The sequence below is a fragment of the Camelus dromedarius genome, chromosome 5, assembly GCF_036321535.1.
Source record: "Camelus dromedarius isolate mCamDro1 chromosome 5, mCamDro1.pat, whole genome shotgun sequence".
In the NCBI taxonomy this organism is placed as follows: Eukaryota; Metazoa; Chordata; class Mammalia; order Artiodactyla; family Camelidae; genus Camelus; species Camelus dromedarius.
In genome coordinates this window covers 14,073,668-14,135,652 of record NC_087440.1, presented here as the reverse complement: position 1 = coordinate 14,135,652, position 61,985 = coordinate 14,073,668, and the positions used below count along the sequence as shown (strand labels likewise).

General features: G+C 41.1%; 1 protein-coding gene across 4 annotated transcripts; it reads left to right on the top strand.

Annotated features, from left to right (window-relative positions):
* Nucleotides 1–12,382: 12,382 nt before the first annotated feature.
* LOC105086625 (tropomodulin-2) lies at nt 12,383–59,393 on the top strand. Of its 4 annotated transcripts, none has more exons than XM_031453055.2 (10): nt 12,383–12,513; nt 24,490–24,684; nt 25,955–26,111; nt 30,529–30,651; nt 34,131–34,217; nt 37,734–37,864; nt 39,483–39,590; nt 46,134–46,277; nt 49,794–49,938; nt 51,836–59,393. In XM_031453055.2, the coding sequence occupies exons 2-10, from the start codon at nt 24,559–24,561 to the stop codon at nt 51,868–51,870; spliced, it is 1,056 nt and encodes a 351-aa protein (XP_031308915.1). In that variant the 5' UTR covers nt 12,383–12,513; nt 24,490–24,558; the 3' UTR covers nt 51,871–59,393. The 4 variants fall into 4 exon arrangements, with proteins under 4 accessions (XP_031308915.1, XP_031308916.1, XP_064341667.1 ...); XM_031453056.2 differs by having other exon boundaries at nt 12,394–12,513; nt 24,487–24,684; XM_064485597.1 differs by lacking the exon at nt 12,383–12,513 and adding an exon at nt 19,748–19,768.
* Nucleotides 59,394–61,985: the final 2,592 nt, after the last annotated feature.

Below are 61,985 nucleotides of genomic sequence, written 5' to 3'. Positions count from 1 at the left end.
GCTCCCTATGGACAACAACACTAACGTAACTCACACTGGCATTCAAGCTCTTGTTTTCATTTTTATTATTCACGCTCTGGCCATACCCTATCTTACAACTCATCCTGCAAATTCCATATGCTCCTGCCAAACAGAGCCACTTGAACTTGCCCCTCCTTCCTACCTTCATGCCTTGCATGTGCTAAATCCTCCACTTGTAACGCCACTCTTCCAGTACTCTGTCTTTCCCCCTTCTTCTCACCTGACCCCCTTCCCCAAATGCCCAATTGTTGTTTCTCCATTGAACCTCAAGGTGTTTTGTACCTTTTGTTTAGCAGTTAACTTCTATTTTGTGAGATGTCGTTGTCTTATTCCTATGTCCTCTATACATACTCCTGGGAGGTATAAATAGATCTTACTCATTCTTTTTAGCTCCAGCAATGCCTAGCTTGGTGCCTTGAATAAACCATCAAAAGTGGTTAAACTGAGATGTAGTAAAAAGATCCTGAAAGCTAAATTAGATTATTTAGCAAGAGTCTACCATAGATGAACTCTTGGGTGGTATCCAGTGTGCCTATCCCAGGACCTAAGAGGCAGAACCCCTCTGGAAATGAGATCAAGTAATACTTCAAGATAACAAAAGAAACTGCCCTCAAAGACTTGACAGTCTAGTAGAGAGACAGCACATAATGCATCTTCCACTAAAGGAAACTCTACTGAAGAACTGGAGGTTTTTATTTGAAGATTAAGAACTGGGTTCTATGGTGTGTTGTTAGGTGGTCTTTAGAAAAGGTTCCATGCTTAATTGGGGGAAATGCAGCAATCTATTTTTCTACTTTGGAGGTTCACAATGCATATCAGCATACTGAAGGCTCTAGGAGTCCTAAAGTAAGCTATTGGATTTTGTTTGACACCGTTATTTCCCAAACTTATATGATCATGGAATTCCTTTTTAATCAGAATTTCTACAGTTCAGGAAATGCTGAAGTAAAGTGGGGAAAGATATGCCTAAATAAGGAACCAGGGAGATGATTGAGAGTCACTGACTCCCAAAAGATGGAACAATATACCTAATGAGGCAGAAAATGAGCCAGGAAACAAAAAGGCAAGGTGATGATCACTTAATTGCTTTACAGAATGACCGAGGCATCTGTAAAAGTGCAGGGGAAAAGTTGCCACCAAAAATGTACAGAGATGTGAAACCCATCTCACTTCTTTCTTACTAGGGCTAATTTCTAACCTGTCCCTAATTATTTTCAATTTCTCCAGAACAGTTTACTCCATAACAGTTGTAAAATGCTCTGAAATAAATTCTACACAACTCTCAGAATTTTCTCCACAATTCCTTTTTGTGATGATCTTCACTGGAGTTTTCTCTAGCTTTCAGAAATTAATTGGCTTGAATTAATACTTATTTTAAAAAATTATTTATTATTTTTAAGATTCTTGGGGGGTAATTAGGTTTATTATTTTTTTAATGGAGGTACTGGGATTGAACCCAGGACCTTGTGCATGCTAAGCATGCACTCTACCACTGAGCTATACCCTCCCCTGAGTTAATACTTATTTGATATTTTAGGATTAGGGATCTATCTTTTCCCTAGATAGATCTGGGCTTTTTCCAAATATCTAGCCTTCCTGTGAATTTTATATCGATTTCCTCCTAATCCAAAGAATGAAAGTTATTATCTACAGTTTGCAGCTCAGATTGAATTTTTTTGTGTATTTGTTTTTCCTTCTTCAAACAGAACTTCAAAATTAGTTTCATGTGTATCTACCTACAACACAGAACAAACTTCACTATTAATGGTGAAACATTAGAAGCATTTCTTTTGAGATCAAGAATAAGAAAAGGAAGGCTTCTGTTACTCCTCCTATTTAATGCTTCTGAAGGCCTGAGTCAATGCAGTAAGAAAAGGAGGGATAAAGGGAAATGAAGATTATCTGTTATTTACCAATAATAGGCAATACTAAAATGTTTACAGGTAACATAAATAATGTCTACATTGGAACTGTTCAAACTATAAGACACAGGATCAATGTGCAAATATTAATTGCATCAATCAAACAAAATATCGTGGAAAAGACCTTTTAGATACAAAAAAAAAAATCTAGGAATAAACTTAACAAAAAAGAAGCATGCTTTATATAGAAAAATTAGTACATTCTGGTAAAGGACATAAAAGATGATGTAAACAAAAATAGAGATATACCATGTTTATATATGAGAAAATGCAAAATACTGAAAATATCCTTTCCAAACTAAAACATAAATTCATTCAAATTCCAAACAAAATCCCTATGGGATTCTTTAAGGACATGACAGGCTTATCTTAAAATATGCATGGAAGATGAAGGCCTAAGAAGAGCCAAGACATTCCTGGAAAAGAATGAGGAAGGGAGATTTACCTTCACAATCATCAAGACTTATAATACAGTGATGAGAACTGAGCCATTGTGCTAGTGATGCTGGGAAGCACAAATATGACAGAGAAAGCCCAGAAACAGACCCACACATAACAAAGAAGTTAATCTACAACAGTAAATGCTGCTGCCACAATTAGTCATCCATGTGGGGAAAAAAATGAAGCTAGATACTGTATACCAAAGACTGATTAAATATATAATTGGGAAAAGCAAACTTTAACACTTTTATAATATCTTAATAATCCTGGCTATCTGAGTTCAGAAATTGCATAAATCCTGGTAGCAAAGAGTGTTTTATTTGTAACATATGCAACCAACCAAAGATTAATATCTAGAATATTTAAAGAGCTAATTCTTACAGAATAAGAAAAAGACATAATCCAATGGCATGGCTAGAATTTTATAGAAGAAAAAAATCCTTATTGTGACTAAATGTATAAAAAAATGCTCAACCTCATTAATATCAGAAAAATTCACATTAGGACCATGAAGAGTAACTCATTTATACTCATCAGATTCACAAAAGCTAAGTTTGGCAAGACTAGGTATGGGTAAAGATAGTATGCGCTGCTGGGAGAAGTACCATTTGGTGCAGTCACTTTGAACACTCTGCCATTATCTTGCAAAACTATACATGTGCGTTCCTTACAAATCAGAAATTCAAGTGCTAGAAGCCATATATGCCCCATTGAAAATCTTATGCCTATATATCAGGACACATGTGAGAATGTCCATAGCAGCATCATTCAGAATAACAAAAACTGGAAACGATCAGTTATTCATTAGCAGAACTGGTAAGTACATTGTGCCATATTTATATAATTGCATATTTTAACAGCCTTATTGAGAAATAATTCACATACCAAACAACTCACCCATTTAAAGTGTATAATTCGATGTTTTCTTCACATTCATACTACATGATCAGTTTTCTTAATTGTGGTAAAAATATACCTAATATAAAATTAACCACTTTAACCATTTTTGAGTACAAAATTTAGTGGCACAAATTACATTTACAATGTTGTGTGACCATCAAACAATCTAATTCCAAAATGTTTTTATTACTCCAAACAGAAACTATAAACACTAAGCAATAACTTCCTATTCCTGCTTCCCCCAGCCCCAGTAACCTCTAATCTACTTTCTACCTCTATGAATTTTCCTATTCTAAATATTTCATATAAATAGAAACTTACAATATTTGTCCTTTTGTGTACAGCTTGTTTCACTTAACATAATCTCCTCAAGATTCATCCATGTTGTAGCCTGTGTCAGAACTTCACTCCTTTTTATGGTTGAATAATGTATCATTGTATGGATATATCACATTTTGTTTGTCCATTCATCTGCTGGTGGACACTTGGGTTGTTTCTACCTTTCGGCAATTGTAAATAATGCTGCAAAAAACATCGGTGTATAAGTATCTGTCTGAGTCCTTACTTTCAATTCCTTTGGATAGATACCTAGGAGTGAAACTGCTGGGTCATATGGTAATTCTATGTTTAGCTTTTCCACCAAACTGTTTTCCATAGCAGCTGCATCATTTCACATTCCCATTTGCAGCAATGTATAAGGGTTCCAATTTCTCCACATCTTTGCCAACAAATATTTTTCCCAGTCTGTGACTTGCCTTTTCATTCTTTTAACAGTGTCTTTCTCAGAGCTGTTTTGAACCTTAATAAAGCTCAACTTACCAATTTTTTCTTTCATGAATCTGCTTTTGGTGTTGTATCTAAAAAAATCCATCACCAAATCCAAAGTCACCTGAATTTTCTCCTATGTTATTTCCCACAAGTTTTATAGTTTTGTGTTTTGAATTTAGGTCTGTGATCCATCTTGAGTTAATATTTGTGATTGGTGAAAAAAATTGTTTAGATTTATTCTTTTACTTGCAGATGTCTGGTTGCTAAGCACTATCTGTTGAAAAGACTATCCTTTCTCCATTGAATTGCCTTTGATTCTTTGTCAAAGGTAAGTTAACTATATCTGTGTGAGTATACTTCTGGGCTCTCTATTCTGTTCCATTGATCTATTTGTCTATTTTTTCACCAATACCACACTGTCTTGATTATTGTAGCTTTAGAGTAAGTTTTGAAATTTAATAGTATTTTGACTTTGTTCTTCCTCTTCAGTATTGTATTGACTAGTCTAGGTCTTTAGCCTTTCCATATAAACTTTGAGATTAATTAGTTGAAATCTACAAAATAACTTACTCAGCTTTTGATTGGGATTGCACTGAATCTATAGGTCAATTTGGGAAGAACGGACATCCTAACAATACTGAGTTTTTCTATCTATGAACATGAAATATCTCTCCATTTATTTACATCTTCTTTGATTCTTTTCATCAGAGTTTTAAAGTTGTTTGTCTCATATAGATATACATACAACTAAGTATTTTCTTTCTATCTTTTTTTGGTTTTATAGTAAATGTTGTGTTTTTTATTTCAAATTATAATTACAGGCAAGCAATTGCCTTGGTATACTGACCTTGTAACTTATAACCTTGTTATAATCACTTTGGGATTTTCTACATAGACAATCATGTCATCTATGAATGAAGACAGTTTTACTTCTTCCTTCCCAATCTGTGTATACCTCCCCTCCCCTTCTCGTCTTACTGCATTAACTAGGATTTTCAGTATGATGTTGAATAGGAATAGTGAGGGGACACATCCTTGCCTTGTTTCTGATCTTAGGGGAAAGTGTCTAGTTTCTCACCATTAAGTATGAGGACATTCCCTTCTATTCCAAGTTTGCTGGGAATGAATAAATGTTGGATTTTATCACATGGCTTTTCTATATCTATAGATATGATCATATGATTTTTTTCTTTGTAGACTGTTGATATGATGGATTATATTAATTGATTTTTTGAACATTAAACGAGCTTTGCATACCTGGAATGAATCCCACATAATAAGATTCCTTTTTTTTTTCAGTAAGACTCTTTTTATACATTGTTGGACTCAATTTATTAATATTTTGTTGAAGATGTTTACATCTATTTTCATGAGAGAGATATTGACCTTTAATTTTCCTTTCTTGTAATGTCTTTGTCTGGTTTTGGTATTACGGTAATAGTGGCCTCATAGAATGAGGTAGGAGGTATTCCTTCTGCTTCTATTTTCTGGAAGAGACTGTAGAGAATTGGTATCATTTCTTTCTTAAATTCTTGGTAGAATTCACCAGTGAAACCATCTGGGCCATAATAAAGCTAAAAAGGATTGGAGGAATAATAAGTGAAATGGTGACTAGAAAAGCAATAGAGAAAATTGACAAAAACAAATGTTGGTTCTTTGAAAAGATCAACAAAATTGACAAATCTTTAGCTAGACTGACCAAGAAAAAAAGAGAGATACATATACTAAAACTAGTAATGGAGGGGACATCCTACTGATCTTACAGAAATAAAAAGGATAATAAAGAAATGTTATGAACAACTGTTTGCCAACAAACTAGATAACTTAGATGAAATGGATACATTCCTAGAAAGACAGAAACTAACAAAAAAATAACTCAAGAAGAAATACATATTCTGAATAGATGTATAATAACTAAAGAGATTGAATTAGTAATTTTAAGATTTCCTAAAGAAGTTGTGGTATATTTCTACAATGGAATACTACTCAGCCATAAAAAAGAATAAAAGCATGCCATTTGCAGCAACATGGATGGACCTAGAGATCATCATTCTAAGTGAAGGAAGCCAGAAAGAGAAAGAAAAATACCATATGATATCATTTATATATGGAATCTAAAAGAAAAAAGAAAAAAAAAGAACATTATGAACTCATCTACAAAACAGAAACAGACTCACAGACATAGTAAACAATCTTATGGTTACCAGGGAAAGGAGGTGGGAAGGGATAAATTTGGGAGTTTGAGATTTACAAATGTTAGCCACTATATATGAAAATAGATCTTAAAAATTTTTTCTTCTGTATAGCACAGGGAACTATGTTCAATATCTTGGAATAACCTTTAATGGAAAAGAATAAGAAAATGAATATATATATGTATTACATGACTGGGATATTGAGCTGTACATCAGAAATTAACACACTGTAACTGTACTTCAATTCAAAAAAATTTTTTCCAACAAAGAAAAGCCAAGGTCCAGATGGTCTCATTGGTAAATTCTACCAAACATTTAAAGAGTTAGTAACAATCTTTCACAAATACTCCCAAAAAATAGGAGAGGAAGGAACACTTCTTAACTCATTCTGTAAGCCTAGTATTACACTGATACCAAAACTAGTCAAAGCATTAAAAGAAAAGAAAACTACAGACCAATACTTCTTATGAATATGAACACAAAAAGTTTCAACAAAATACTAGCAAATCAAATTCAACAATATATAAAAAGGATTATATACCATGACCAAGTAGGATAAATCTCAGGAATAAATAATTAATTTAACATCTGAAAATCAATATAATGTACCATATTAGTAGAATAAATGGAAAAAAACACATGATTATCTTAACAGACACAGAAAAAGTCTTTGATAAAATTCAACACCCTTTCATGATTAAAGCATTGAACAAAGTAGGAATAGAAAGGAACTTCCTCAAACTGATAAAGTGTGTTTATGAAAGGATACTATCAAGAGAGCAGAAAAAAGGACAACCCACGAAATAGGAGAAAATATATGCAAATCACATCTGATAAGGAACTTATAATCAGAACATAACAAAAAATGTTTATAGATCAATAATAAAAAGTAAAATAATGCAATTAAAAAGCAGGCAAAAGATTTGAATAGACATTTCTCCAAAGAAAATATAAAAATGGCCAATAAGTACACAGAAAAAATGTTCGACATCGTTAGTCATTGAAGAAACGTATATCAAAATCAACAATGGTTTGCCGCTTCATACCAAGTAAGATGGCTAAAACAATACTTTTTTAAAAGACACATTAACAAGTGTTGGCAAAGATATAGAAAAACTGGAACCCTTACACGTTACTGGTAAGAATATAAAATAATGCAGCTACTTTGAAAAACAGTTTGGCAGTTCCTCAAAATGCTAAACATAAGGTTACCATATGACCTAGGAATTCTACTCCTAGGCATATACCCAAGAGAAATGAAAACATATGTCTCTACAAAAAATTATGCACAAATGTGCATAGCAGCATTATTCATAACAGCCAAAAAGTGGAAACAACCTAAATGTCCATCAGCTGAAAAATAAAGAAAATGTGGTATATCCAAACAGTGAAATGTTATTGGCCATAAAAAAGAATAAAGTGCTGAAACATACTGCAACACGAACCCTGAAAACATGCTAAGTGAAAGAAGGCAGTCACAAAAGACCCCATGTTATATGATTCCATTTATGTGAAGTACCTAGAATAAGCAAATCCAGAGAATACAGAAAATAGATTAGTGTTTGTCAGGGTCTGGGAGTGTAGGGAGAAGACAGAGTGACTGCTAATATGTAACGTGGGGTTTCTTTTTGGGGTTTTAAAAATGTTCTGCAGTTAGACTGGGTTACATAACAGTTACATAACTCTGACTATACTAAAAACCATTGAATTGTACACTTTAAAAGGGTAAATTTATGGTATGGAAATACATCTCAATAAAGCTGTATTTTAAAAAAACAAAGATTAGCCAGCCATAAAAAGAATGAAATCTTGCCATCTGTGACAACACGGATGGAGTATTATGCTAGGTGAAATAAGTCAGACAGAAAAAGATAATTACTGTATAATCTCATTTACATGTGGAATCTAAAAAACAAAACAAAAAACCAAGCTCGTAGACACAGAAAACATATTGGTAGTTGCCAGAGGCAAGGAGTGGGGAGTGTGTGAAATGGGTGCAGGGGGTCAAAAGGTACAAATTTCCAATTATAAAATAAGTAAGTCATGGGGATGTAACGTACAGCATGGTGACTGTAGATAAGATACTATATTTCATATTTGAAAGTTGCTAAGAGAGTAGATCTTAAAAAGTTCTTATCACAAGGAAAGGGGTCAAAAGGTACCCAAAAAACGCAGAAAGAATGGTTTAATAAAGCTCCATCACTCAGCTTCAACCATTATCAACTCATGGTCTATCTTGTTTCATCTACACTCCCACCCTGCCCCTCTACCACTATGCTCACATTGGATTATTTTAAAAGCAAATCTCAGCTGTTACTTCTTCTGTAAATATTCAGTATTTTTTTTCAGTAATATTCAGTAGTATCTTTCCAAAAGATAAGAACTCTTTAAAGACAAACAATATGATACCATTAGCACATCCAAACAACTTTAAAATAATACTTTCATATAATCAGATATCCTATGTTCACATTTCCCCCAATTGTCTCATAAATGTGATTTTTTAACATCTGCTTTGTTCAGATCAAGCTTGACACACTGCATTTGGTCATTTGTCTCTTATGTTTCTATGTATCTATAGGCTCTTCTTTCTTTCTTTCTTTCTTTCTTTGTCTTGCAATTTATTTACTGAGGATATGGGTTGTCATGGAGAGTTTCCCACATTCTGGATTTTGCTGATTGCATCACTGTGGTGCCATTTAACATGATCACTATTATATACTGATTCCCTTTTAAATCCTCGTTGCCAGTTACACTATAAATATGACTTAATTCGTGGTTCATCAACATAGTCACCACTCCTTTAGTGCTTATCCTTTGTAGCATACTTGACACAAATGATCTCATTTCATCTTCATAACAAACCCATGTGGTACTATTACCCCTAGTCTAGAGATGAAGAAAATGAGGCTGGGAAAGAAATTTGACCACAGTCAAGCAGGCAATAAATACATAGGTTTAAATCAGGTCTGTTTGGATTTGAAAACCTAGTTGAGCCACAATTAAAATGCATATTTCTATCCATTATGTGCTAATATCCCAGCCTTTGCCTTGGGCTGTGCATTTTGTTTGTATCAACTCTGGGAAGTAGTCCTTCAGTCCATCCAAAGTATTTACTATCACATTTCATCTGTAACACCTAGCATTCTTTCAGCTTCAAGTAACAGAAAACTGTATCTCAAATTGACTCAACAATAAGGATATTTATTGTCTTATATAACAAGAAATCCAGAAGTAGGGCAGCACCAGGGCTGATTGATTTACTGACTCAACAACAACATCACAGACCCAAGTTCATTCTCTTTACTCTGCCATCATCAGTGTGTTGGCTTTGTCCTAAGACTGGATCCCTTGATGGTTCTAAGATGGCTATTCTAGATTCAGGTAACAAAGCCAGATGCAACAACATCCCGTGGAGATGGTGGCATGTGTCCCTGTATGGCTCTATTTAAGAGCAAGAAAACCTTTCCCAGAAGGCCTTCAGCAGACCCCCCTTCCTCGGGTCTCATCGGCCAGAACTGGGTCACGTGCCTACCACTAATCTCTCAGTGGCCACTCAACAGGATTGTATTTCCTTTGCCCATGATAGGTTTAGCAGTGTGCCTCTGAGATGGTAACGGGTCATGTTCCCTAATGAGTGAACATCTGAACAGGCTTCTGTATAGAAGGAAGGGGGGAATGGATGCTGAGCAGGCAAACAACAGTATCTACTACATGTTCCTAATGAGGCATGCTACATATTCCATTGTGAATTTACTGGGTTTTTCTCACGATTTCTTTTTTTTAATGGAAGCACTGGGGATTGAACCCATGACCTGGTGCATGCTAACCATGTGCTCTACCACTGAGCTATACCCTCCCCTCTGAATTTACTGTTGATATATCAGCCTCCTCATCTGCATGAAGAAAAGGCCAGACAAGATGATCTGCAAGATCCCTTTCAGCTCTAGGAGTTGTGTTCCAGTTTTACATTTTCATGTAAGTAGGACTGGGACTGTTGGATAGCTCTTGTACCTCTGCTTTGGCTGCCAATTATGACTTCCACCTAAGAAATCATACCGATGCCTGTTTCCTTTCACAGTCTGTATCTGAAGCAATGCTCCATTCATTTCATCACATGCAGGCATCTTCCTTGTGAGGAACCACAGGAAAGCCAAAGAGAAAGATAGTACCCCACCACGTATCTTTGCTATATCAAACCTTTGCTACCTTTTCTTCTAATCTGAACAAAATTGCTTTATTATTTTCAGCTTATGCTTACCATCAGCTTTCTCCAGGGAAGCTACAAGCTTGATCTCTAAGCCATCCTATTCTTATTTAACAGAAAACTACGACTTGGGACAAATGCACAACATAAAAATGTCAAAGACATCCGGTTTGTTACACAAGACATTTGGAATAACAAAATGCACAGGAAATTTTAGGAATGAGATTGAAACTGGTTTGGTCATACCTCCATTTCATTTAACTCTTTCCACCTCAGATTTGTTGTTCTGGTGAGGAGGCCCAGGGTGTAGTATATCACAGTTGATAGTGGAAACAACATCTGTCTCTCAGCCAGCAACTACCGTGTGCCATTATTCACCATGATAGTTTCAAAGAGCCTTGGGGAAGTAACTTTATTTTCCCAATTGGCTCTCCTGCCAGGGAAGGTATGGCCCTGTTTTGAAATGTCAAGGAGGCTGAGAGTGCCTCCTTGGGGAAGGCTAGGTGGAAGGAGAGAAGATAGGTTTAATGACCGGCTTCATGACCTTGAATAACTCATCACTTCTCTGTGCCTCTTAAAACTCCGAAGAAAATCCCCACTCTGCATCTCATAGGGTTGTTGCAAAAATCAAACAAAAACATGGATACGAAAGTACTTTCACAAATGCAAAATTCCAAAATGGAATTTTCTCTGCAGTACTTTTTTTTTTTAATCCCATGATTACGGCACAGGTCATGCCAGATTATGACGCTTTTCACCTCCATTCACCCTTTGCCTAATTCAGAGATTATGCCAGCAATGCAGCATCCACCCCTTTAGTTCATTTTCCTTCCACCACATCTGGAAGATGCAAATTCCACCATAATGTGAAATATTGCACTGGAAGTATACAGCAAGGGTTCAAAAAATGAGTGATATCACATCTAATTAGAAAAATCTTCTAGAAGGTAATCCTATCATGCCATATATTTTCAGAACTTCAGTCTGTTCTATGTCACCCCATCCCACTTCCACGCTTCAGAGACAAGACAATATTTCCTCTGTCTTTATAAACTCCCAAGAAAGTGGCAGAGAGGACACATCACAGTACCTATTCAGGATGAAGCGAGCCGGTTAAATGGCTGACAATAACAAACCCGGTGGGTTTTAACATTTATTACCCAGACCAAAGAGGCTGGCTATCATCGGTTTAGCATTATACATACGTAGGGCTTTCTGGGCAGGAAGTGTGCCCAAGAGCTCCCTTGTAACTCCTGAGGAGAAAACCTCTATTGAGTATGTGCGAAGTGCCAGACGCAGGTGCTTTCACATATGCACCTAATATGCATTTAGTCCTCACGTGTCTCAAGCTTTACGCCTACTTTACAGATGAGGATGCTAAGGCTCAGAGAGGCTGTTACCCAGCCTCTCCTCAAGTGAAGCCACTGCGTGTGCGTGGGCTCTCAAACGTCCTCGCCGACAAACTTTAGGTCAGCCTCGCTATCCCCCACCTCCCTACCCCCAGGCACGTACCCCAGCTACTCCTCCTTCGCATGCCCCGCCCCAGGCCCGCGTAAAGCCAGTAAACCTAGGGCCGGCCTGGTCTGGAACTGAGCCCGTGCGAACAAGGCTTCCACGTAAAGATGCTCACTCACCCAACTGCTCCTCACAAGCTCAGAAAGCCTTAGCCACCCACCCTGTCTGGAGCTCCGAGCTTCTCAAGAGTCCGCACAGCCTGGTACCAAGGCTGAGGTCCTCCTCGCCAGCAGAGCGGTTACGGGGTCGGAACGCAGGCTCTGGGCGAGGACGCCTGAAGGGGAAGGGGCTGTGGGGAAGCCGCGGGCTGCAGCCAAGCGGGCAGGGGTCCCACCTCCGCGCGGCCGCCGCGCGCCGCCCGGAACTACGCTTCCCAGCCTGCTCTGCTGCGGCCGCGCGCCCCAGCGCCGTGCCCGGCCGGGAGCCGCCTGTTGATCGCCGCGCTCGCCCCGGCCACGGCGCCGCCCTGCTCGCCGGCCCCGCTACCTGGGGGCAGACGGACTGACGGCCCGCACCGCCGGCTCCGGGATGGGCGCACAGACGGGTGAGCGCGCCTGGGGTGGGTGTGGGCCCCCCCCCCGCCCCGGGCGAGATAAGGTCCGCAGTCCCCGGCCCGCAGCGCGGGGCGGCCGCGCCCTCCCTGCCCGCCGGAGGATGCTCGGCGGCGTCGGCGTTCGGCCGGGCGGGCGCGCGGGACCGGGGCCGTCTCTGGCCTCTCCCGCCTGGCGGGCGGCGGGGAGGAGAGCGCGGGGCAGGGCGGCGCGGGCGGGAGGCGCCCGCCGGGAGCGGGTCCCACGCCCTGCACTGCGGCTCCTCCGCCTCTGCAGCCCCCGAGCCGCCGCAGTGAGGGCGCGGTCTCCTGTCCTCCCCGAGCTGCGGGGCTGGGTTTTTCCACGCTGGGCTTTGTTCCCCACTTTCTCCTCTCCTGTGAACATTTGACAAGCTCCTGGAGCCTAATGCCTATCATTGCAGCCTTAGAGCAGGCGACAGGGAAGGGTGGACTCCCGCTGGAGCTGTCACCCGCGGGGCGTTTCAGCCTCCGAGAAGGCAGCGTTCCAAGAGCGGCCTGAAGCAGGTCCTGAGACTTTTCTTTTTTTTTTTCCTGGTTAAAATAATGATAGCATTTGCTCCCTTGAGCCCTCCTAAATTTTTTCTGTTGACTTACAGAAATGAAGATTGATTTTTTAAATAATAATAACAACAATAATAACAATAATAATAATAATGATAAGGGCTTCTAATGGGAATTTTGACTTAAGGTGTTCAGAGATGGGAAGGTGATGCAGGCAAAATGCAAATTAGCAGTGAAGGAGGCCGTGAATGCTACAGGCTTCCTTTTGCCTACTAAACATCTGAATCACCAGGTCCTTGATTGGGAAGGGAATGAAAAGAACATCGGAGCAGGTATTTATAAAACCCCTTTCCAGTCCGAGCTCTTCCCTTAAGGAGCTGAGGGATCCCAAGGGACAAGTCCCTTCGCGTCTCTTGGCCTCTTTCTCCATGTAAAATGGGGACATTCTGGCTAAATGATTTCTAAACCTCTGTTCTTCCAAGATTCTCATATCATGGAGCTGAAACGACGAGGGTGCTTCTGTTCAACAGCATTGGAAAAAGCCTGCTTGTGACAGAACAAGTGGCTTTACCCTAGTGAGGAGGAAAGATTTGTCAGGGCTTAGACTATCTGATTTAAAAAAACAAACAAACAAACAGATTTCCTCTATCTACGCTCTGCAGTCTAACCCAGTAAATATCATTACAACTTTTTTAATTTTTGTAAATTACTCTAAATTGGTACGCAACATTCTGTGGGTTTTTTGTTTGTTTTTAATTTGCAGAAGGTGAAATGATGGGATTAGCAGGTAAATGGAGAAGCAGATGGCTCCCTAGGGCTGGGCAAGAGCTGTCAGATATGGTCAGCAAGGAGGTAGTGAGGAAACTGCAGCAAGAAGTAACCAGAGAGTACACCCACTGAGGAGAGAGAGGATGGGTACTGATGGGTCATTGTTTGAATTGCAAATACACAATAGAAGGCACAAGAGAACCAGAAAACCAGTGCTGTGTAACCCGAACACAGGGTTCTTCTTCTTCTTCTTCTTCTTCTTCTTCTTCTTCTTCTTCATCATCATCATCATCATCATCATCATCATCATCATCATCATCATCATAGCAATAATAGCAATAATAATAATAGCAATAATAATAACAGGGCAAGGATTCATCCATGGGCACAAACCTTTGAGCAAAAGGTTGTTGGGGAACAGGATTTTCATGCTATTTCAAAGTATCTCACCACAGATTACCTAGGGGAAATGTGTCCTTACAGTGGGGAGATGAGGAAGTCATCACTCTTAGCCTAATAATCAAGCTTACCAGCGCCTATCCTGAGTCTTCTGTTGGGATGCAATAAGAAGGTCATAACTTCCCCCCTGGTGTGGTGTTCCTGTCAGAAAGACAATGGGGCTGGGATATTGTAGATTAAAATATTTAACTGATATAACAACCAGTTGGAGTATGAGAACTTTGGATCCTAGATCAGGAAAAAAAAAATAGCTATAAAAGATGAGTTGGAGACAACTGGGGAAATTTGAATATGGGCTGCATGCTAGTTAATGTTATGGAATTACTTTAATTTTCTCAGGTGCAGTGTTGGTAGTGTGGTCGTGTAGGACGCTTTTCTTTTGCGATGTGAGTATTAGAGACAAAGCATCATGACGTCTGCAACTTCCAGCTGATTTGGGGGAAAAAACGTACAAGGGTGGGGGAGCAAGCTCAGAAATGTAGCAAAATGATGACAGTTGGTGAATCAAAGAGAATGGAATACGGATGTTTCTTGTACTATTCTTTTACCTTTTCTATATATTTGAACTTTTTGAATTAAAAATTGAGGTGATTAATAAAATAGATAGGTAATCAGAGAAAGGATTGGAAAGGACTGTGTGGTTAGTGACAGGCAGCTGCAATGAATCTGTGAAGAACTCGCAGTGAACCTGTGGCTTCAAGTCCCAAGATTTAAATCCTGTTGGAGGTGTGAGTGGGGTCAAGGGGAGTTCCCTTTTTTGGTTTGTCTTGGCTACTGTCAATCATTTATTCTTAAAACGCCTCATCCCCTAACTCCAACCTCAAAGCATTAATAATCCCCAAACCTTAGAAATGCTAACTCTACAACTATCCTGAAAGGGTTGTCCCTTTCCTCTCTGAGTTCAAGCTCTGCACCAGTGCAGAAGGAAATTCCAAATGGGGGTTCTTTTTATTTTGAGTTAGGAGAGTGTTGGGGGAGAGAACAGATCCATCTTTTTGACAGAAGTTGTAGGATTTCCTCTCATTTATTTGTTAATCACATACAACCAGGTGTTTTCCTAATAAGACATGAAGGGACTCAAAGAAGCTCATAGAAGGCATGTGCAGAAGAGACTTCTTGTTGCCAGACCAAGAAAACCAATTCTTAAGATATAACACAATTTTATACAGAACTTTTTACTGCTATGATGGTCTTCCTATACCTGAAATATATATACATATATAAATATGTGTATTTATGTATCTGCTTTCATGTTTTGCCCCCCTGTTTTGGCATCAAGGCTTCCCCATCTCTTTCATGTGTGTCGCCAGTATTTCTGGGTTTCCCTTGTGACAGCTGAGTAAAGTGGGAATGAGAAGGTCAGCTCTAGGACTGTGGGTAAAAGGAGCTCATGAAACAGCCGTGCCACGCCTGGGCAGGAGAAGTAAGGAGCAAATCTGGGGCACCAGCCCTGTGAAAGGTCCAGGAGGCCTCTTGTCAGAGCAGTGGGCGGGGTCTAGAGTCCAGGGAGCTGGGCTGCTGTTCAGCCTGTATGTGCCGGGTCAGCCACCCCTGTTGTTTATAGCTGACACCCATTCTGATAGGGCAGTGCCCATTTCACACCAGTTAAACATTTTACGTATCTTGATAAGCAGTCATGAGTCAAGGTGCACATAGCACCTATAAGCCATAACAAAGCTTTAATCAAAACCTAAGTGGAAAGTTCTTTAGTTTTCTTTTTTTCTTTTTAATTTGGAAATCTAATACATTCCAATATTTTACGTACACTGTAGGAAAATTCTAGAATATGAAAAAGTCAGAAAGTGTAAAAAGACTTAGTCATGGGAAAAAAAAAAACCTAAGTGGGATACAGATGCCAGAGAAGGAGAGAAGATAGGTAGGCAAAGATTCATAAGCAGGCAGAAGCCTGGAGGGCAGGTGCGTCACAAGACCAAAAGAGGAGACCCCGTAGTGCAGTGGGGAAGTGAGAAGCCCACAGCTTCTCGAAGGCAAGATGATGGGACATGGCGAGTGCAAATAGGCTGTTGAAAGCCAGAAAGACCCAGACACCCAAGTGGAAGGCAAGGAGGTAGATAGAAGTCAAGAGACAGGAAGTCTTCAGAAAACAGAATAGGGCCAGACAAAGGGGTAGGGCAGCAACAAGAGGTAGGATCTGCCAGGAGAATTAGAAACCAGGTGGCTATCTAGGCAGGCAGTGAGACTTCCATGGTACAGCACTTTGGCCCCAGCAAGGAAGCTTCTTGGCAGCTGCTGCCCTGGTGGAAACCTATCTCCTACTTTGGCCCGCCTACACATGGAGGCATGCTACACCAGCACTGCTGACCCAGGGCTCCAATGGGGTGCACCTCTCCACGTTCAGCAGGTCCTGACAAGGATAACAGAGGGTGCAAACAGCCCAGACAGAAGAGTATGCCCAGACCAAGGACAAAAGAGAAATGGCTTTGACTGAGGGCTTGCACGTGTCAGCTACTGTGCCTGGTATACACGTCATCACGTTAGGCATCACCTCCACCTTCTGAGTTAAGTACTCTTCTTTGCCTGTTGTACAGAGGAAGGGACAGAGGCTTGGATAGGCTGTCACTCGCACATGGATCTGTAAGCGTCAGGTCAGGGCTGGTTGACTCCAAGGCCCATGCTTCTAGTCTTCTGTGCTCTTCTGAACCTGGAATGGGAGGTTACTGTGAGCACATTGTTTTAAAAGGAGACTGTTTTTAAGCACAGTTGGAGTTCTGGCAGTTTGTACGTTATTAGATCGGGAAGTCAAGAATAAAGAGTCTCAGATACAAACTCTTCATTCTGGTAAGATCCGTTCCTCATTCCTCGTTCACTTTGCCCCTTCCAATTGCCTTCTCATATTTTTTGCCTGAAATTCCTCCTTATCACACCCCATTCTCTGTCCTTCATCTCCTGCATGTATTTCCCAGAATATGGCAGGAGCCATTTGGTCATTTTAAAAAAGAAACAGACCGGAATGGGCCATCTTCAAATAGCTAGATCCCAAAACACAGGCTGTGTGTTTTGTACACATCTTTGTATGTGTCTGCAGCTAGAAAGGAATTAAATATGTAGGATCGATTCATGTTTTGTTGGAGGATGTATTTATAAGCTTATTTTGTTCTAATTTACTAGTTGTAGAAAATGTAGATTTGGCTCTTGTGCAAACTGGTTCACTGATTGTTTACAAATTATTATAAAATATTGACAAGATGTAATAAAGAATAATAACTTCCCAATGACTGACTACCCTACTTGGGATTAAATCATCACCAGTGTCGTGGAAGCCCAAGGCCGCCTTCTCCAACTGAATCCCCCTCCGCTCCCACAGTGGTATCTGTCCTTTTCATGTGCAGCCCTCGGAAGCTTTCCCAGATATGTATGCACTCCAAAGCAATTTATGGCGTTGTTTTGCCCATTGAAAAACCTTTTCACTGGGTTTTATGAGTGTTTTTTGTTCACTCTTATGTAAAAATTGGTCTTTGGTTTGTAGCGGGTGCAATAAATAGGGCTGCCCGTTTTAGCTTTGGTTCTAAGTCTGTGCTTAGGCAGGGCCAAAGGCTGGGCACTTCGTGTTGTGTCTGAGTGTCCTCCTTCATGCCACAGTTGTACAAATAAGGTGGTGGAGAGGGAAGCAAAGACAGCCGCACGCCTTGTTTCCCTCAGGGCTCATATCTTTGGGTGACAGGAAGAGTTATTAGAGGGCCCAGGTCATCCTTCCTTCAGCTCAAGTCCTTGCTCCTGTTTTCCGTTTCCCTAACCGGCTGGTGTACATGCCCACCTGGACTCCTGGAAGCCCTGTTTGGCAGTTGCTTTATTCCAGTGCATACATTAATTTCTTGTTGCGTGTTGAGAGAGCTTGCCACCAGACAGACGCTGTGTCGGAGGTGAGGCTGCAGAAGTGCTTTGCAAACTTTCCACTGCGGCATCACTAACAGGAGGAGAGGGCAAATATGAACCCTTGAGGGCCTGGGTGGGGGCTAAAGCAGGCCAGCCATGAGCCAGAAACCTGTGATTTCACTTTAAAAGCTATATGAATCGTATATTCACATATGTCTGTATTTGTTATTAAAAAATAAAACCAGCTTTCCCCCAGACCTTCAGGTTAAAGTTGTGCTCCAGGGGGATGCACTATTTTTGTTTCCTCCTCTGGCTTTGAGACCCCCTGAGGTATTGACACAACATTCGCAGTTTGTTTTAACAGGCACTGTTGTGTAGTATTATTGTAACTTCTGAATGTCTCTCTCACTGCTAAACTGTAAGCTCGGTTAGGGCACAAGCTGTCATCTGTTTTGTTCACTGCTCTTGTCCCAGCAGTGTCTGGAACAGGCGGGCTTTCAATAGATGCTTGTTAAATGAATATACAAACCTGAGCTTGAGAAGCCCAGGAACATGAATGACACCATCATCCCTGTCCCTGGGCATCTGCTGTGTAGCTGGAGAGAGAACCATTTATGGAGCATACATGAAAAATAATGAGAGAGAGGGATGGACACCTGAATGGTGACATAGGCAACGTGAATTTAGGAAGCAGAGCAACTTCTGTTGGCTTCGGTGGCCTTACAAAGTTCCAAGACAAAGAGTGGAGGCTGTGGCTATGTGGAATGAGCGCTGTGGGTCCCTTCACCTCTCTGAGCTCATTTCCTTCCTTTGACGTTTGTTGCACAGTATTTGTTGGATGCCTACTCTGGATCAAGACCTGTGCCGGGAGCCAGGATTATAACACTGGCTAAAACTGATACAGTCCCCACCCTCACAGAAACTAGCAAGGAAGGCAGAAATAAAACAGGCAATTGTAATAAAATCAGGGAGCGCTCTGATCAAGGGGTGTGCCACGGGGTACAGACCTGTCTAGGGGTCTGAACAAGGCCTCTCTGAGGAATTGAAGCTTCCGTTGAGCCTGGAAGATGAGTAGGCTAGCAGTAAGGCAGAGGAAGAGAGAATAAGAGTGCTCTGAGCAGAGGAGATGACATAAGGCATGATCCAGGAATTGGAAGTGGTCCAGGAGGCTGGAGCCAGGAGGAGATGGGGAGAGTGCAGTGCAGGATGAGGCTGATGAGAATGACAGAGACCAGACTGTGAACTTGAACCTTATCCTCAAGGCAAAGGGAAGCCCCTGGAGGATTTTAAGTAACTAGAGCAGAGTTCTTTAAAAAGATCACTTCGGCCATTTGTATAGAGAATAGATCTGAGTGGACTAAGGCTGGATGTGGTGGTGCAACAATGAGTGAAGAAGGTAGATTCTCAACATGTTTAGGTAAAGCCTGGATTTCGTGATTGATGGGTGGAGAGCAGACAAGAAAGAGAAGGTGTCAAGGATGGCTCCCTGGTTTCTTGGCCAAATTCCTGAAATTGGGAATTCCAGAGGAGGAGAAGCTATTTGGAAGGAAAGATGATGTGTGAGTTCTTCTGACATTTGAGGTTCCTGATTCAGCGAAGCAGAGATGTTGATTTGGCAGTGGAAATATGTGGATCTAGCCCCCAAGGAACAAAGTCTGGAACAAAGGTAGGGATTTGGGGTTCTTCGGGATATGGATTATAATTAAAACTTTGGAGGAGACGCGTTTCCCCAGGGAGGATGCGTAGTGTAAGAAAAGAAATGCTAAGACAGGATCTTGTAACACACCAGTATTTAAGGTAGAGAAAGAAGAATTGCCAAAAGAGACCAAAAAGGGGTGATCAGAGAAGTGGGAGAAAAACCATCTATGCTGCTGGACTGGATGATCTTTAAGGCCTCACTCAGCCCTGACCTTCTGTGGTCCTGCAGAGCTGGGATCTGAGCCAGGCCTCAGAAGCAGAGCTCATGGATAGGCCACAAGAACACAGAAGGGCATTCCAAGTAGTCTTACTGTATCAGCCAAGGTCCCAACAAGAAACAGAGGACACACTCAAACTGAATAATTTGAGGGAATTTTCATCAAGAGGCTATTTACAAAGTTGTAAATGGTTTGAGGAATCCAACTAGGCAGAAATCTGGCACTAGCCACACAGAGACCCTTCACTACCCCCAGGCCTGAAGTCAGTGAGGCGGAGGCAAGAGGATGGAGAGGGCTTCCTGGCAGGCGATGTAGCCTCCCTCTCCCCCTGCCCTCCAGTTTCCTGCTAGTGCCTCCTGTTGGCCAAACAAGCCAGAGAGCAAGGAAGCCCATGGATGCAGTGTAAATACATCATCTTCCTGGGACACAGAGCAGGGTGGGGAGTGAATGGGGAGGGGAGGAGCAAACGAGCTATCCAGAACAATTACCTTGGGAAGTAGAAGTTTATAACTAAGACAGCACATTAGTTTCCTACTGCTGCTGTCACAGATTCAGGGGCTTAAAATGACACAGATTTATTATTGTACAGTTTTGGAGATCAGAAGTCCAAAGCAGGTTCCACTGGGCTAAAATCATAGTGTCAGTAGGGTTGCATTCTTTTTGGGAGGGTCTAAAGGAAAGATCCTTTCCAGGCCTTTTCCAGCTCCTAGAGGCCGCTCCCTGCATCTTCAAAGCCAGCAACTGCATCACCCTGTCCCTCTGCTTCCGTCTTCTGCCTTCCTCTTCCATCTTTTAAGAATCCTTGTGATTCCATTGGACCCACCCAGATAATCCAAGATAGTCTCCCTAATTTAAGATCCTTGCTTTAATCAGTCCTGGTCCCTTTTGCCATTTAAAATAACATATTCCCAGGTTCTGGGAATTCGCATGTGGACCTCTTTAGGGGGCAATTATTCTGCCGACCACAGAGAGCCAATGAACCCTTTTGACGAGACTGGAGAAAAGTAATGAAGCCAGAAAAGTGCAGATCAAAGCCAAATCATGGGAGTCTGGGATGCTAGACTGTCTGAATTTCATTCTGTAGACAAGAGGGAGCCATTGTAAGTCCTTACCCAGCGAAGTGGCTTGTTAGCAGTGTTAAGAAAGATGATCTGATAGTGGTACTCTGGGTGGCTTAGAGCAAAGAATGGAATCCTTTCAAGATGCAGTGAGAGTACTCCATGTCCAAAGGAACAAAGGTCTAAAACAAGAGTGACAGGAAGGGCTGGTGTGAAAAGTGCCGTGTGGTAAGAATCCCCTGGAGGTGCTAACCGACCAGACGTAGGGAGAAGGGGAAGAACCTCAGGTGGTCTGAGTTTTGGAAGTGACTGACTGGTAGAAGGAGAGTATGATCTAGAAAACCAAGAGAGTAAGTCTGTTTCAGGGGAAGATAAGGAGTTGAGGTGCAGTTGTAGAATCCTGGAATAGAAATACAGATAGAATCTTACCAACTCGAAGATACCATTGATTGTGACAGATACCAATATTTTACATATTGCTGAGAAAAAAAAATGCTGCCAATTAAAATGTAATTTTTTACTTTATTAAAGAGCTGTTTTAGACTTACATAGATTTTTGAAATCTTTTAATCAACATACAATAAGTCACATATATTTAAAGTGATATAGTTTGATAGGTTTTGACATATGCCTATGAAGCAATCACCACAATCAAGGTTATGAACATACACAACCCCCCCCCCAAAGTTTCCTCAGGCCCCTACATAATCCTCGCTCGTCCCCTCCCTGCCTCTCTCCCATCCCTAAGCAACTCCTGATTTGCTTTCTGTCATTTAGACCAATTTACATTTTCTAGAATTTAGGCAAATGGAATCATGCCACGTACATTCTTTTTGGTGTAGCTTCTTTCATTCAGTATAATTGTTTTGAGGTTCATCTACGTTGCTGTGTGTATCAGGAGTTCATTCCTTTTTATTTCTGACTAGATTCCATTATGTGGATGTATCACAATTTGTTTATCCACTCACACCCTAAGGATCATTTGGGTTGTTTACAGTTTTGGCTATTACAAATAAAGCTGCTATGAATACACATAGATTTTTTGAAATCATATATTACCTCTGTGCATACATTTGAAAAAAGAGGGGGAATGGAAGTGAAATGAATTGGTTAATATTGTTAAAGCTTCTTCATGTTTGGATTCCAACTTTTTGAATCTCTTTTTGACTCACATTCATCGGTGCTTTGTTTTTTTCCACACAGTATCTCTTCTGTGCCATCAAGAGTGGTAATTTTTAAAAATCTGAACTAAAACCTTTCATGTTGGCTCTTAAACCCACTCCGTATATTATGTGGACCTGACCTAACCTGGACCTTCCTTTGGGAGGGATGCTACACATCACCTGAATCACTACCTCTCCTACTCCCTCCCCACTGGTTTTTTAAAGAGTGTTCCAGTATTTTTTTAAAAATCCCTGGGATATTTTCCAAATCCCTGACTCCCATTTCGCTTGTTTCGAAGCTGGTGATTTTGATATTTACACATATGTAGGCAATGACAAGTGTATCTTGACTGCTGCTGGGTAAACAATCATTGTAAGACCGTCAGTTGTAGGACACACCTCAAATTTCAGAGCGTTAAGTGTGGGAAACTGTGCATCTTAGGATCCATTGGACAGGGTAGTTCAACCAGGTCATTTGATGGCTAACAGCCTGGCAGATTGAGATCCTTGTCCAAAGTCACACAATAAATCTGTGGTAGCTGGGACCAGAACAAAGTGTGTATGACCCAGTTGGTTTCTCTGACTTTAGTGGAATGGGGCTTTTTGTTTGTTGGTTTTGTTTTTGTTTTTGTTTTTACTGGAATATTGCAATTGGAGCTTAAAAGAAGGTGGGCTGATGGGAGGGAAAGAGAGTTACATTGTATGAGGAAAAAACACAAAAATAGAAAACCACAAGCTTGAACATAGTGAGCAGTTGAAATAAGGAGAAAGGAACAACCTTCTAATAGCTCTTAAGTGGCCCGCCTACAACTATTCTCTTTCCATGACAACCCACCTTTCATTCTTACTGTTTGAATTGCCTTATTAGAAACTGGGCTTCTCAGATCATTCCTCCACTTTAAAAATTTGTAGTGGCTCCCATCTCCAACGGAATAAAGCACATAGGGAAAGGCCTTCCCAGATGTCCCTTCCTGTCTTTAGTTCTTTTCTCCCCGCTCCTCCCCCCACCCCAACATTGTCCTCTCTAGTCACACCAGCCATTCAGCATCACCTCCTATACTTTATCTTTGTGCCTTTGTTTATGCTGTTCTCTTTTCCTGGAAGGACCCTCCCCTGCCCACATCCACCTTATGACCTCTTCCTTCACAGTTCAAACACAGCCTCTTTCACAGTTGCCCCTCAAACTCCCCTTATCCAATGATTATTTCCTCATGTGTTTTAAACCTGTGTTAGACCATAGCACTCATCAGGTGGTGGTATCCCTTTTTGTGTGTCTCACTAAGCTGTGATCTCCGTGGGGGAGGGGCCATATCTTGCTGATCTGTATATTCCTGTTTTCTAGAACCATGCCTGGCAAACAGTAGGTATATGGCAAGGATTAATTGCTTTGAAAGATCTGCTTGATGTTGATATGGCCAGAGGAGAAACACAATCGGTTAAGTAGGTTGGTATTTCCTGAATGCAGTATTATCTTTCTAGGGACGATCTGTAAAATGCTCTACAAGAAGAAAGGGGTTGGGTAAAAATTTCATTTAGTGTGGACGTTTAGAAATAAGGTAGTGTAAAAGGAGTAGGTTGAAAAAAAGAATGGACTCAGGGTATAAAGAATCAGAGAGGGTGGCTAAAGAAACAGAAAGGAAATGGGGCTAGAAAGAGAAGAGTAGAGACAGTAGCCAGGCTTTTAGACTCTGACTTAGTTTAATCACAGAGGAGTTTCTCGACAATGCTTTCTCACATGGACGTTCCAAACTCTCTTTCCTGAATGAACCCCATTCTGTATTCTTCACATCACTCTCCCTCTGAAAAGACACAAGTATGCTTCTTACAACTGCCGTACAATTAGTGCATTGTTCTTCATTATTTTCTGTGGAAAGCAGGGGGAGGCAGAGTAGTATGGTGGAAAGGCACTCACTACACAGGGACTCCGAGGGCCTGGCACATCCCAGCTCTGGGGCCTCGAGCTAGGCTCTCAGCCACTCTGACCCCAGAATCTTCATCTGTAAAAATGGGATACTGATACCTGTTCAGGCTTCCTTTCCAGGTCATTGTAAAGATCAAAATAAGTGAAATAATAAATATGGAAACACTTTGTAAGCGGTCAGGCTGCCCTGCAAATGAAGGTAATATTACTTACTTTGTTAGACTATCTGTCTAAAGGAAAGACTCCATGGGCAGGTAGCATAGCCCTGTCTCCTACTAATAGGCTCTGTTTACAGAAGGGAGATAACAGTGTTTCTTTCTTCCTAGTAGTATTCTGAAGTCTCCAGAAGCTGGCACATTTAAATGTTCATGGCCCGTGAGAAAGGCGTGTAAGAGACCATGGCGCTCCCTTTTCAAAAAGAGCTGGAGAAATACAAGAACATTGATGAAGATGAGCTTCTTGGCAAACTCTCAGAAGAAGAACTAAAACAGTTGGAAAATGTCCTTGACGACCTAGATCCTGAGGTTAGTGACGCAGTTAGTGGTAGGATGGGGTAAACGGTGTGGCGCCATCCGTAAACAGTAGTGTGGATCCCTCGGCTCCACATGCAAGTTCTGTGCTCTTCCCTGATTGGCTCTGGGTCACTTACTTTTATAAACCCATGGAGAGCCTCGGCAGTCACATCTATAGTATGACATGGCAATTATACTTCTTAAAAGCCAGTTTAATGTAAATGGGGGAAATATTTTCCATTGGCTGAAGAAGGACTAATCTGACTTAGGGAATACGAAAGGAAAGAGGGAAAGGACATACACTCTGCTGGACCCAAAAGCCCTTGAGATAAATTGTATGATCCTCATTTCATAAATGAGGGGACAGACCAGGGACAGTAATTTACGTTAAGATCCCACACTGGCAAATGTCAGAGATAGTATTTAAACCAAGTCTTTAACTCTGAAAGCAGATCTTTTTTAGAGCTTGCTTCTTTAACGTGTATAAATGACTTGAAATCTTTGGTGCTCTCACAACAGTGGCTAGATTAGAATAACTAACTGTCATACCAAGTAAATTTAAATGGAGCTTCTCATATTTTTTGAGCTCCTGAAAAGGTAAATAGCTTGTCAAAGTGTTTGTATAGCAAGCACTTTTCTTCAGCCCTGCTAGTATTATCTCACACTTAGAATCAGAGTTACCTAAAATGGTGATTTTACTATAAATAAAAATATCACTAAAATATTTGTATGGTATTCTATTATGCCAGATAATTTAGATATTGTATTTACTTTAAAAAATGCAAGTGTCTTGTTTTTATTTTTTAAACTTAAGAAAGGAACCTCTAAGTTTAATCAAGCAGGTATCAACATCTACCCTAAAATTCACTTCCCAGCTTGGATGTTTCCTAGGAGAGAGGTTAGAAATAAAAGTATGTGGTGTACATGCCTGCCTGAGAGCACGCTGGGTGCAGACTTGGTCAAACCTAAGTGGGATCTATGAGGAAAGAGGCTGTGCAAGGTGGCTGGCCTTATGCTGCCACATTCTAGAAGGCATGTGCAGGAGACTGAGGCTGCTCCAGCCATCTGTGTTCTGCCTGAGCTCATTGGGAGCCCCCTCTTAACACAGGATGTTAGAGCCAGTAGGACCTCAAAGATATGCCAAAACCCAGCCCTCAGCTCACCGCACATCTCTGCACAGGTGTCCTCTCCATGCTTCCCCATGCCCAGCAGGGGTAGGGGAGGTAGCAAAGTATCAGGCAGGCAGACACCTTCCTTCCTGCTCACACCGCTGTCTTGTCAGAGCGCACTGCTGCCAGCTGGATTTCGACAGAGAGACCAGACACAGAAAGCAGCCACCGGCCCGTTTGACCGTGAGCACCTCCTCATGTACCTGGAGAAGGAGGCTCTGGAACAGAAAGACAGGGAGGACTTTGTGCCCTTCACCGGGGAAAAGAAAGGTAAGGACCCCAGGCAGCGCATCTGGGGACGTGGGTTCTCCTAATGTGTCATCGTGGAGGGTCAAGCAAGGGAACTTGCCTGAAGGTGGGAAATAAGCCCACGAACTGGGTTCAGTATTAGAATCATGGCAGTGGATACATGTTGGTAGACACTTGTCCAGACGCATAGACTGTACACCCCCATGAGTGAGCCCTCGTGTGAACTACAGGTTTGGGTGATAGCGGTGTCAGCGTAGGTTCATCCTTCGTAGCAAATGTCCCACTGTGCGGTGGGCTGTCGGTAGAGGAGAGGTTGTGAGTGTAGGGATGGGGGGTGCCTGGGAAATCTCTGTACTTTCCTCTGCTAACCTAAAATGAAACTTATTAATTAAAATAAAATAAAATAATTAAAATATAATAATTAAAACTTATTAAAAATAAAACTTATTAATTAAAAAATAAAAACTTATTAATTAAAAAAAGGGCCATGGCAGGATATGTAGGCTACAGATATAAAGAACAAACTAGTGGTTACCACTGGGGAGAGGGAAGGGAGGAGGGGCAAGATAGGGGTAGGAGATCAAGAGGTACAAATACTATGTATATAAAATAAATAAGCTACAAGGATATAGTGTACAGCACAGGGAAATTTGACATTATTTTGTAATAACTTTAAATGATATATAATCTATAAAAATATTGGATCACTATATTGTACACTGAAACTAACATGATATTGCAAATCAATTATACTTCAATAAAATAAGACAACACAGAATATTGTGCAGAGAAATTAAAGATCTGAAGAGCAACAATAAAAAAAGCTACCAGTCTGAAGGAAAGAAAATTGTCATCAGAAAGGTTATGGATCTGGCTTCTAAAACCCATGCGGGGAACGATAGTTTACTAAAAATAATCTGCTTGAGGAAGGGGGGATAAAGGGAATATGTAGGCTAATGAAATGAATACTTGGTGTGATGGTACTCAAATCAGTTTTGTAAAAAAAAAAAAAAAGAAAGAAAAGTCCCAAAGAAGCAATTTTGGAAGCGTGCTGTAGTGTAGGGCCTGGAAGAGGGCCTTGGCGTGTTCCTCCCAGCCGGGGCTTTTCCGGCTGCAGAAATCTACTCCATGTCTGGGCGTTGTCTCTGTTCCCTTAGATGCTACCATCAGAGGCCAGTGCAGTCAGTCATCCATTCACCCAGCATGTCCCAGGCACCTCCTGGTTATGAAGCCGTGTGCTACATGCTGGGACCACAGGGAACAAGACCCCATCCTGCCCTCAAGGAGCCTGTGGTCTAACGATAGAAACACTATGATAGACCTGGCAAGGCCTGAGAGCAGGGGGCTATTTCTCCACACAGGGATCGATCTCAGAACTAGGACAAGGAAAATCCTCCTCCCAGCTCCTGACCCTGAGCTCCCCTTTGGGGGAAAAGTGAGTGCCAATCGCCAGATCAGGTTCCTCAGCCACGAACAGTGACGTGGGCCCAAAGATACTGATGTGATGGCTGATAACCTCATGGCAACTATGGTTTTTTAAAACCACAAATCAGATCACGTCACTTCCCTAATTAAAGTCTCAGACCATTGCCGTGGTCCTCAGAGTCCTGGGAGAGCTCGCCCTGCCCACCTTTCTGACTGTGACTCTCCTTCCCTCCCTGAGCCTTGGCCTCACTGTCCTCATTCAGTTCCCCAGATCTGCCAAGCTCTTTTCCCGTCTCATGGTCTTCTTCTCCTGAACTCTTTCCTCTGACCCACATCCCCATTTTTCACCCTTTAAAAGCCCCAGCTTAAATGTCTGGCTTTCCCTGTCCAAAACATACCCCTTCTTTCTAGCGTGACACTCATCTATTGCTTTCACAGCACTGTGACAGTGTTCATTCATCCTTTTGTTTATTTACTTTGGGGCTTGTGTGTTTTCCACATGAGATTGAGATCTGCAATGGGGCCATGTCTCTCTCACATCTTGGCACAGAAACTGACACAGGGGAGGTGCCCAATATGTGCGGATTCGAATCAGTGCCTCTCTGAGCTTCTGTACCACGGCCGCAGCGGGCAGGAGCACCGGCTCCGCAGCTGCCTTCTCTCATGCGGCCCCCTGCTGTCTGGGCACCTCCAATGGATCATGCACCATGGATAGTGTCATTTTATTAAGTCAAGTTGAGCAGTGACAAACTGGGCAAATTACTGAGGATTACAGTAGAAATAAGGGGCTGTTTCAATGGTGGCACAGTTATTGTTAGACATTTAATTGTGAAAGAAAAAATATTTCAATGTCAGATCTTCAGTAAAAAATCCCAATTAACATCCAGTATTTGGGTAGCAAAAGCAGAATAAGAGGAAAGCTCCGGGGAGAGGATAGCTCAGTGGTAGCGCACGTGCTAAGCATGCACGAGGTCCTCGGTTCAATCCCCAGCACCTCCATTAAATAAAGAAAAAAACAAAGAAACCTAGTTACCTCCCCTCCCCACCAAAAAAGAGGAAAGCTGCTGTCTTCTGTCCTCAGAGCAGAGGTCTGAGGAGCAGCTATGGTAAATTATCTCCTGACCCAGGTTGGTCTGCAGATGGTTCATGAGAGGTTGGGAATACAGGAGCAGCTGGAGTAATAAATGGGGGTACAGAAGATGAACACAGCTACACAGTGGAGCTTAGGAGAAGGCTGAGAGGCAACACAATTGAACTGAAGGAGCAGAGAGCAAGTTTTCCAGAAAGAGCAGAGGATCAGAGTGAGGCGTCTGCCGGGCCCCTGGAAGAACAGTGCTGAGCCAGAAGCAGCCAGGGGCTGTCAGGAGGGCCTCGGGCAAGGGGCCTCCCAGCCTCAGTTCTGAACGGCATGTGCCCTAGGCCCTCAGGTTCCTGGGCCGCATGAGTCATTTAGAACTTGTTCATTTGGACCCCAGGAATGGATGTGCAGTAGCAGTTATCCCGAACACTGATAGCTGGGCCACCTGCGTACCTGGTGTTCAGAGTAATCCTAAATGGTACCTGGGATTAAGTACTCAGAAAGCCCATTTTGACTTTGGATCCAAGATCATGGAGCCAGAAAGAAAATGCTTCAGGCTGCAGACATGATGCAAAATCAAGTCTGAGAGGAGCCTCAGTGTCTGAGATATTATTGATTTATTGATGCTTTTTCCTTTGCTATCCTCTGGCCACTATCCTGTTTTGTTTCCCAGGGTATTTCCCTTCTTTCTGGGAAACGTGGCAGCTTATGTCATGGTCAGTCCAGAGGTTCAGACTGGGGCCAGGAGTAGGGGAGCAGGTGCTGTAGACATCGGCATATTCAGAAGTGAGTCGGGGGCAAAATAAATGGACTGACAGAATGATGTGGGAGATGGTGGCAGAGAATGCATATGTGGGGAGCACAGGGCCTTGCTGCTCAGACCTCCACATCTCCAAATATGACAACCCTGGTTTTTCCTTTTAAGTCAGGCTGGCTCTGGTGTGCTCTGGAGAGGTAGCTGTGTCCCCAGGTCACTACACTCATCAAGTGACCTAGGTAGAGCATCCTGGTTGCCTATAGTCTCAATTGATAGCAAGAAATCTCTGGGGGGATCACCAGCTTGTCCCTCAGGAACTCTCTAGGGCTGTTGGATGCATCTGCCCTCCCTATGCAGGGTCCAAAGCAGGGACACAAACAGAAGTCCATGTGTCATTTTTATAAATAGTTAAAAGCTATAACAGACTGTTAGAATATGTGCTTTCCTCCTACAAATATACCTAGGCCAGTATTCTTGGACTTCCAAGAGTTCCACATAGGGATGTGGGTCCATCCTACACTTCCAAGGCCTCAGGCACCATGATTGACACCCCAGCCTACATATCCAAGCTTCGTCCACACTCACCCATGGACAGCCTCCCCTTGGCCTGGGGGTGCACACCCCAGCAGTGTGACTTGCTTTCAGGAGGATGGACATGGGGAAGGGACTCACACGGGCCCTGGAAGCAGGTTCAAGTCTCTTTGGCAGAGAATTTCAGGGGCCCAGGTGCTTGGAGTATATCCAGCAGGTGGCCTGTATTCTGGATGGGAATGTCCCTTTGTCCCCGTGACTCCTCCCTCCGTGGGTGGAAGCAGTGGGGAGGAGGGTGCACCCAGAAGGGACCGGAGTTGAGCTCTTTAAAGTACAGGGCTCCTCTCACCCAGGTCTAAGGGCAGAGCTGCCCATGATAGGGAAGCAGAAGCCACTGTTTCCCTCTCTGCCTTCTCAGGGCTCCGTGTCGCAGAATCCAGGATTCCTCCTCTGACCTTCCTTCCTTCCTTCTACCAGTGGAATATTGATATTGGCATCATCCCAGAAATTAAGGAATCCCAGCTAGACGTGCAGTGGTTTAATGATTCAGCTCTTAATGGCCAGAGCCGCTCATTCTCTGGTCAGTCCTCTCACCCTACAACAAGGCAGCAGCACACAATGGTTTTTGTTTTTCTTCTGATTTAAAGGGAGAGTCTTTATCCCCAAAGAAAAGCCCATAGAAACTCATAAAGAAGAAAAAGTGACCCTTGACCCAGAACTGGAAGAAGCTTTGGCCGGCGCCTCTGACACTGAACTCTACGATCTTGCAGGTTAGTCCTCAGCTCTGGGAAACTTTCCTGTCTAGCACTGTGACCTCTAGACATGTGCTGACATCCCTGGAAGCAGCCTCAAGCTCCTGTGTAACTATCGATTATTATTAACACTCTGAGCCTCAGTTTCCCCATCTGTAAAATTGGGATAATAATTATACTTTGCCTGTTACAAAGATTAAATGACTTCCTATGTGTTAGGCACTGTACTAAGTGTTTTACAAATTCTTTTCAAATAAATAAGAGTCTGTCATTGTGTTTCTGGCATTGTCTAGGAAGACGATGAGAGATCATCCAACAAACATATCTTGCTCTGGCTCCATACTCACTAAGCAGCTTCTGATTATAATTTGGCTCCCAGTACCAAGTTCAGTTTGTGTTATCGTAACACCAGGTTGACTTCAGCTGTCAGGGAGCTGTAAGACTGGATACAGGTGACTTAACCTCTCTGAGCAAACATTTTGCTGTGTCTCAGCTGTAAAATGTAAAACGATATTTCAACTATAAAGTACTCCCCAAAATACCTATCCTACAGAATTCAGGGGTTACTATGAGAAATCAAAGAGAATAAACATAAAGGGGGGTTGGAAAGTTAAATAGTGAAATAACAGCCCTTGTGCTTTCTAAGGAACTGTCACATTTGACATTTTATTATCAGAAAATTTCCATTTCCATCACAAAATTTCTTGCAGTTCCCCAGTCACTGTTCCATTTTGATTCCCAGTGGCAGGTCTGTTAGTCTAACCGTAGAGCAGGAGTAATTTACTGTTACATTTCCCCAGTAACATAGATCTATATTCAGCCCAGTCTGCTCATTTTTTCTAGTTTTCTTAACAATAGCAATAATACAATAATTATTGTTATTATTATATGAATTGCTTATACATACATATAGAAAAAACCCAAATAGTACAAAAGAATATGTAATGAAAAGTAAGTGTCAACAGCAAGATCCTACTGTATAGCACAGGGAACTATATTCAATATCTTATAATAACCTATAATGGAAACAAATCTGAAAAAGAGTGTATATATATATATGTATGTATGTGTAACTGAAGCACTTTGCTGTACACCTGAAACTAACACAACATTGTAAATCAACTATACTTCAATAAAAAATGCTTTTAAAAAAGTTATTTTCTCACCCGTATTACTTAAGTCCCCTCCCATTACTTATATTTCCTTCAAAAAAGATTCACGCATATACCAGCATGTTTGTGTACTAACTGAATGGAAATTTGGAATATTAGGATCATTAGGTCCCCTCAGGATAGAGGTGCTTTGAAAGACAGTCCACTGCTTTGGCAAGAATTCTCACATTTGTATTCCATTGGAAGACATAATAATCAATGATAATCAACATGATAATAATCAGTCTCCTTCCTGCCAGGAGAACCATCTATGCCTTATTCTAATAGCGTGCCAATCATTTCAGCTACATTTTCATTCCTTCTGTGATGATATCAGTGGTTGATAATTAAATTCACATGTTTGAACCCCACTCCGAAGTCACTGCAGGAGCTGAGGCACCTACATCACACAGTTGTAAAGGTGCTTTGCCGTAACCATTCTTAGCCCTGTGGTTGCTGTGGAGGGATCCTGTTTTGGTTACTGCTCTTCCCAAGGGTCACCTCATGTTCTCTCCTGGAATTGCCCAAAGGGAGAATGCAGGCTGGGCTTAAATTCTCAGGAAATGCCTAAGAAAGGAGATCATTTGGAAGACACTAGATCCTGAATTTCATACGGTAAAACGGAGAGGGGGAGGGAGTAGTCCCAACAGAAAACTGTCTTGTTCATCTTTGCTCAGCCTCCCTCCCTCGGAACTCAGGAGGAAGCCCAGCGGGGGGTGGGTGGCAGCATCTCCTCTAGGGTGTATCTGGTAGGTCAAGAGCGGCCCCATGACTGGATGGGCTGACAGTCTTTGAGGTTTAGATTAGAAAGAGTACCAGGGCCCTTCCCATGTTACTGTGGCAGATCAGGAGCAGAAATACAGACAGTTCATCAAGGAAGCAGAAATTGACCTCCCAGACAGCACCTCCCAGAATGGCCGGATTTCGGTCTGGTCATTACCCAGAGCCCAGTTCTCAGCTACGCTGGCCTAGAGACTTGATCTTGTCAGTGTACCTGGGAGCTGTCAGACTGGAGCAGGGCAATGGGGACTGATCCACTAGCCAGATTCACAGGAAACAGATAAAACAAAAATTGAACTTGGCACTGGGAGCCAAATTATAATCAGAGTTGCTTAGTGAGTACAGGGCCAGAGAAAGATATGTTTGTTGGATGGTCTCAGTGGCCTGTGTTTATCACACAGAGCATCTTCTTCCAAGACAATGCCAGAAACACAGTGACAGATTATTTATTTGAAAAGAATTTGTAAAGCACTTAGAACAGTGCCTAACATGTAGGAAGTCATTCAATCTTTGTAATAAGCAAAGTATATTTATTAACCCGATTTTACAGATGAGGAAGCTGAGGCTCAGAGGAATTTAGCAACTTCTCAAATCATACAGATAGTACATGACACTCAGAATTTAAACTCTGGCTGATTGCCCCTGACTGCCACTCTTAACAACCACCAGACTTGCTGGCTCTGAACATTTGCCCTTTCTTGGCTGTGCTGGCTGCCTCCCTCCTTCTAAGATGTAGATTTCATCACATGAGGAGCTCAGAGGTGCACCTCTGCCACCTGTTGGCCGACTCTTCTGGGACCCTTCCCAGGCAGCCACCTGTAATTTCTCACTTGGAATTTCATTAGCAAAGGGAAAGCTGGGTGGGCAGTTGCAGTTAGAGCACTGCGCCCACCCCCGCCCCGCCCACCTGGCTCCCACTTCCCCATGCTGTTTCTTGCAGACTGTACTGCCCCCCAGTGCAAGTTCCCTGTAATACAGGAGACTCAAAATCTCAGCCTTCTTCTCTGAACTTTTATATGCTGATGTCTCTTATTTCCCACCCTGGGAAGCTTTAGATTGGGAAAGGACAACTCTTTTTGGTACTGAGAGATGGGAGAAATGGGGAGATTTACACTGAAAGAGGCCTATGATTTTTCAGCTCTTTGTCTCTAGAAAAACTGCATGCCATAGTCCATATAATGTTAGATCTTAAAATATCCTCAGATTCAGTCCTACCTTCACATTTTACAGACGAGAAAACTGAAGGGATGAATCTTCTTAACTAGGAGGTCTAAGTAGATTTTCAGTTTGGAGACATAACTAGACCATTGTCCCTTAGAGCCTAAGTGATTCCACATGTGTAGATGTAGAAAGACATGTGAAGATTGCTAGTGGTCTTGGGACGAGAGGTTTTATAATACTTACTTAATACTACGCATATGTCATGCACTTTGCAAGGCAAGAGGGGTCTAGAGACTAATCTTTATGATACGAAGAATTGTTCTTCGAGGGGCAAATGAACAATGTGGACATCTTAACATACCTTCCCAAACTTAAAGTTTATTCACTGATTATCTTTGCTTTCAGCTGTTCTTGGGGTACACAATTTGCTCAACAATCCCAAATTTGATGAAGAAACGACCAGCACAAAAGGAGGCAAAGGGCCTGTGAGAAGTAAGTTGACGTGAAATCTGTGATTCTGTGAAACTTGGGAGCCTCCGGGTGGTGCTGGCGGGAGAGAGGCCTGTTGACTTGGGCCCCCTGGTGTGCCCAGAATTCTTTTAGGCTTTGAAGGTGGATTTTGTCAGCTCACCAAGGATCACTGGCTCTAAGCAATCAAACTGGAATAGATCAGCCAATAATGGGAGCTCTGTTTAGCGGTATAACTAGGACCAATCAATGTTTTGCTCAGAACGTGCTCTCTTGGTAGGTCTGTTCAGTCAAGAGAGGAAATTACTGATAAAAAGTTGCTTTACGTTCCTCATGATGTTTTAATCAACTCCAGTATCTTCGATAAGTTTTCTTCTCTATTAGAGTGTCTTCTTGTCTCAATAATGGATGCTTGTCGTTAGAATTTGAACACCCACTTCCCCCAGAGAGCAGGAAAGACACACTGAGGTGAATTTACTGGCACAGAAAGTTCAAGACCACTATCTTCTAGGTCACTGTTTGCCGGAGAAATGTACAATTCATTAGACTCTCTCACTTACTCATTCATCAGTCATTTACTAAATGCCTACTGTGTCAGGAATGTTCTAGGCTTAGGTACAATGGTCAAAGATGGTCCCAGCCCAAGGGAACTTAATCTCTCTGTGGGAGGGAGGGATGGATCAATAATCAGGTTGTCACAGTACAGTGCTATCCAGGTGCTGTGAAAACTCAAAAAAGATCACAGTGTCTCTTAGGTTAGTTATATTTTATTCTCTTTCATAGTGACTTGGGCAATGCTTTCTATTCTCATAAGTATATTTATCAACCACTGTTTACACTGGGTGATTTACCCAGATGATGTGCAATATTCCTTTTATTTTCCTTCCGGTTTCTTATGCATACCGATGAAAAATATTCATCCTTTTAACTTCAATATCAAAGGGTAACGCTCTGACAACATGTTTGTTACTAAAAGTCTGGTGCATAACCTTCTAGGCTTTTATACATACATACACACACATATATCGTTAACTTTTCTAAAGATTTCATTTTTTTAGAGCAGTTTTATATTCACAGCAAAATGGAGAGAAAGGTACAGAGAGTTCCCATATAGCCTCCCCCACTATCAGCATCCTGCACAGAGTGGGACATTTGTTACCATGGATGAACCTACCCTGACACATCATTATCACCCAAAGTCCATGGTTCACATTACGGTTCACTCTTGGTGTTGTACATTCTCTGGATTTGGGCAGATGTACAATGACATGTTTCAACCGATCCACTCTGCTCTGCCTGTTTGTCTCTCCTTTCTTGTGAACCTCTGGCAACACCTGATCTTTTAACTGTCTCCAAAGTTTTGCTTTTTCCAGAATGTCATACAGTTGGAATCATACAGTTTATAGCCTATTCAGACTGGCTTGTTTTACTTAATAATATGCATTTACAGTTCTCCTATGTCTTTTCATGGCTTGACAGATCATTTTTTTTGAATTGAGATATAGTTGATGTACAATATTATATAAGTTATAGGTGTACAACATAGTGATTCACAATTTTTAAAGTTTGTACTTCATTTGTAGTTATTATAAAATATTGGCTATATCCCCTGTGTTGTGCATTATATTTCTGTAGCTTATTTATGGTCCACAAAAGAGTTTAACTTCTTACTCTATCCTTGCCTTTCCCTCCCAACTTTCCTCTCCCCAATGGTAACCACTAGTTTGTTCTGTATATCTGTGAGTCTCTTTTCTTTTTATGAAGTCTTAAAAAAGTTTATGATATGTGTGTATGTATAAAAGCCCAGAAGGTTATGCACCAGGCTTTTAATAACAAACATGACAGAATGTTACCCTTTGATACTGAATTTAAAACTAATTTGTTTTATTTTTTAGATTCCACATATAAGTGATATCATACAGCATTTGTTTTTCTCTGTCTGACATTTCACTTAGCATAACACCCTCCAAGTCCATCCATGCTGTTGTGAATGGTAAAATTTCATCCTTTATTATGGCCGAGTAGTATTCCATTGTATGCATCTATGTACCACATCTTCTTCATCCATTCACCTGTTGATGTAGACCTAGGTTGCTTCCATATCTTATCAGTTGTAAATAATGCTGCTCTGAACATTGGGGTGCATGTATCTCTTCAAATTAGCGCTTTTTTTTTTTTTTCAGATATATTCCTAGGAGTGTAATTGTTGGGTCATATGGTAGTGATACATGATTTCTTTTTAATGCTGTATAATATTCCATTATCTGGATATACCACAGTTTATTTATCAGTCCACCAACTGAAGGACATCTTGGTTGCTTCCAAATTTTGGAAATTATGAATAAAACTGCTGTAAATTTTCATGTTCTGGTTTTTGGGTGAACATAAGTATTTCATTTTTCATTAACTTTTTCAAATCATGGTTCTCGTCTCTCATCAGTACATGCAGGTTCACTTCATTCTCTTAATGAATAGATAGCATCATGTTATGTGATTATGCTGTAACTTATTTAACATTTTTGCATTGATGGGCATTTTGTTTATCCTGTTTTGCTGTCACAAGTAATATGTCAGTGAACATCCTCAGATTTATATCCTCATGTATTCATGCTATTTTTTCTGTAGATTAGACTTCTAGGTACAGAGTTACTGGATCATAAACTATCCACATTTTATATTTTAATAGATAATGCCAAATTATTCTTCCAAAAATGTCACACCAGTTTACATTCCCACCAACAATATGTGAGGATACTTTTTCCCCCACATTGTTGCTGACTCTGAATATTATCTCTTTTTACACTTTTTTGGCTAATCAAATAATATCTCATCTTTCAATTTAAGAGTTTATAGTTACTTTTTTATATTTTTTGGTTGACTCACAGAGATTCCTCTGATTGTATTACTTGTTCTGTTCATTTCCAATTGGGTTGTCTTGTTGACTTGTAGGAGCTCTGTGTGTATTGGAATATTAACCTTTTGTATGTTACGTATATTGCAAACATTTTCTGTTAACTGCTTTTAAGAATTCTCCCATTTTTCTTTTCTATTCCTTTCTCTTCCTGTACTATTCTCAAAATTAAAGCCCCAAAATGGAAATCAGAGGCCATGGTCAAGAGCCGGGGGAGGATTAAGGTTTGGGAAATAAAGAGACTCATCGTTTCTTTTCTGCTTCTTAGATTCTTCGGTTTGGTTAGTATAGTCTGGAAGAGGTCCATGTGGAGCACCAGTAATATTCATGGGTGAATATTCTTTTGAGGGTTGGAGTTTGCTGTAGGGCCTTCTGCACTTTGGGCTCAATGGAAAGTCAGCCACTGAGACTTCTCATTGTGCTTAAAAAGCCCCAACTTTTGAGACTATAATTCAGAGCCCACATCATTCCTATGCTTGCTTAGCTGAGATTAAGCTAATTGTCATTGATATTAGAATATTACTGGAATCAGAGCATATGAAAGAAAGGTCGTTTGGAGGGAAGTCATCTCTGATTTTTAATGGGAGAGCCCTTACATTTTCTTTTTAAAATTAAAACTTGAATCTTAGATGTGGTCAAAGGTGAAAAAGTCAAGCCAGTGTTTGAGGAACCTCCCAATCCCACAAATGTGGAAGTAAGTCTGCAGCAGATGAAAGCCAATGATCCCGGCCTGCAAGAGGTCAACCTCAACAACATAAAGGTATTTCACTGTACTTGTCAGTTGCTTGATTTCTCATGAGATCAGAAACTTGCTGGAGATGACTGAACGCCTGCTTTCACACCTGTTTGCAATCCTTTGTAGCCACTGATTTTGAGGCAGGATATCCTATTCCAGAGAAGTGGGTTTAAAAAAAAAAAAAAGAGTGATTTCTATAATTCTTTTAAAAGAATCACAGTACTTGTGTTAAACATAGTGTATTAGTTATCTATTGCTGAGTAACAAATTACTCCAAAACTTAGAGGCTGATAATAGCAAACATTTATTATTTCACACAATCTCTGAGTGTCAGGAATCTGGGAGTGACTTGCTGGGTAGTTGTGGCTCAGGATTTCAAATGAGGCTGTAGTGAAGCTGTTAGTCAGGGCTGCAGTCATCTGAAGGCGTGGCTAGGGCAAAATGGCTCACTCATGTGGCTGTTGGCAGGAGGCCTCAGTTTCCCACCACATGGACCTCTAATACGGCTGCCTGAGTATCCTCACATCATGACAGCTGGCTTCCCCCACAGCAAGTGATCCAAGAAAAAAAATAGCAAGCAGGAAACCACAATGCCTTTTATGACCTGTTCTCCGAAATCACACATTTGTCACTTCTGCTTTATTCTATTTGACAATAAGTGAAGTCCCTCTCCAAGGCAGGAGAAATGTGTGTATGTGTGAGAGAGAAAGGAGGTTAGGGAGTGGGGATGGGAGAAAACACTGCCTGACATCTGTTTTGTTCATTCTTGTTGGGCCAATTTTTAGCATTTAATAATGTTAACTGATTTTTTTTTTATTGAGTACTGGCTATGCATCATATATTTTGCTGAATACTTGAAATTCATTATCTCATTTAATCCTTGGTGAGACTTGAAAAGGTTTAAGTTGCCCCAGCGGTCACAGAGCTAGTCTGTAGTGCCTGCAGGACTCAGGTCAGCCTCTAGCCAAGCCCCATGTTATCTCCCCCTCAGGTGGTCAGTACTGTGCTAAGTGCTGTAGAGGGCGGAGTCAGATTCATTCAGTCTTTATTCTGAAGAACTTAAATAAGAAGGAAAACGCTAAACAAATAATTACAGCATGATGTGGTAAGCCCCCAAATGTTACAGAATTGTGGGTAAGGAAAATGTTGATCCTGCCTAGAAGAGCCAACAAAGGGGACAATATTTCTACTGGGTCTTGAGAGATAAGTAGGAATCAATCAGAGCAAAGGACAAAGGAATTTCTAGGCAAAAGAAAAAGCATGTCTGAAAGATGGAGGGGAGAAAGACCATGGTATAATAAAAGAATGGCAAGTAGGTCACTCTGGCTAGAATATAGAGAATGAAGGAGAAAAAGAAGGAAGTACAGTGCGTGATGCATAATTTGGGGGGAGTAGGGTAAACAGAAAAGTGACGCCAGAATGTCCCTTTGTGTTAGATTGGCTCACTGGACACTAAGTGGCGCTGTTGGCTCAGGTTAGGTTGGTTGCTGAAGATGGGTGATAAGTGTCTTGATGGAGGGGACAGTGTGCAATTAGCCATCTAAACATACACGGTATTTAAAAGCTGTGGGGCCTTAGCTTGGGGTGAAGGTGCTGCAGACTGGGATTGGGTCCTCAACTCTCTGTGCCTTCCTCACCTTAGAACATTCCAATTCCAACCCTGAAGGAATTTGCAAAGGCTCTGGAGACCAATACCCATGTGAAAAAGTTCAGCCTGGCCGCAACCCGCAGCAATGACCCTGTGGCGATTGTAAGTAAAATCCTTAGAAATGTAACATGAAATATTTAATTTATTAGAATTTATTTTTAATTTGTTTTCTCAATTAACAATTTTTAGATCTGGTATTTTATTTTCCATATAGTTAATAAACAAAATTAGTTATAATGAGGCAGTAAAACAAGAGCTCAAGAGTCAGGCACTCTGAATTCGTTAGAATGTTCAAACTACGCTTTTAGGAGAAAGAAACAAGATTAGATTAGACATCTAGCTAAATACAGATTTAGATTTTGTGCTGTGGTTAGTACAAATTTTCTGAAACTTTTGCATCTATAATAACATTCTGTCATAGTCATTGGCTATTATGAGACCCCCCAAGCCCTACAGGAACTTGGCCAACATTAAAAAATATTAATGTATATTTCATTTTAATCTTTGAAATAGATTAATATGTCTCAAAAATATTTTAAACAACCAAATCTTGAAACATTCTTTGTTTGATACTATTAACCAGAATATGAAAAAAATAACCAACCAGAAGCCCTATTCCTTCTCTGCCCTTCAGATAATTCAAGTAAATAAGGAAGCTCCTGGACCCAAATAAATACAATTACCATTGCTGTCATCAGTGGTAATCCTTCTATTAATAGCTAACATTTCTTGAGCGATCAGTAAATACCAGCGCTGATCTCTGGGCTTTACACATGTCACCTCACCTAATCCTCAGTATAATACAATGAGGTGTGTACTGTTATGAGTTCCTTCCCACTTTAATAAATGAGCAGTCTGAGGCTCAGAGGGGTTAAGTAACTTTTCCAAAGTAACACAATCAGCAAGTGGCAGAGCCAGGATTCACCACCAGGCCTTTCTGGTTCCACAACCCCGGATTCCTGACTACCAAGCTATGCTATATTTTATACACAGCACCTCACTGTCATAACGTTTGCTAAAATATGCCAATTATCAGAAGCCTGAGCATGAGCCTGTGGTTCTACAGCATATGATGCTCAGCACTTGAATCCAGCTAGAAAAATAAAAGTGTTCTTGACTGGATGATGTGACTTAAGTAACATGTCTGTCGGAAGATCTAAAATAGCATTAAAACCAGACAATGTGAGAGTAATGACTGCCCATCATGGGGGCTGGCACAGGGTAGATGTTTGAAAAATATCTGTTAAATGAATGAATGAACTTGCCCTCCAGTCTCTCAGCAATAGAGACTATTTCCATGATGTTGATAGCAAACTTGAAATAAGCATTCATGTAAAAAAGGGACTAAGCTACAAAACTGACTTTTTTTCCAGCAGTTATTACATATCTAAATTTGTAGGTTGAAAGCAGTTTGAATTTGAAACCTATCATTAAAACAGAAAAAGAGCAGAGCTCGATCATTGGTAAGGTGAAATTAGCAATTTAAGGGTTCTTATCTGTGTATGATCTCTATCCTTTAGTAGATTTGTTTTCAACAAAGCAAAGATTTACAATATATTTTGTATGTAAGTAACTAAAGGGATAATAAAGAAATAATTTGTCATTTCTGTTTAATATATTATTTACAGTAAAATGGCAGGGATATGAACAGTTTATAGTTCATTGTCAATGCTACTAGAAAATAATCTAACTTCTGCTCTAGATCAGATAACTTGCTAAACAGACTGAATAAATTCAAAATATAATGATCTCTTTGATACTGTTTTTCATCCAACAACTATGTATTGAACGCATGCCATGTGACAAGCACACCGTACAACTGCAAGGAATAATTGCTATCCTTTAGGGAGAGGAAAGCAAAGCTTCTTTCAGCCTATGCCTGGATACTTCACATGGTCTAGCCCTCACCTGGCTGCCCCCAGATGGTTCCCCTTTCACCTATGCCATAGTCAGGAAAGACCTTTTCTTAGCTTGGAAGTTGGTTGATTACCCCACAGGCAAAAGAGATATTTAGACTGTGACTATAGCTGAACAACTCACTGTTGAGAATTACAAATCAGCATTAAAGCAAGAGCTTCATAAGGGGAGAGTATAGCTCAATGGTAGAGCGCATGCTTAGCATGCACAAGGTCATGGGTTTGATCCCCAGTACCTCTGTTAAATAAAAAAATAATAATAATAAATAAGTAAACCTAATTACCCCCTCCAAAAAAAGTAAAGCAAGAGCTTCAAGAGACTTTTCTATATATGTTTCAGAAACAAAAACAAAGTACTTGTGGGATTATTGTGAATGTAAACAAACCACATGTATGTGAGCTGACATTATCCCCGTTTTACAGATGTGACAACTGAGTCTCAGAGTTTGAGTCACTTAACTAAGAGTATATAATATGTGGCCAAGCTAGGAAGCGAATTCAGCCTGTAAAATTCTGTAGTTTGACCTATAATCAAATTATTGAATGGTAAATTTTCAGTTTTCCATATCCCAGGCACTTCCATGTAACCACATCTGTGGCAGGGAATATTTATAAAACTTGCCACACTGAATGCCAATGTAAAGAAAAGGCCCAAATTATTTTTTTAAATGTTGTTATTATTAGCAGTGATGCCGCATACAAATCAAAAGTTTAGGACAGCACTGTCCAATAGAAGTAAAATGAGAGCCACGAATGTAAGGCACATGTGTAATTTTAAATCCTCCAGAAGCCACATTAAAAAAAGAACAGAAATGGGTGACATTAAATTTAATAATATATTTTCTTTAAACCAGCATACTGAAATAGTATCATTTCAAAACATCAATGTGAAAATATAGTGAGGTCTTTTACAGTATTTTTCTCGTACTACATCTTTGAAATCCAAAGCGTGCTTTTCATTTACAGCATGTGTCGATTCAGAACAGGCACTTTTCTGAATCGTGCACCGTGGCTACTGCTGGGAGAGTACAGGTTTGGGCAATGAAGGAAACTGCATTTCCCCCCAATACTGTAAAGTACAGACAGCAAAGCCTTCTCTTTGAAAATGTGTTTCTACTCTAATTGTTTTCTATAGCCTTTAAGAAATCTTGTCTTTGCTTTACTAATGTTCTTATTCCCCAGTACATGTAATAGGTGCTCAAATGTTTACTGAACTGAAGTGAACCTGGGCCTCTAGCCCAGGGTTATGTTTGGCTGAGTCTTTCCTTGTTTTGTTCAGTATGAGAAAAGTGTTTTTCCAAGTTGAAAAGAAATTGGCAAGATCCCGGCTACTTGCCAAGAGGTCCTGCAACTTTTTTTATAAAGGCCTAATTGCTCTGACATTTTGTTATTCTAGTAATGGAAGTAAATCCCAAAGCTTGGGGCGTCCACAAGGAAAGGCCTGATGCCTTCCCTTCTGGGGCTCTAATTAAAATGTGTGCATTTAATTCTAACTGAAGGCCTAGCACTGAATAAATGTATTTTTAATTTACATGGTGCATGGTAACATCAGTGCAAATCCTTGAGCCTTTCTTGTAGTTCAAGTAACTGCTTGCGTACTACACCAGATTATTCTTCTAGTCCAGTGGTTCTCAACTCAGAGCAATTTTGTCCTCCCGGGGACACTTGGCAGTGTCTGGAGATATTTTTGGTTGTCATGGTGGGGAGGGGTACTGTTGGCATTTAGTGGGTCTCAGAGGCTGCTGAACCTTCTGCAGGACACAGGACAACCTCCCACAACGAAGAATTCTTTGGCTTCAAACGTCAATGGTGCTGAGGTTGGAAATCCTGTTCTTGTCTCAAGTTGGTTTCCTTCTCCTCTTCCTTCTTGTCTTTTCCACCATCAAAGCAATTAAAATAGTCCAGAAGTTCCTTGTTCTACTCTCCAGAGCAATCACTAGTCGTGGTTTGTTTTTCATTCTTCTAGTTGTTGTCTGTACGACTTTAAATAAGGAGACTGTCGATCCTGGCTGAATATTAGTCACCTAGAGAGCTTTTGAGAAATGCAGCTGCAAGTCAACTATACTGTAATAACAAAAAACCAAACAAACAAAAGCAGCCGTCCAGGCCACAGCCTGAGATTCTGATTTAATTCATCTGGGGTGGAGGCTAAGCATTGGTATGTTTTTTAAAGCTTCCAGGTCACTCTGATATACAATCAGGATAAAAAACCACTAATAGACATGTATTTTTATTTTTGATTTATTGTCTTGGGTAATTTTGATTCTCCTTAAAAAAGATGAGGACAGTTCTGTCCTCATTCTGCCTTCTATCCCTCCTTCCTCTTTATCTTTGAATGGTAGTTATTCTATCATATCATACATTTGAGCTTTATACATTTTATGTCATCATATTCTGTTATGCATATAGCCTAACTCCAAAAAATTAAAACTTATCACCAGCATTTACAATTATCTGACTATACAAATACATAAATCTCTGTTCTTGTGGGCCTTACAATCTGGTGACTCATGCTTGTCTTATCCTTGTTCTTTTGTAATTTTTTCTTCCTAGATACTTTTAGGACTCTCTCTCTTTTCCTTTGGAGTTCTGAAATTTCACTTGTATGTGCCCACTTAGGAGTCTTTTGTATTTATTCTACTGAGCATCCAGTGGGTTCTTTCAGATAAAGACTCGTGGCTTTCTTCAACCCTAGGAGATTTTCCCCTGTTCATTTCTGTTGTCTTTTTGCTGCTGTTGTTGTTGTTTTGTTTGTTTTTTTTTTTTTTTTGGTCCTTCTGAAACTCCTGTTAGATGAATGCTGAGCTCCTCTGTCTTTCCTCCATGTCTCCTAACATTTCTCTTGTATGTTCTCTTTGTCTTTTCCTCTACATTTTTGAAAACATCTTCAGCTTCAGCTTCTAGATTACCAACTTGGTCCGCAGCTGCATTTGTTTTATAATTCTAGATTTTAATGCAGTATTTCAAAATTTCAAGGCATTTTCTTGTTTTTTGTCCTCTTTTAAAAAAAATATATATATATATAAAATAGCCAGTATTTATTTATTTTATGGCTTTTCTTTTTCTTCTTCTTCTTTTTTTTTTTTTTTTTTTTGAGATGGGGTGGGACAGAGAGAAAGAATAATATTTAGAAGTTTTGCATATTTCTGTTCCCTGAGTGATCTTGGTTCCATAAGTGGCATGTTATCCTGTTTGGTCAACTTGGCTTTTCTCTTTCATGATGTTGGTTTTCCTAATATGTCTGGCAATCATTGGTTGCCTGTTCATATTTCCAAATAGAGAACAAAATAGATTTGTGTAAACCAGGACCGTCTCCCCCTCTGCAGTTATGTGGATCTGGTTCACCAATAGATCTCTCCCTTAAAAGGGAGGCCCCTTTATATTTCTTCATTTTGTTACCAACGGACAGGCTATGTATTTTATTTATCAATTATTGACTCTGCCCCTCCTGCTCAAATATAAGCTCCCTAGAACAGGGATTTTTGTTTTCTCTACTGCTAGCACACAGTAGAAGCCTGATAGTCTTTTTTTAGTAAGTGATTGAATGAATGAATGGGTGCTTTTGTAAGGAGGCAGGTGAATTGTTGGGCAGCCTTCCCTGTAGTGTGTGCAATGGAGGCCCACAGGCAACCTGGGAGTCCTCCGCAACTGCTCCACTTAGGAGGGCTTTGCTCTGGGAGGGGTGCATTTCAGTATATTTCCTTCCTGGGCATTGTTGCACTGCATCTGGTGGAAGGTCTGGAGATGCCTCAGTTTCTGCACCACTCTCTCAGGACCTAGCACCCTCAGTAGAGGCTCATCCTGGGAGATTTCTCCCTGATAGTTGTGCTGGGAGTTGCTCTCTTTCAGGGAAGCTACAAGGAGGGGTGCTGGGCCCTCCATCTGCTCTAGCAAAACTGTGTGTTCCTAAGGCAGTTCTGTAATCAAACGCCCTTACCAAGTCTTACCTCTGGCGTCTCAGGCAATCATGTGCTAATTTCTCCTCCAATCTTTCTATTTTCTGTACTTTAGCAATGTTTCAAAATAATGGCCCTCTTTTTTTGTTTTATTGTGCTGTGAGAGTTCCAGTCACTTAAAAATCATGTCTTCTCTTCATGACAGTGGGAAACTTTGGGAGTAAGGAGAGCAGACAGGTATGTGTGTGCAGTCTGCCATCTAGAACTGAGTCTTCAGTGGCTCTGCCACTCTGAGTGGTGATTTTGTTCTAAAAGTTATCTTTGAAAAATCCTGATTTACAGATGACCTGAAATAATAGGACTAAATTAGTAGTACCCAAATGCTAGTCAGTGATAAAATTTTCTATCCATTTATAGTAAAATGGAAAAAAATGAAATAATTCTGAGATTATGTCCTTTCTACATTTTTTTAAAATGTTAAGATGCCTTTTCTTTAAAAAATGACAATGATAACAGATGGTAGTGGGTTTTTTTAAAATGTCCTTACTTAATAAAACAAAGTTTTATTCTATGTCAGTGTATATTCTTTTTCATTATATATTATTACAAGCTATTGAATATAATTCCCTGTGCTATACAGTAGGACCTTGTGGTTTATTGAACTAAACGATTTTTATTGCGGTTTTCTTGTCTTTGTTACTTGGAGGTGAAAGTATGATTTAACTAAGATTTTCCTTAAGTACTGTAAAAAATATCTGTTTAAGGTAGGGGTGGGGAGTTGAGTAAATAAATCTTTGGAAACCCTAATGGTTATTTCTTTTTTACATAATAAGGCTTTTGCAGATATGCTAAAAGTAAACAAGACCTTGAAAAGTCTAAACATAGAATCCAATTTTATCACTGGTGCTGGGATCCTGGCCCTTGTAGAGGCACTAAAAGAAAATGACACCCTGACAGAGATCAAGATCGACAACCAGGTGAGCTAACTCCCCAGGGTGCGTGAGAGGAGGAGGAATGCCACAGTGAAGGGAGCTGAAAGACCCAGTTCTGTGACTTGATGTGATGTTCTGGTTTTCCGGTGAACTGGGACTGCTTCTAGCCTGTGGAGGGTGTGTGGGAGACCATATTAATGATTAAGTGGTACACCGTGGGGCAGCCTGAGACAGAAAGCGTCCGCTCTCCCCCAGCCCTGGGCTCCTCAGGCAGCAGAGGAGAAAGAGAGGAGGTGGGAGCAGAAGCGTCAACAGCTGCCTTTTTTTTTCAGCCTTCATCATCCTTGCCTCTTAGCAGGAATCTCAGCCCAGTCCTGCCCCAGCCGTGCTGCTGCCTCTCACTGGGACTGTGAAAAAAGTAGGGTGGCCATGCCCAGAAACAGGCTTCTTGTCCCTGGTTGGAGGCTGCCAGAGCCAAAAGAGCAGTCCCAGGTCTTGCTGTCTGGTGCTGGCCACAGAACCTGTTTAAAGGAATCAGGGTTCTAGAAGATGGTCTGGCTTAGAGTCCACACCCACAGTGTGATCACAATCTCAGCCTCTGTTGCAGCATCTCTCCAGTTCCCACCAACAGCCAAAGCGGGCTGCTTTGCCCTGGAGTCACCACCCCTTGTGCCCTGAAGACCCCTCTTTCCCAGCATCAGCCCACAGTGTCTCTAGAGTTGCTCTGTTGACTTCAGCTGGTTCCTGCCACAGACAGCAGCTCTCAGTTCTCAGCATGATGCTGTGCCTTGCCCCTTTGGCTACAGGGACTTATCTGTAATGGGATTCAGTGAATTGGAGAGGTCTAGACACTGTATAGTTGGAATAAAGGGTCCTGGAATGGACTAGAAGGAAGAGAAAGTAAGGAGACTTGTGTTGTGGGCATTTCCTGTGGGGTGATGGGAGGCACAGTGTGAGGAGGGCCTGTTGAGAGTGCCCCCTTCCTGTCTGGGAAATGCCCTGGTCTGGACCCTCCAAGGTCTGATAAAGCCCCAGGATGCCACCCAAGACTTTTGCCTGAGCCTGGAGACCCCCAACAGATCCCATGAATAGCTCTACTCTCCTTTTTTTTTTTTTGGCTAACCCAGACAAGTGGGCTGTCTCAGTGCAGGTCCTCTGCCCCTAGACCCCTCCTGAGGCTTGTTATCAGGGAAGCAGGGAAGCCCCACCAGGTACTCCCTCACTCTCACCCTCCCCAGAAGGGATGCATTATCAAAACAGCTTGCCCCGTGCAGAGGTGTGGAGTGAGTCCCCGGAAATGTGCATGTGGGGATGCCCACACTCGGTAAGCTCGCTCCTATGTATCCTAGTGTGTCCAGCTGCTAGTAAATTAAGAAAGAGGCATCAGGAAGTGAGAGAGTAGGTTAACAAGTTAGAGGGAAATAAGGAGTGAAAAGAAGTGAACCCTCAGGGATATATATCAAATAGACTGATATCAAATAGACTTACCATAGATCCAGCAATCCCACTTCTGGGTATATATCCAGAGAGAACTCTAATGCGAAAAGATACACACACCCCAATGTTCATAGCAGCACTATATACAATAGCCAAGACATGGAACCAACCTAAATGTCCATCAACAAATGACTGGATAAAGAAGTTGTGGTATATTTATACAATGGAATACTACTCTGCCATAAAAAAGAATAAATAATGCCATTTGCAGCAACATGGATGGACCTAGAGATCATCATTCTAAATGAAGTAAGCCAGAAGGAGAAAGAAAAATACCATATGATATCACTCATGTGGAATCCAAAAAAAAAAGGACACTATGAACTCATCTACAAAACAGAGACAGACTCACAGACTAAGTAAACAATCTTATGGTTACCAAGGGAAGGGGGTGGGAAGGGATAAATTTGGGAGTTTGAGATTTACAAATGTTAGCCATTATATATAAAAATAGATTTAAAAAAATTTAAAAAGACAAAAGGAGCAAAATATTTTCAGCATGTTTGACAAAAGTCTAATTTCCTAATATACAATATACTTAACAAATCAGTTTTAGAAACAGGAACCATAAGCTGGTAGAAAAATGGACAAAATGACAGAGATAGGTAGTTTCTAAACAAAGAAATACAAATGCCTAAGAAAATTATTGTTCTTAGTCGTAATTTGAGAAATGCAAATTAAAGCAATTCAATAAATGTGAATGAAATATATTTTTACCCCTTGGATTGACAAAGATGAAAAAGATTCATAATATCCCATGTTGGCTAGGGTAGGGAAAACAATGAATCTCCAACACTATTCCTAAGAGTAAGATTTCTCATAATCTTTGAGGGTATGTCAGTAATTTATCAAAATCTGAAACATCCTTACTCTTGGACCCAGCTATAATTTGCCCTACAGGCACGCTTCAGAAATGCCCCAGGACGTACTATGTTTGCAAGGGAACTTCACAGTTTGAAACAGTACAGATGGAAAGCAGAACTGTCACTCGGTAGGGTGTAGCTAAGTAAATTATGATCACTTACTACAGTGGAATGCCGTGCAGTTGTTTACAAGGACAAGGGACCCATATATTTAACTACGTGAAAATATATTCTTAATCTTAAATGAAAAATAAAAACATGTTTCAGAACAATATGCTAGTGTAATCCATTCACGTGAAAATAAGCATAGACGTACATGTGATTACACAGACAGGAATGTGCAGAAAATGTTTCAAAGACTACTTGCCAAACTGGCTTTCTCTGTGGGGAATGGGACTACTTGCAGAGGGAAGCGTTTATATTTTACTCACTTTTTTGTCTTTTCTAGGAACTTTTTAAAAAAGTGAATGAATATAATATGAAAAAAATATATAGTTTCCTGAAATTTAACTGTAAATTTCTGTACTTACGTGCCCCCACTTTTTAAAAACTCTGCTTTTTAAATTATTATTCTGTGTCTCAAGTTAAAAAGCGAACAGACAAAAAAAAACCTCTTTCCACCAGCTTAAAAAACTGAGGGGATTTTCTGTAGCCCCAATGACCCCTTTAGTGTTTGATCATTCTCCTGGCCATGGTCCAAACCACTTCAGTAAAGCTTCTTGAGGATCTCCTAGTAAGACTGGTGAGAGACAGTGGCCCATCTGGTTGATGATCTTTAGTTATTTTTGGATATGGATCCCAGAATAGAAAATTCTGTAATTGGATTGATTGCTATAAGACAGTGTCACGATTGCAGAACACCCTTCCTTTGTTTAAACAGCAGACACTGGAGTAAATGGGAAACACCAAGCATTAGCTTTGCTTTAATTTTACATCTGGAGTCGTCTTTTCCTTTATCGGTAATTTGCTTAGTCTTTTCAGTTTAACATACCAACAGATTCATCCATCTGTTAGATTTTGCTTCTAGACAAGGTATAGGTCTCAAATGACTGTATGAGAGAAAATATCTCGTGACATTGTCCCTTTCGATTTGAGACTTTTGCCTTTTTGTGTAACGAATAGCCATGCCTCTTTCCCATGCAAGTAACTGTTTCCTCTTCCTTCTTGGCCGTCCTCCATTTGTGTCCACAACGGCAATCAGAGACAGCAGTTGGGAACAGCCGTAGAGATGGAAATTGCCCAGATGCTCGAGGAGAATTCAAGGATCCTCAAGTTTGGATATCAGTTTACCAAGCAAGGGCCACGAACAAGAGTGGCAGCTGCAATCACAAAGAATAATGACCTGGGTAATGCGGTCTTAGTATGTGCTGTTAGCGGTTGAAAGAGCGGGGTGACCATTCCTTTCTCCACTTCGAATATAACATCCCACAGATACCATGACACTCTGGTGTCAGCCCTTCATCAAAAACACATTACTGCATGATCACAGGGATCCTCATCGTCTTCACTGTGTTGAAGTTTTATTGTAACATTTTTTCAAGAGAAACTGTTCTTTTTTTTCCAGACAGCCTTTGATTTTTGCTTGATTTCTCTTATGTATTTACTTCTCCTTTACTTACTTCCTTACACATAATCACCCTCTGTTATCTGCACCGGAAGATGGACACAGTGACATGGAAATTTCCAGTTCACTTATGTTTGACTCCAGACTGTGCTTTTGTACTTGGGTTTAAATATGGTTATGTCTGATACACTGGTGATTTACATGTGAAATGAACTGACAGAGCTGTGCTGTGAAGGTCAGGCTCAGATGCAGCTTTTTCAGTTAGCCCCGCTTTAATCTTTCCTGTTACCCACTCTTTGCTGAGGATTCATGGCAAGTCTTCTGTTAGATTGAAGTGGAGCATGTCCTGGTCAACACAGCAAAGAAGAATGGGACTGATGGGGAAGGCTTGGTCTGGGGACATCCCAGCCACTTGAAGCTGCATGGAAAAAAGGACATCCAGGTACAGACAGTCCACTTGGCAAGCAGTCTGCTAACAGCAAGGTTTCAGTCCCCAGGTAGAGGTTCAGGAACAGAATGCCAGACCTTGGTCAGGGGAACCGGACAAGGTTTCCCACCAAGTACAGTGCTGGCCATGGAGAGGTTCAGGTGGTGGACAAGATGGATGCTAAGGCTTAGACCCAGAAGGGGCAGATCAATGTCAGTGTCGAGTTCCCTGCCCAGACAGGCTCAGCCAAGACCCTGGGGCCCAGCCAAGGTGCAGCGAATGGCTCCTGAGACTGGCCCAGGCATATGACAGTGCTTACCTCCAAGGTGAAAAGGGGTGGGCTCGGGGGCAGACCAGCAAACAGGGCTTTGGAGAATGATTGGAGCAGCAGTCGGAAGGCGCCTGGGAAAACACAGTGGTCTAGGGCTGAACAACACGAGACCAAAGAAAAACAAGCAAAACAAGAGGTTTGAAGTAGAGAGCAATCCTGAGCCCAAGAGTGGCAGCTGTGGGCAACAGCTTTGTGGAATTTCCTGCAGCCTAGGCAGGACCCTTGCCAGGGCACCTGTATTTTGCTGAATCCAGGAAGATGAGAGCAGCCCTCTTCCTACCCACCAGAGGAGCCTGCAGGTGAGGAGGTGAAAGGGAGAAGAACAGGGTTGCACAAACTGGGAAAGGCAGTCAGCGCAGCTTCTTTGACACTAGGTACCAGATTAAAGGACCCTTAATCTCTTGAGTTTGCTAGCCATCTGAATCACACCTTCCTTGGAGGCTGATACTTTGGAATTTCTATTTGAAACAGGCTTGGAGACTTTAAACTTCTGTTTGTATCTCCTCCTGATCTTGAAGCTGAAATCAGAATTCTGAATGTGTCGTCCTGGGGGGTTAGTTAGAGCAGCTGATGACTGAGTTACACAGAAGCTGAGAAGTTGCGTTGGGGACAAGTAAACACAAACACAGTTAGAAGTTCACTGTTTTGTGGGCTTTTTCTCGACCTTCTACTCCATCGAAAAGGGAAAGTTCTAACATTCAAGTTCCCAATTATCAGACATAACTTTATTTAAATGTGAATTCCACAAGGCACTGGACTTCTGTGTCATTTCCATTTCTTGGCAAGAGTAATTGAGTATTGAAATTTTTGCTAACTGTATCCTCTGGTGTATAGGATTGCTCGTCTGTGTGGTTAATGTTTGTCTGAAATTTAAGGACTGTCCCTTCGTCTGGTCTTTTTAAACCTTTCTTTCTCATCTAGTTCGTAAGAAGCGAGTTGAAGGAGACCGAAGGTAAACTTCCACGAGAACAGGCGAGGTTTCACCACGGCGGTGATTTGAAAACGAAAGTTTTTCTCCTTCTCCGCTGGGACCATTTTATCAAAGGTTGTTCATTTCCGTTAACCACACAACTCATCATTTAATTGTTTTTCTTTTTTAGCACGACTTATTTGTCTTGAAATTTTCAACATCTATTATTGTATTACTGGCTCCTGGGCACCTCTGGCACCCTGGACCCGTGGACCGGTACAGATCTGGGTGGGTGGCAACAGTCGAAAGTGATTTAACCACTTTCATATTAGGTTGTCTTGCTTTCTTACATGGACTTTTTTTTTATTTAACCATTGAAGGAACTTAGTATATAAATGTGTTTGTAACTGTGATTATGATAGAGGCCTTTCTCTGTTTACATGCATAACTTTGAGTAAGGCTAAATATATCAGAACACTTCTGACCCCGTGAGAAGTTAGTATTGCCAATCTTTCCTTGAGTGAGAAAATGCGAGCAGCTTAGCACAAATTCTCCCTTAGGTTCCAGAAAAATCACTAAATGCACATGCCCCACTGATTGAAGATTAGCGGTATTCTCTTCATATAAAACAAGACAGCATTATGATGCATTAACACAGCTTTAGCAAATAAGTGCGAAATATTTATTAACCCACAAATACAGCTTCAAGCCAGACTCACAGGTAGCAGAATGAATTAGCACAGCTACCTTTACTGATTATTCCACATAAATCCGATCTTTAACGTCACTCTATGGATAACAGAAGCTGTTTAAAGTTTTCCAGACATGATGGGAAATTTTTAAACTTTAGCAAGGGGGAAGCTTTTAAAATAGTGCATTCCAAAATACAACAATAGTAATTGCACCTTAAGGTTGTTGGTTACACACAATTGCATTATCTTGGTGAATTTTAGAAGCTTTTGTGGCTTTGTCTTTAGGGCAACAAGGTTACAGGATGAAATGTGAACATTCAAATTAATCATATAGATTTTGTCTACATGGCATGATCCATCGAGACATTTGCAAACATCAGAAAACAATGTGAATTATCCAGATGTTTGTCATCTCAAGGACAAAGCCTATGAAAGTACAGCTGAGGTGATCGCGTGGTAGATGCAACAATCTTTTCATCTGGCAGCGCAGCATTGTGATGTTAAGGGAAGGGAACATGTGTCTGCAGCCTCTGGCACCAGCTTATGGGTCTTTGATAACTGTCAGTGCCTGAGGCTGGACTCGGTGGCACTAAGACACTGCCTTAGGCACCTCTCCCTCCCTCCCCACTGCTTTCCTTCCAACTCATTCCCTTTTTTCTTCTTTTCTGTATGATTTTGAGCCTTGTAAAGGTGACATCCCTTGTCCTAGTGATACCTGGAGCTGAAGAAGTTGCTGAGTCAGGCAGAAGGAGGGCCCAGTGTAGAATTTACTAAGTAATTGAGTGTCCCTGAGTTGCTTGACAGCAGTAAAACAAGTAAATGGGAAAACAATTCAGATATCACTCTAGTTACTTTGTAGAGCACATGGAAACTGTTTAGGGTAGAAAGCCTTTATAAAATTGGACATTTACATGTATTATAAGTGCCCGCCTCTCTCTCTCTAAAATCCTTTGAAACATGAGAATATTTTACATTTTTTGAGAGAATATTGAGCAGAGCATCTTGAATTCTGAAAACTCTAAAAATCTTTTCATTAGTTTTCTACTACATCTCCCTATCTATATATATATTTTAAAGTATTAACTCCTACTTGATGGTTTTTAGTCTGATTTCTTCTTCCCCTCTTACTCTTTTGGGTGTGGTGTGTTGGAGCCCACTCATACAGGTTCCCCATTATTAAATTATCAAGAATTTTGCAAACTAGTTGTTAATAAGCACAGCCATTATTAAAAATTAAATGACATGCACTTACAATGAAATAAATTGTAGTAAAAAACCAAAGTAATACTCAAAAGTACATTTTACTATTTATATACTCTTGAGATGATTCACAACTCTTGTGCCTGTGTGGCAGAAATACCAGATAATGGTGTGCTGATGTGCATCTCTGCCCAACTCAGTGGTTCTTCCCACCTCAATTCAGTACTTCTTGTTGGTAGGTTGAAATTGGTAGTGATGGGAGTATTTACACCGTGGAAATCAGCAAATATTACAGATCATGGCTTCAATGCTCCCTTTCCCCCCAGGTTGCTGGTTAATAAACATTCATCAGCACATTATATAAATATATAGAATGTATACAGTTCTTGCTTGCTTTTTGTAGACATGTTTTAGTTACCATGTTGCCAAAGGGAAGAACACTTCTCTTAGTTGTCTTTCTCCTATCCCTTTAGGTTTGTTGCAGATGTATTTAAGTGCTGAGTCCCTGACAGGCCCCACTAAGTAAGGCTTTTTCCTTTCTTTTCTCATTTACTCTCTCTCTTGCCTTCACCCTGAAGAAATCTTGGATCCTACAGAGTGTTCCCTGCAGCCCCAAGGTGCTGTGGACCAGGAACTAAAGCAATTGTTGCAGACCCTGGCAGAAAGCAAGGAAAAACAAAAACAAAAACAAAAACAGGATTTGATGACTATGCTGCGGTTGTTGATAGTATTAAAGCAAGATAATGAGATATTTCCAAATTAGTCCTGTTTTTAGCTTATAAAATAGTTGGGTCACATGTAATAGAGTCTGTTAACTCAAATATTTATTATTAATCAGTTAATCATTTGCTTTTGAAGTAGCTTGAGAGGTGACATTTCCATGAGTATTCATGTAACTATTAGAAGATAAATTGACATTCTGGGGAACGTATAAGTCATTTAATTAGGCTAGGACCCCATTTCTTCATCTGTCCAGTATGTGTGTGTGAGTAGAAGCTCTTTCGTGATCCTGAGCATAATTAATCCCTTGCCATCCGTCATGGTGTAATGTATATAAAATATTTTTATATGGAGGCATTTTGCCAAATATTATGTCAAGATATTTGGCAACATCTGGACAATTGACTGAAGGGAGATCATCTCTCCCCAGACCACCTCCTTTCCCCTTTTAGACTTGTCCAGGCACCCACTAGGTGTAAAATCACTCACCTGGACTTGCAAGCTCCTGTCACCAACACCCATCCCAGCACATGTGGAAGGTGACTTCTAGAGAGATCATGTCATTAGTCCAGTAGTGTATCTCCCCATCTCCCTGCAGAGGATAATGGCAGCTGTTTTGTCCTCATCGGCACAATGAAATCCCTTCCTTTCATCTTGGTAGAGCATAATGTAAATAAATGTCGTGTGTGTGTGTCTTGCCAAATATCTAACTGGGTATTTGGCTGCATCTGGACCCTGATTGAAGGGAGATACTGTCTCCCCAGCCCCATTTCCCTTGTCCTATTTAGAGTTGCCTCCAGCCCAAGTTAAATGTGAAGTCACTCCCTAGAGTTTGCAGCTTAGATCACCAACCACCAAATTTCCTAGCATGTATGGAAGATAACTCTTAGGGAGTAAATATCAGAAGCCTGGAAATCATTTCATCATTCCAGTACCGAATCTCTCCATATGCCGAAAGTGTGTGAGTGGAAGTGCTTTCATCTTCATCAACATGAGGAAGCCCCTTCCTTCCATCCTTGTAGGATATATTGTATATAAATATTCTGTACATAACAATTGCCAAATACTGTAAGGAGGTATTTGGCTAAAGCTGGACACCTGATTGCAGGAGCTGCTGTCTCCCAGGCCCTCTCCCCATCTCCTCTCAGTTGCCACGGGCCTAGGTTAGACAGAGAATCGCTAACCTGAAGGGGCACATGCAGCTCACCCATCTCAGAGCACGCAGTTCATCCTACAATAAACGCCCATCTCCATTTAAAAATTCAGAAAGCATCCTGATGCCTATACTCCTCAAAACAATTTCCCGGAAGGAAGCCTGGCCAATCAGACCCAAAGAACGGCTGCTTCTCTTCCAGACAGAAATGTGGCCCTGGCATTAGGGCCACCAGTGTGTTCTGAATAACTCTACGAGAACGTTTCAGATAGTCAGACCTGAAACTGGCTTTAGCATCAACATGCTTTGAATGTAAGATAGCCCTTTAAATTTTATGAAAGAGTTTGCAGATAGTTTCTTTTTTCATGGATATGATGTACTTAGCCCTCTTGCAGGCACTGTGACAGAGGCAGAGGAAGTGTGAGAACTCTAGATTATTATAATTTGATCTGTGTTTCTGGGTTTGGGGGTAGAGCGCCTTTTTGAAAATCTTTAGTTCAAGTATTGATGACAGTGAAAATGGGTAGGGGGCAGTAAGTTGTGAATAGTGGGTTCTGTGGTATGTTGCTTATACTCAGCAGGACTGTTTCTGGAGTTAGGTTTTAAGCCATGATTCTGAAGTTTCTTTCCTCTTTTCCACTAATGAAGCAATGATAGCTACTTTCATTTTAATGAACATAGAACTAAGAGGAAATATTTTAGCTCTGCCTTCCAGTAGCAGTTTCCCCTTATTGTTCCTCAATGAAAATATCCCTATCACTCACCATGCCATCTTTGAAGGTAAAAGATTGAGACACATGCAAAGGAGAGGTGTAAGAATGCTAGGAAGCATCAGGTGAGCCCTCTGGATGAAAATCACATGATCAGGCCTCCTAGCAACTAGCTGGAGAGAGAAAAGTACCCAGAACCTCAAGGATATATTCATTGCTCTTGTTCCCAACTCTAGGTCAGACTGAATTTTGTTTTTGTCTTTTGGGAGTATAGTAAATTAAGGGGCTAAGTGCAGTGAGGAAGGACAATGGAAATTGAAGGTTTTAATTTGCTAAAGGGCAGAAGTAAGCTCTGCCCAGCTTACCTCATTCCCATCTGCCCATAACAGCAAAGATTAAACGTTTAATAGGTGGATGGACAAGGAGTTTCAAGGTTTGAATTTGTAACCTGCCTCTGGGTACTGTTCTGGGAAGAGTATACAAGAACCAGAGGTTATCCCAGTTGCGTGAGGCATCACTGACTTGGGGGAGTGAAGGAGCCTGGACCTTGCTCTGGCGTCTTCCTTGGTGGTCATTCTGAGCACACTGGCTCTGCTGGTTGGTATGGTGGAAGAGCACCATACTGCAGATGTGGAGACTGACTCCTAATCCCATCACCAACACTTAGCAGGTGTATGATCATGGGCAATTCATTCAATTGCCTGACAATTATAGACTTTACAGGGGGAAGAGCACTGGATTTGGAGTCAAGAAACTTGGACACTTGGCTCCATACTTCTTTAGCTGGGAGACTTCAGGGCAAACCACTGAGTCTCTCAGGCCCGCGGTTCTTCAGCTATACTATAATGGGAATAATCTTCACTAACTACCTCACAGAGTTGTGGTGAGAATATGATCAGATAATGGGATGAAAACATTCTACTGGAAAGGGCTATACAAAAGTGGGAGATCATTTCTGTTATCTATCCATCAGTGTTTCCCACTGCCTCTCGAATCCATTTTATTTTCTTCTAACCAACCGTTACATCTTTGCCACCTTTGTGAGTATGGAGAATTGAAGCATGGGTGTGATGTGGGGGGCTGGAATTATTTCACTTTCAACACAGAAGTGGGGAGAGGTGGTTGATGGGCGTGGTTGGTGTTATGTATACCAGTGAAGTGTCTGGTCTGGCATTTTCCTGGGCCGCTTGACAGTACCCTGGGACATGGTCAGGACCTTGCAGAGAGCCTGAGGCTGGACACAGGAGGAAGCAACAGTGATTAAGAGTTGAGGGGGAGTTGGGGGGAGGGTGTATTAGCTCAGTGGTAGAGTGCCTGCTTAGCATGCACAAGGTCCCAAGTTCAAGCCCCAGTACCTCCATTAAAAATAAATAAATAAGTAAACCTAATTACCTCCCCTCCTAAAAATTTTTTTAATAATAAATTTTAAAAAATTTTATAATGAATTTAGGGGAAGTACACCAGAAATTAACACAACATTGTAAACCGACTATACTTCAATTAAACAGAACTAAGGGGAGGGTCTGGAGCACTGCTGCCCTCCTGTCAGCTCGGTCACCTCTCAGGGGGTGGGGTAGGCTAAGACTTGAAGTGTGAGTGGAGGACTAGGAAAGAAGACTGTCCTTAGGGCTCCAGCAGCTCGAGCCCCGGTAGTGAAGGGGAGAGAGTGTCATTTGTGAGATCAGCTCTCCCGGGCATCAGCCGCTTTGTTATCACCAGCAACCTTAGCCCTGGTCAGTGTTATTTTCTGCTCAGAAAGATATTGAAACATAGTCTCAAGGGACTTTCATAAACACTGGGAGGCAGGGACTGTCTCATCAACCTTTGTGTCTTCAGTAGCATCTAGTAAGGTGCCTTGTACATAATAGGTGCTTAATAAATGTTGCTTGAATTGAATTGTCCTCCAGCACCACAAGAATTATGCTCCATTTGCCACCGTGTGATGCTTTTGGAAAACAGTATCGATTTGGATGTCAGCTACGTGTGACGTTGGGCAAGGCTTTCCATCTATCTTGTCTTTTCATTTGTAAAATGAAGTGGGTGGGTTAGATGCTCTCTAAGGTCCCTTCCAGCTCCAAAATGTTACAATCGTGTGATTCTAAAATGTTTCCATTGCCTCTGAACATGGGTGAGCAATGCCTCCCTTGCAGCTCCATCTCTCCTCAGTAGGCTTTGTTCAGAAGAAGAGGTCCACAGAGTTATTTGTTCCTCTTCAGTGGTTTTTACTGTCTTCAGAATAGTTCTGGAGGAGCAGCCTTTTCAGAAAGGACATTTTAAAATATATAATGTTTTCTCCTCAAAATTGGTGGAGCAGAAGAGGAGGAAATGCAAAGAGAGAAACTGAGCATAGTAAACACAGCATGTTTTTCATAGGTTTTTGTCGAAAGAGAGAGAGAGAGAGTATGTGTGTGTGTGTATCTGAGCAAGTATTGACTGGGTGACAGAGAAACCGATCAGAAGTACAGTGTGCAATTGAGGGAAGCTGGCCCAGGATTAAAACTTTCCCATGGATAATCTAAATGTGGATAGATAGGAATTGGCCATATGCTGAGATGAGATGGATAGAAAATGTACTTTTAAAGGAAATTTTATTTTAGTACCAAATTTTGCCAGTGACAATCTTTAGTTAAGAAAGAAATTATTCTGAACTAAAGTTCTCATCTCTGCCACTTTGTTTTTTTTTAACCCACTGTATTGATGGAATATTTATATTTTAAACCTTTATCTTAATTCTATTTCATCTATTTAAAGAAAACAAATAAACAGCATTTTTCATTGCATTTAAAAATGTAAAATACTTGCATGCCACCAATCTGTAATCTCTTACCAGTTCAGATGCCTGTAACTTGTGACCTTACGTGTACCTGTATTGTTTTAAAGAGAACAAAGGAAATAATACTTTGTAGACTGTTTAAACTCATACTGGCAACATTTATTTGGCTAAGCAGTTATTGAAAAATTCACATAGTTTCATTTTTCATTTTGAAACTTTTCAAAGGTAGACGATTATATTCATTAGGGAATTAAAGACTAATTTGCCTTTTAAATGTGAAGCTGAACAGTATGTGGGAAATAAATGTGTGCAAAAGCAAAATTTATGAAGTGTGAAATACTTTTACCCTGATAATTAATAAGGATCTCTGTTGTCACAAACAGGTGCAGTGTTTTGACCCTTTGGAATTAGCCAGCCTGACTTAATGCTAAGGTGAATATATACTGTTTTAATTAATTGAGATCATTCTGCTTTTCAAAGATATAATGTATTCATTTGTGTCTGGAATGAAATTTCCAAGTGAAAATGTATAGAATATTAGGAACTAATAAACTTTCCTTTTAAAATGAAAGTACGACCGATTTAATCTGGATAATTTTTAGACACAGTGTCTCTTTAAAATAAATGGTTGGCATCATGTTCTCATACTAGAAAAGTACATTTGCTAGAAAGGACCATAGAGTGCCCTTATTATGATGAAGATGAGAAGTAGGCAGACAGCCAGAAGTAGGCAGAAGAGAAACAAGAACTCATTATTAAAATGAAAATACACACACGTATACACACACTCTCATATACACACATACATACACAAAAGCACACATTCGGCTGAACAGTTAACATTTGTTAGGATAAGTGGGAGCAGGAATACAGATAACCGAAATGGGTTAAGTGTTTTACCTTGAATTTTTTTATATTAACTTTGGAATTAATTTGTTTTTGTAAGCTATGCTGGGATTCAAAATAGGGAACACTACAAATAATAAAGTTACATTGTAAAGGCTTGTCCTGGGAAAATCAGAGAGCCTACTCTTTCTGCCATCCTGCTGAACTCTGCCCTAAGTCTTTGTCACTTAGACTGATGACGAGGTCCAAGCAGCATAGAAGTCCTGTTTCTAACTTCTATATTTGCCTATTTGCTGTTTCACACCTTTTCATTGTCAAGGAAGTACAGTAATTGTCCTGTTTAAAGGAGTCTTTCAATCTGTGAGGCTGTAAGGAGCAGGAGTGAACAAGTGTGACTTGGGGTCAGACTTGCCTATTTCAAATCTCACTTCTGTTACTTGCGTGAATTTCTGCAATTTACATAGCCTCAGTTTCTTCACCACTAAAATGGGAATCATAATCCTACTTTACAGTAGGACAATTGGGAGGATTCACATGTGAAACACTTCGAGCACTGCCTGGCATATAGAGGGCACTTAGATATTAATATCCTAAATTCTGGACTAAATAAATATCCATGAATGTTAATGACAACACAGTTCTCCATTTTATGCTGACAATGTCAGGAATTTAAGCAGGACTGAATCTTCCTCATTTTTGTGCTTCCACAGTCCATTCCCTCTTGGCAGACAGGCACTCCCCCATCACTCCAAGATTCAAATATAAATAAGATAGAGCTGACTCAGGAGTTACTCCTGACCCACCCTTGTGACTTTTAGCTCCTTGTGACTTCCCTGATGTTTCTGCTTGCTTGTACTTGCCCTGCTCTCTGGGTGCCCTCCTTTGGTTTTGGCAGTCTGGCTTCAGGAGCAGCTCCTTGACTTTGGGTCTGTTGTATGTTAGATTTGACTATGATATGGACCACCCTCCCTCAGCTGATCATTCAGCCTTTCTCTATGGTTCTGAGAAGTGGTGCCCCACAGCCCCAGCTACCAACCCACTTCCCAGTCCCACCAGTCAGGGAACAGAATCAGATGCCCACAGCCTCCTTCCTGCAAATGTTCCACCTATCACAGGACCTCCGTGGGAACAACATGTGTGTGTGATTGAAGGTAGTGGGGCTATGCTCTGGGCCCAACAAACCTAAGAAAGAAGATGATGTAGAAAAATGAGGCAAGTGCATGATTCAAAAGGTGTGGTGGTGGAGGTGAGGGGGGAAGTGGGGAGAGGTCTCCAAATTGTAGACCACTGAACTTGTCAGTCCTGAGCAAAATTTTAGAAAAGTGTATTTAGAAAACCACTGTCCACTTTGTAAGCACCGAGAAGTGAAGCAGTGATCTCTAAGAGGCAGCACAGATTCACTTAGAATAAATGATAGTAAATCATGAGTATAGTCAAAAGAACATACTGTGTCTGGATTTCATCAAGATGTTTGATAAAGTCTCACAACATCCTTGAGAAATGTAGCATGCATAATAGGACAACTAACTAGTTAAATGACAGGTTCAAAGAATCCTTTTTGGACTCATGATCATAAGTAAATACTGATGAATGAAAGAATTTCAACCAGAAGGGCTTAGCAGCCGCTACAGGGCTCTTTCCTTGATGAGTTTTGATCAGCAGTTCATCAGTAATTTGGATGTGATACTCACAGAATACCGACTGAGTCTTTAGCTAATGACCACTGGGAGAGATAAGGAATACTTTGACAGTCTCAAAAGTATCTGGACAGACCAAAGTCCAAGTCTATGTCTAATCAGATAAAATTGAATAGAAACAACAGTACAGTTTTCTATTTTTAATCCAAAATGTCAACTACAAAAGGGAGAATGGGAAGAATATGACTTAACTGCCATTTGTGTGGGTAAAGACTTTGGTGTTGACTTAAAGCTTAACTGTGAATAAGACATAGAATGTGTCTGCCTAAAAGCTAACTCTGTCTTAAGTGACATTAGACAAAGAGTCTTGGTACTTGGCCAGAAATCTGCTGTTTGTCCTGGGCTTTGGGCCTCAGCTCTTGGAATGCCT

Bases quoted from the DNA above. Each gene is read 5' to 3' on its own strand.
- LOC105086625 (XM_031453055.2), top strand. From the start codon at position 24,559: ATGGCGCTCCCTTTTCAAAAAGAGCTGGAGAAATACAAGAACATTGAT. The intron at 24,685-25,954 runs GTTAGTGACGCA...CTGTCTTGTCAG, and splicing joins TTGACGACCTAGATCCTGAG to AGCGCACTGCTGCCAGCTGG. The intron at 37,865-39,482 runs GTATTTCACTGT...TCCTCACCTTAG, and splicing joins TCAACCTCAACAACATAAAG to AACATTCCAATTCCAACCCT.